The 71,432-nt window shown below is 47.1% G+C and overlaps 3 protein-coding genes across 6 annotated transcripts; 1 reads left to right on the top strand and 2 right to left on the bottom strand.

Moving 5' to 3' along the window:
* Window positions 1–7,534: 7,534 nt before the first annotated feature.
* On the bottom strand, window positions 7,535–32,746 carry rnf144aa (ring finger protein 144aa). 4 transcript variants are annotated; one of them, XM_047014271.1, is made up of 9 exons: window positions 32,641–32,746; window positions 32,088–32,366; window positions 19,072–19,228; window positions 18,048–18,152; window positions 16,807–16,867; window positions 14,119–14,329; window positions 12,266–12,413; window positions 11,699–11,788; window positions 7,535–10,369 (listed from the first exon to the last, which is right to left on the bottom strand). In XM_047014271.1, the coding sequence occupies exons 3-9, from the start codon at window positions 19,222–19,224 to the stop codon at window positions 10,238–10,240; spliced, it is 900 nt and encodes a 299-aa protein (XP_046870227.1). In that variant the 5' UTR covers window positions 19,225–19,228; window positions 32,088–32,366; window positions 32,641–32,746; the 3' UTR covers window positions 7,535–10,237. The 4 variants fall into 4 exon arrangements, with proteins under 4 accessions (XP_046870227.1, XP_046870224.1, XP_046870226.1 ...); XM_047014268.1 differs by having other exon boundaries at window positions 32,088–32,414; window positions 32,641–32,744; XM_047014270.1 differs by having other exon boundaries at window positions 32,537–32,740.
* A 165-nt stretch (window positions 32,747–32,911) lies between these two features.
* rsad2 (radical S-adenosyl methionine domain containing 2) lies at window positions 32,912–35,668 on the bottom strand. The gene is made up of 6 exons (XM_047014273.1): window positions 35,169–35,668; window positions 34,915–35,076; window positions 34,165–34,394; window positions 33,825–33,974; window positions 33,595–33,627; window positions 32,912–33,471 (listed from the first exon to the last, which is right to left on the bottom strand). The coding sequence occupies exons 1-6, from the start codon at window positions 35,506–35,508 to the stop codon at window positions 33,307–33,309; spliced, it is 1,080 nt and encodes a 359-aa protein (XP_046870229.1). The 5' UTR covers window positions 35,509–35,668; the 3' UTR covers window positions 32,912–33,306.
* A 119-nt stretch (window positions 35,669–35,787) lies between these two features.
* cmpk2 (cytidine monophosphate (UMP-CMP) kinase 2, mitochondrial) lies at window positions 35,788–39,527 on the top strand. Its single transcript, XM_047014272.1, has 5 exons — window positions 35,788–36,539; window positions 36,729–36,843; window positions 37,098–37,299; window positions 37,567–37,800; window positions 38,818–39,527. The coding sequence occupies exons 1-5, from the start codon at window positions 35,874–35,876 to the stop codon at window positions 38,936–38,938; spliced, it is 1,338 nt and encodes a 445-aa protein (XP_046870228.1). The 5' UTR covers window positions 35,788–35,873; the 3' UTR covers window positions 38,939–39,527.
* The last annotated feature ends 31,905 nt before the right edge of the window (window positions 39,528–71,432 follow it).

The raw sequence follows: 71,432 nt of genomic DNA on the forward strand, positions 1-71,432 counted from the left end.
AGGGAGAAATAGAGAAAGAGAGGAAAAATGGCATGTGTGTATGGACCAAGATCTAGGTGAAGACATCATCTACAGTAAAGACAGCATCTACAGAATACTGCTCTGACTCTGTGAACCAGGGCAGGAAGTACACTCTTCCCGTTCCTCCTCACACACTTTAACAGGCTTTACAGGTGTCCAATTATTTATGATGTCACAGCACCCCCCTCAGATATGTACAGTGTTATTCATCAACACATTGTGCGTTTCCTGTTCCTTCTTGTCTGCGCTCATGCTGTGTCTCAGTTGTTTGGAGTGAAACATTTCCAAAGGTTGTGATCATCTCTAGCTCTGTCTGATCCCATCCAACAGACCTGACTTTTTAATAAACAGCTGGTTTTCCTTCTCTGAAAACTTTCTCCCAACTCGGAGATCGGTTTGTTTGTTCTTGAGGGGCAGACAAAATGAGCAAACAGCAGAACGTGCTCGCGAGGAGGAGGGCAGGTGATGAAGAGAGACGAGGTAAAAAGCTGACAATGTTAATATGGAACCAAAAGGAGAGTGCAACCTGGCAGTCACTCAAATCCTGCACCTGCACCTTTAGAAAACAAGCTCTCTGGTGCACTCCATCTCTCTCTCTCTCTCTCTCTCTCTCTCTCTCTCTCTGTCTCTCTCTCTCCTCTGGACGTTGACGTTGTTTTTGAACTGGGTTTTCCACACAGTGTGTGTTAATTGTGCCCTGCCCTGGGGATGAGGAACAATGAGATGGACCTGTTTGAGAGCAGCCGTGCCAGCTACTGGAGATGCCACAGCGTAGAGCTCCAGACACCTGGTCTGCCTGAAGGGCAAGCGGAAGACTTTCTCTCTCTCTCTCTCCCTCTCTCTCTCCCGCCCTCCCATCCTTCTCTTTCACTCTTTTCGCTTGGAGAAAACAGCTGCTGTACAGGCTGCTCACAGCCTCTCACCTTACAGGCTCAACCGAGCCCATCAATCACCTTTCACCACAGTGGAGTGTGTGCTTGTGTAGGTGTGCGTGCGTGCTTGAGTGTGAGTGAACGCATGTGTGTCCGAGTGAATGTGTGGCTGAGCGAAGCCCAGCGCAATAGCCGAAGCTTTACAACTTTACAGGGTTAATGTCTTTAACCCTTTGATGCTCGCAGGGCCTGAGGCCACCAAACAGACTGATCTGAGATCATAAATTACAAGCACACAGCAGCCACCAGCCTCACCCTCATCCCGGCCTTCCCAGCCTTCCTTCAGACCGTGCTACGAGGACTACGGCACCGTCGTGAGTGTTTAGTGATTCAGGAGGGGAACTGTTGTCCAGAGAGCTGGTGGTGGTTTGGCAGCGTGTGGTTGTCACAACATTAGTCTCACCTGAGGGGTGGCCAGGTGCGCTTTGAGCTCACGAAACCACAGAGGGGAAAAGGAAGAGAGATAGAGTGTGTGTGTGTGTGTGTGTGGAGGGGTATTACACATCCAGGTGTCACACAAGCCTCAAAACAACATTCACCCTTAACACCCTTCACAGTATATGAACTGGATGAATCATCTTTTGGAACCGATCAGCTCAACTCTTCTCAAACAAGTAAACACACAAATCTGAAACCAGATCATTGTTGAGAGGCTTGTCTGTACCGCAACATCACATTACAGTCTCTTATCCAAACTCAATTTGGACACAGATTTAACTTGTATTAATGGCTCCCATTGCATCTCTGCTCCTGCTTGGCCTCTGTGTTCCACTCTAGCATTCACAACATGCGCCCGGCCATATGTGCACATGGAGGTTCAGCGCTGAAAAAGTTGGCCGTTCCGATATTCATGTCTGACATATTGAATAATGGAAAGTTGCTTGTGGAGTGCTTGTGGGCAGAGCCAGTGACATACGGGCACAAGCACACACATGCACGCACATACAGCAGGCTTTACACACACACACATACACATACACCCATGCACTTACACAACTTGGTCAGCAGCACAGATGAGTTCTGGGAAAACAAGCAGCTGCAGGAGAAAGAATGGACCATAAGGCTGGACTGCTTGCCAAATTTCATCATCTATTATGGATTGGCTGAGAAGCACACTCCACAGCGATCAGGGGCATGTCTCTGAGTCCCATGCAACCACAAATCTGCACATCTCCACATACACGTACACACCCTCACACCATGTACACTAACACACACACCATGCACAAACACATCTTTTTATTCACAATGTACTGCAATTCATAATTTGATCTCTGGGCTGTTGGATAAAGGTTAGTGCTGGTAATTATAACCGATCATTATTATATGACTCAATGGGTACCTAATCAGAGCATCTGACATCAAATGGATACAGTAATTTTATTTACCACAAACACCAGTTAGACACAATCAGGCACCAGGGACTACAACTTTTAATTAATGACAGCAGTATTCTTAATCCCATGTGTGTCAAAGACACACTTATGATTGACATTGAATGATAATACTGTCATGAATATAAAATGGAAGACCCTTGGAGTATAGTATACTACAATATTCAGATATTTAATTGGAAAACAACCTCTGTCGCTGTTGCTGTGGCGTGTCACGACCTGGAGAGCCCTTCAAATGCTCACGTTTCTGCGTTATGTGTGTGGATGTTTTGTATGTGCATGCGTTTTCATTTTGGAGTGAATGTGGAGGATGGATGTGGAGGTCATGGTCCAGTTCTAGCAAAGCTGCCTGTCTTCCTGCCTGGTTGCTGTAGCATTGTAGGACGAGACTTCTGGAAGGGAATGGGATAAGGAGTGTTTTGGGGGTTTTGTCTATCTTTTCTGAGGGAGCACTTTGGCAGGCTCCATTAGTGCCCAGCAGTCAATAGCCACGTAGATTACAGGGCCAGGGTAATAAAGGCCCATTTGTAGATCAACGGGAGCGGAGGCTGGGCCTGTCTTGTAAATTTGATTAAACAGCAGGTGCAGAATCAGGTCATATGGCTTTGATGTGCCCCATGTGAGAATGACAGGCAGACAAAGATTCTAATATGGGCCCTTCATTTACATGTTCTTGCATGCAGGCTCGCTCGTTCGACGAAGAGACGCTCGTCACCTTGTTGGATTTGAAAATGTGTCCCAAATTAAAGGGAGATTCAAATGAGCTGTCACCTTCCATTGTAATAGATGTGCAGGGAAACAAAGGGTTAAGCTCTTGAAAAACAGCTTCTGCTTGTCTGAGGCTGAATAAACACACCTATTAGCAGTGGTTCATCCCTACACAAACACTCACACTAATTGCATCCTTTTGCCTCTTAACTGTAAGCTGTCGTACCTTTCTCGACGTAGAAACACTACAATTTTTTCTCTCCAGACTATTAGGTTCGGGGACTTAATATAGTCTTCCTTCCTTCTGTGCGTGAAACTCAGTGAAGCCAGAAATCATCCTCTTATGAGCTCATGTGACCTGTGACATGGCGGTGCTCGCTGTCTCCACTCCAGAAGGCCGCGTGGATGGGAGCCTGGCCAGCGAACGTGTCAGCAGCGTCAGTTGACCTGACGGCAACACTTTCACTTGTTTTTTGGAGGAAGTGGTTGATAATTACCACCTAGGATGTAGCCATCTGTGCCGCCCTTTCACGGCCGGTTAAACTCGCTCCTCAGAAAGTTTGCTGGTGACAGAGGCCCTGAACGAGAGAGGACTGCACACTGAGCCAGCATCACAGGCAGAGCTAAGGAGCTCATGGCACTCTGAGGTTAGCAAAGAGGGAGCACGTACACTAACAAGGCACACTGGAAGATCTATTCAAGGAGAGACAAACAGTTGGATCTGAAAATGTTCCTGTGCGCGAGCGTTGTTTTCACGATGACAATGTTTACGTAGGTTGGCTCTAATCTGCATACCTACCCAAAAGGACAACAGCCAGTCAATGTCACCGTGACTTTGAAACAAAGGTGCTCCAGCGCCTGTCTTCTGTTTACACATGAAGTAGTGAGATGTTTCAAGTTGTTTTGGGAAGCTGAGTCAGATCTGTGCCCCAGAACCATCAGCCTTCTTCTTCAGAGGAGGTCACTGTCACCTGTGCTTTAAAGAGCAGGCACTACAGGCAGGAGGAAACAGGTGCTCGGCTGGGCATTGTGTGTACCTGTGCATAACGTGGGAGCTCTATATTTTGCATCACCTCTGATTACTGACACGTCCAATTGGACACATTAAAAGCACATGAAGGAGCATGGGTAATGACAAAGATGAATAAATTACGCTATATAAAGACTTGTGGTTTATGCACCCAAAAAATGTACAGACTTTGTATAAACCTCCCCCAGCTTCCGCCAGTCCTGACAGCAATCCATAGCCTCCTTCAACCAGGGCTAACCTTGGTTAGCCTGACTTAGTTGGTTTCCTATTTAGGCCCAGCCAGCCTCAGCTAGATCCAATTTGGATCAGCCAGGCCCAGTTAGGATGGCCCAGGCCCAGTTAGGATGGCCCAGGCCCAGTTAGGATGGGTCAGGCCCAGTTAGGACCAGCCAGGACCAGTTAGGATGGGTCAGGCCCAATTTGGACCAGCAAGGCCCAGCAAGGTCAATAATCTCCAGAAAACCCGACCAGGTCCCGTTGGGACTAACCATACGCAGCAATGCCTAGTTACATTTACATTTAGAAGACACTCTTATCCAGAGCGACTTACAGTAAGTACAGGGACATTCCCCCCGAGGCAAGTAGGGTGAAATGCCTTGCCCAAGGACACAACGTCATTTGGCACAGCCGGGAATCGAACCAACAACCTTCTGATTAATAGCCCGACTCCCTAACCGCTCAGCCATCTGACACCCAATAGTTAGGACCAGCCAGACCTAGGTAGGCCCAGCCAGGCCCAGTGAGCTGACATGGTATCATTGTATCACCCCCAAGTCTACATTCCATCTGTCAAAACTATTGACGCCTCTTGCATAACACTTCATAGCATATTGCTGTAGGTCAATATAGACAGCTGGCTCCAGGAGTGTGCTCTAAAGTAAGTAAGATACGGTGTTTCACATTTCAGTGACAGACTGCTGTGATGCCTGCATGACTGATGACAGTTCAGTGTTAGCACGAGTTGAGATTCAAAAGTCCCACTTTTCTTTCTGTTCCGTCGTGAAAAGGTGCATCATTCGGCTGGGTGTCAGAGTTTCTCCTTACAATGAAGGGATTCAGTTTGAGGAAAATCGGGTTTCTAGAGCAAAGTCGTGCAACAGGATCAGTGATACTGCATCTTGGTTCCCACTTCCCCACCAAGAAATTGATGGACATACCTCCTTTATTAGTGGCACACTGTCATTACACTGTAATGTGTCTCACATGGAAAATGTCTCGCCCCCAGACCCTCTGGGAACCACAAAGAAATACAGCCATTGTTGGTTCGTGGTAAGGCAATGTTCCCTTGCTGTGAGAAAGGGCCTAGACACGATGACCCGCAGGGAGTTAATAGGTGTCATGAGAGGAGGACACAAAGACGAGGACTGTGGCATGCTGGGACAAATCTGATCAACAAAGGCACCCTGTCCGATCTTGTCATTTGATGTCACTCAACAGTGATGTCCCACTACCCTTGCACACAGAGGCGCTCTGATTGGACCTTGGCCGTTGACCCCTGACCCCTGGACAGACCAAGCCCCCAGGGCAGACCTGTGTTTACCAGTCATCTGTGCTTGGGGAACAAACAACCTCTGTCACTGTCACTGTGGCATGTCATGACCTGGAGGGCACTCCACATGCATGTGTGTATACGTGTGTTTTGTGTGTGTTTTTATGTTTGAGTGAATGTTGAGGGTGTGTGTGTGTGAGTGGGGGGGTGGTCTTTAATGTTCATCTATCTTTATGATGCTTTTGATGGCACTCTAGCTCCCTCTTCTGGTTTTGAAAATACATTTTGGCACAAAAGCCATTTTGAAGCCTGAGGCTCACCAAAACACAGGTCATGTTAAAACTAATAATCTTTAATATTCCCTTAGAACACAGATGATGGTTTCAACTATTCCTGGTGCATCTGTTCTTTTCACAAGGCTGTCTGCCGTCTCATAAGTCATCTTTACTGTAGGTGGTAGGTCGATCTGAGATGTCAATTGTTGTAAATTAGTATCTACAAACGTGTTATGATACAATTACTCTTTTACAAGTTTGGACTGAAAAGTGGCTTAAAGTAACCCTTGGCAGATGAAGAACCCTGTCTAATCCACATGTAAAAAAAAACTGCAAATGACAAAGGTTGAACATGCTAACTTGTACAACAAACACCTCTGAGAGATACGGTTCTGGTTCATGATTTTCTGTAGGCGTGGTGGCAGTGTGTTTCCAGCTTGAATAACCACCGTCAGAGAATGTTCTAAGTCTTCACTTTTTTTACTCAGGGACATATTGACACAAGAGTATTTACATCAAGCTGGTGTTACAACACATCCAGCACAGGCTTGCTTGGTTGAGCTCAGGCCATCCAAACCTAGTCCAACTTGTAAATATGCTGAGAAGGCGTGTAGGGGAACACTTGGCAGGGAGGTGAGTGAAGCCAGGCCTGGACACAGCAGTGAACAGCACTGGAGCCAGCACATGTGTCATATCAGGACCCTGTGGTCAACACAGGCAGGTATCAGAGCTCTCTAGCTAGTTGCCTTCTTCCTCAACTCAATTGGCCAACTCAATTTTATTTTCTCCTTGGCTCTCTTCTTTCGTCTTCACTTCATTTCCTCCAGATAGCCCTGCATCAGCACCCAGCCACAGCCCTGTCGCCATGGTGCCTGCAGAAGGCAGCTTCCTGTAGCTGGGCCCTGTGATTGGTTGAGAAGGTTCCAAGCAGAGAACAGCTGCTGGGGGGTGATATATCACCAGGTCGTTACTTGGTGTTTGCACTTTCATTTCAGGGATGTCTGTTCAACACTCCCAGATCCACATCTGGTATAGGAAGGAGAGGAAAAAAAGCGAGAAAGAAAGAGGAAGGAGAGGGCCAGAAAGAAAAAAATTGAGACGGAGAGAGAGAAGATAATAAAAAAAAAAAAAAGCGAGAAGGGGAAAGAAAGTGAAAACCAAGACAAAGCCTACAATGCTTTCAACATGACAGATGACACTTGACTGTCTGTGGTGACGTATGAATGAGCTATTCCTATGTATGACCTCCCTTAAATGATAAATACAGCATGCCAGGGAGTTGGAGTTGACTGCTTCCTGTATTCTGTCTCATTGGTGATTCGGAGAGTGTCTCTCGTGATTCCACACAGGGGAGCCGAGAGGCAGAATCGATGTGACAAATGATTTTAAATGATTGACCAGGGAGGGGACGATAACAGCTAGGTCCTGCCACAAACACATTCAACACATTGATGGGTCTTGTTCATTTATTCCTAATCTATGTCAGCCCCCTGATGCTGTGGCATTTCCATGACCTCAGAACTGACTGGAATGAGAAACTGCCTGTGACTGAAATCTGAAATGACAATTTCAGCAGTAGAGGGGGAACATGGTCTGTGTTTTTACCAGTTAGCGATGACTAAAGTGGTTACAATACTGTTCTGCATAGATTATGTTTATGAAACAAAATGATAAATGCATGGAAATTAGCAGTCACAAAAAACACATTTATTATCTTTTGTCACAGTGTTAGTGGAACAGTTACATAGGGGTGAGTAGAAGTTTGTGTTTAGGTGACACTGTCCACACATGCCAATGTACAAGGATTACAAAACACATCCTGCCCTTCCAGTCAAATACAAAAACAATGAATTACTCAAGATTTAAGTAAAACAAAAAAATAACTGAACGATTTAAAAAGCAAGCCTATGAAATGAGAAAGGCAAACTTAAAAACCAGAACACATTACACCTTAATCTTCAGGCTTAAATGGCTTAACACCAATTCTGAGATGTTACCCAGCCCAAAACATATATTTTTTAAACAAAGATTTAAGCCTGATAATATAACATGCAACTCAATCTCCTAATATAACCAGTTACAAAATATAGATATATTTAGTAAACGTGTCTAGTGTGGATACAGAGCAACAGTAAGATTCAAGCTTTAATTAAGAGCTGTGAAAGGCATGGTGGAAACTGTATGTGGCCCCCTGGTGGCCAAAACCAGAACACACAAGGCCTCCAGGCTCAGCACTTGCTGCTTGATTGGAAAATGGCATGTCATGTGACACATAAGTTGCAGCTACAAAGAGAGCCAACATTATGAAAACCTACTGTACGTACTGTTGTGTTCCTAGAACTGTATAGAAATGGAAGAAGACATATAAACATGTATCATAAAGCCTGTACATCGACTACTGCTTGGCACGATTGTCATTCAAAGAAAAATATACTTAAGGGGTTTCCTACACAGTCCTCATCTCTCTCCTACCTTCAGAGGAAGGTTTCGTCAACTGAAAAGGGCTAATGTAGCCAAAAGTAGTCATGTGTGTTTTGGTAGAGCACCAGAAGGTAGAAGCTACAGGCTAAGGACTACGCTTCTCTCATCCAGGGTGTTGAGTCGTCCAAGAACCCCCTCTGATGCTACATGAAGACTTGCAGGCCTCTCCCACCAGCACAGTGCTCCAGACAGCTCTCATGCAGAGCAGAGTGTGACAGCTCGGAGCTCATAGCAGTGTAGGTGTTTAAAGCCCTCCAGATTGTGGCAGGTTGAAGTAATGAGCTGAGAGAGGAGCCTAGGCAATATAGAAATGGACGGCTGGTCTCTCTAAGGTAACAAACACAAAACAACATGTCTACTGTCTTCACGCCTGTTCTTTTTTAGACAGAAATGATAGCTGGAGATGATTTTCAAATCCTAAACCATGATGAAATACTGGAGTTATTGAAATTATGGAGATGTGTGAAGATTGTTTCCGGAAAAATTAAACCCAATCCAAGATATGTTTGACACCTCTAATAAGTAAACCTTTCGCCAACAGATCAGTTTATACCAAGGTAAACTGTGTCTTTTGAATATGACATACAGTACCACTGGATATGACCACAAAAACCAGAGGTTGAGGTCGTAAATATACAAACTTGCATAGACAGAATGATAGAGTGCAGTTTAGAATACTTCTAAAACAGAACAGTCACTGTCAGGGCCTGTATTGTATGTTGGCAATCAGCATGAGTTGCAGTTGCTGTAGGGCTATCTACCAAAACGTTAAGACTCCCACGGAAGTTGGAGTTTCTTACAGTTATCTAGTCTACAATAACATGATATGGATGAAGAAAACACGACACACAATTATGGCTGATTTTGATGTACTGAAAAATGTGCTTTTCATTCATTTCAAGTCAAACTTTAACCAAAATGTGGATTGTTTTTTCTTCTTCTAGGTACTAGGGTATTGACTCATTTGGCTACTTGCAACTTAAGGCCATTCAAAATTTTTGGCTCAGTATTTTGAGTGACGTTTTAGCGTAATCTATCTTGTCAATGAGATGGACTCTGGACATCCATGTCAACACAAGTTTGACTGTCAGTTACTTCTGGGTCAGTCAAGAGTGTTGGAAACACTCAGAGGTACACACACACACACTTGACGCAACAGGCCCAGAGACAAGGACACCACCAACAGAACGTGCTGTATATATATATATATATAGAGAGATTGGCCCCTGTGTAGCCCACCGGTCACCCGACAGAAAGAGAAGCTTCCTGTGCGAACAATAACAAACACCAAACGTGTGCAGTGCATCTCTCGCGCTAAAAACGGAACATGTAGAACGACACAGAGAGAGCGGAGAAGGGGAAAGCTTCAGTACACAGTAGTGCCACAAATCAAGAACAGAGGAACCGAGACAAAAGTGAAAAAAGTCTTTCAAATCGTGGCTCCGACATGAGAATGTCCCCTTTCATGAGGGATTCTGGGATCCGCTCGTTCCCACTCCTCGGCTTGCCATCACCCCAGTCGCTTCCTGAACAACATCCTCCCCAGTGTATGTCTGTCCTGGCCTGTTCAGGACCTCTGCTACACACACTCCCATCCCCACCACCACCCCATCATCATCATCACATACGCCAGGGCATTGGGATCCTGCTCCTGCCCTTGGCAACGCGTCTGACCTCCACACACCTTGAACCCCCCGGAGCTCTACTGCAGGCCATGTGTTGTCCGGGGGTCAGGGGTCACCCCTCTCCCAGATGGATCAGGATGGCGTCCCGGCCGGCACTCGGCACGCCCAGCCCCAAAATGAAGCGCTGGAAGCAGGAGGGGGGCGGAAAAGAAAGCAGGGAGGGAAAAGGAAAAAGTATGGCCCAATGGGGCGCCGCTCGGCCCCGGTGGCTGGGGTCGCGGGCTAGGTGGGGAGGGGGTCGTCGTCACCCTTACTACATTTGCACTTGCAGCACAGGACGAAGGGTGTGGCTAGGAGGAGGAAGGGTGAGGCCACCAATAGGAGGAGGCCAAATCCTGCAAAGATCCCCACCACCTGCAAAAGGGGCGGAGAAAGAAGAGAAGATGGAGAGAGCGAAAGTTGGAGAAAGACAGTCAGTTCAATAAACATATTTCAGTTCTGATTTTTTTTTTCTCGTACCGGTCTTGATTGTGCAGTTCATTTAATTTACCACATGGTGGGAGCAAAAACCAACACATCATCTTGCCAGTCAGAGAAGAAGGGCATTTCAACAGTGACTTGGTGAATAACGTCATGCACTTCCTCCTGATTCAGAGTCGGGGAGTCATCTGAGGATTCCTCTGGGGCAGGTCCAAGGAGGACGGGGAGACTCACTCTGCTGTCTGGAGGCACTCCTCTAAAAAGAACCCCTTCCAACTGTCCTTTTACCAGGCTGTAGAGTACATCCTGTGTCAAGTAGCAGTTCCATGGACGCACAACTGTCATCAAGTGAATCAGCCCTGACAGCGCTACAGTATAGATGAGACTGATGCGTCCAACGAGAGAGGATTTGCCTTCCTACTTTATTTCTCTCTCTCTTTCCTATATCCTCTTTCAACAAGCCTCCATAGTAAATAGCATAAACCCCAAAGCCCCCTCTAACTAAAGCCTTTATCTGATTTCGATCATGCAGTGTGTGTGTGTGTGTGTGTTGGGGGCAGGGCTTTCACAAAGGCAGGCTTGTCCCCACACAACTCTGAGTCGTTAAGTATTTATGAGGCATCCGAATGTAATGTAAGGCAGGCATTCTAAGGTCTTGGGAGGAGAGATATGCTGTCGGGCAGCTAGCTAGCTAGCTTGGTTGCTTGCTCTGTTCATGACTCAGTCTGCCCCACTGGGCAACAGATGTCAGTGTGTATGCTAGCGTCAACAACAGTCTGTTTAACAAGGAAGCGTCTACTGCAGACAGAACAGGGAAAAGGCAGGCTAGCTGAATTCACCGCAGACACACTGCTGAGTAAGTCGCTGTTGTTTAAAACAAAGCAGTTGCGAAATGTAGCGACCTGTGTCTTGTCATGACTGGCAGTGCACTGTAGATGATGTCATGCTGGGAGGGAATGGTATACGCTGTATGATAACTGTGGATCTTTTTTCATTTCTGAGCAGGCTGTCATAGCGAAAGCATGACTGTTTTTTTTCGGACACTTTTTATTTCTGTATTTTTGACTGTGGCCAAGCACGCGTGAGAGCACGTTTCTGTGTGTGTGTGTGGGTCACTGCAGTGCGGATGTCCTGTCTGCATGTGTGTGAGGGTAAAGAAAGGAGAGAAAGAGAGGGAGAATGGGACACAGAGATGGAGGGAGAGAGCAGAGAAAAAAAGGGAAAGAGAGCGAGAGAGAGATAGAGAGAGAGAGAGGCGCTCACCTGTGTTCTGTGCCAGATAACAGAAGCCCTGGAGTGGCCCAGTTTGTTACGACAAGGCCCTTTGTCATAGTGGATCAGGAGAAAGTCATCCTGTCACACACACGCGCACACACACACACAAACCAAATAATTGGCCATCATCTGGTCTGAAAGGTATGGGTCACCACTCAAAGAAAATTGCTTTTAAAAGACCGGTGTGTTCTAATAGCCTGTAGAGTCCAATTAGGATTAGCTAGGACACTGCCAAAAAACCTGCCACACATGCCCACTCCTGCTGCCTTCTAAGGCTTAGTAGATGTTGTTAGATTACTTCGAATAGACAAAATATAATAATGTGTTCCATTATCTGTTTTTTAATTATAACATTTACAAAAATGGCTACATCATGCATTGATTATGTATTAAGTGAGATGTAAATGTAACTATTTTACCTGGGGTCTCAAACATTGTACACAAAAGTGTTTTCTGTTTAGCAATAATATTGTTAAATGAAATATCATATATTATGTAATTGTTATATTAATGCTTCCAGGTATGGTGGCCAGTTTGGGCCAAAGTTCCACTCACGTCGAGAGACTCCAGACAGTACCAGCAAAAGGCGTGTTTACAGTTCTTGCACATCATCTGGGCGCATCCCTCATCCCTCTCGATGTACACCTTACACTTGGGACAGCGCTTGATGGGGGCGTCGTCCTCCTCGTTCTTATAGAGGGAGCTGCCGGGAGGGAGGAGAACACAGACTCTGTCAGTCAGAGGATCTTCAAACACCTCAACACTGATGGGATTCAATATCCCTCCACAGGTCCTTGATACCAGCACAGGGATTCTCAACCGTGAGAACTCCAATACACTCCCTAAAAAAAAACAGAAGAGGATGGTTGGGTTCCTGAGAACTTGAAAAGCGGGCCAAGATCTTGAAGCTTCTACGTCGGTTCGGTCTCAAAGTAAAATGCCGGTCCGTGTCTCTTCTCTGTATTCTCTGTATTAGCTGTGGCTGCCAGGTGCTGAGGGGGTCTCCGGGCCAGAGCCCGCAAGGAACTGTCCTTCTAGACAGCAGCCTCACGCGGAAAACAAGCCCATTCATTTCTAGGCCAACTCCAGCTGGTGTATTGATTGCAGCAGGGCCAACTGAATCGAGACCTCCCTCCCCCCTCACCTCTCCTTTCATCTGATACCTAGCAGCCATTTTGTGACAGGAAGTAACACTTCCTAGTACTGCCCTCTCCTCTTCCAGCCTCTCCTCCAGCCTCCAGCATGGCTGGAGAAATGGCAGCATAGCCAGCCTATGTGGTTTGAAAGACCGCATATTTGCTTTGAAGGAGGTTACATTCAGAACATGTTATATGACTCAACATGACTCATTAACAACCCCAGCAAACCTCAGCCGAATACAGCCCACCCTAGCCAACCTGAGCTACCTTCTGGGCCAACACAACAACAACCAGCCCACCAGCCTGGCAGTGAAACAGCCAACCAATCAGACAGCACGTCACATCCAGCTTGCTCCAACACCAGCTTTCCACCTCCTATTAAAAGATGCACCAGATGAATCACGACAGGCAACCATTACATGTATGCATAGGGAGACAGGCAGCTGAGCAGAGGGCAGGTGTCCTGGAGCTGTAAGCACACATCAGTCAGGACTACAGGAACACAGAGGGGCGGGGAGGGAGGGAAGGGATAGACAGAGAAGGTGTGGTTGGGTGGTGGTTCACACAGAGTGTAGGTTTTAGGGTTGTCCTTCCGTCCCTGCCCCCCCCCATCCGTCCACCTCTCCTTCGTCAACATCATGGTCCTTCTAGCAGATGGGTATTCGTCCCGCAGGCAAACACAGCTCAATTAACATCTGTGTATGTGTGTGTTGGTGTGGGGCATGGGGGTTAATTGGGTTTTAGAAAAGGCTAAGAGATATTTGAAAGGGTTAGTCCAAATGTCTCTTCTAGCTGCTTCTTACATTTACATTTAGTCACTTAGCAGACGCTCTTATCCAGAGCGACTTACAGTAAGTACAGGTACATTCTCCCTGATGCAAGTAGGGTGAAGTGCCCTTCCCAAGTACACGTCATTTCTCAGAGCCGGGAATTAAACTATTCTGATAATAGCCCGATTCCCTAACCGCCATTTGACCCCTCTTCTGTTGAATAGTTCTATCACACGTGATTGTAATAGTTCTGAATTTTTCTCAATGTGCTTGGCTTGGTAAATGTGTAGGAAGGAAGGTGGTCGAACTGGTCTCTCCTGGTATGATGGTCTACTCTACCTGGTCTCTCCTGGTATGATGGTCTACTCTACCTGGTCTCTCCTGGTATGATGGTCTACTCTACCTGGTCTCTCCTGGTATGATGGTCTACTCTACCTGGTCTCTCCTGGTATGATGGTCTACTCTACCTGGTCTCTCCTGGTATGATGGTCTACTCTACCTGGTCTCTCCTGGTAGGAAGGAGGTGATATGCTGGTTCTCCTGGCAGGCCTGGTCTGGGTGCCAGCTGGCCTTGCAGACAGAGCAGAACTCCAGGGTGCAGACCGCACAGGTGACCAGCTGGGGCAGTGGAGCCTCCGTCTCCTTCAGCTGGCACACGGCCTGGCATGACTGGGATGGGCACCAGGTCCGGCACGGGTCCAACAGCACCTCTGTGGCACAAAACCAGGGCAAGAGTTACAAACAGATACAGAGCGCTCTGCTCCAATCTTTGATCCTCGAAATCCTGTTAAAACGATGTGGTTCTGATCCATGATCTTCTGCTGTAGTTTCTATTTGCACTACTCGTATGCAGGGCTTGAAGTTAACGGTGTCCCGTCGCCCCAGGGACGATGAAAAGATGTCTGGGACAACACAGACTAGATGTGTTATGCGCTGCTTCATGGTGCGTGGTAGCGCTATGTCAACCGTGGCCGTCAATCATGAGTAAACTAGCTAGCTACCAGCTAACATTTATTCCAACCTAGAGTACTCTCTAGAGTAAACTCTATTTAGTTAATGATGCAAACCTATTTTTGGAGAAAATAAATAATTACAATCTACACATGTAGAACAACCAGAAGACACAGAGCGATTCTGTGCACTGTATTCTTTGAGATGCCTCCCTGTGAGGCTGCAGTATCTCTCTCAGAGTGAGGGGGAACACACATCAACATGTGATGTGCAACATCTGATGCCCTTCGCGTGAGAAGAGAGTAGGCCTCACCTCAGAAACCTCACTCCCGCAGCTCAGGCTGAGAGACAGAGGAGGAGTGTGGTTGACAGAGACAGAAAGAGAGAGACAGAGAGAAAAAGAGTGAGAAAGGGAGAAAAAGTGAAAGAGCGAGAATGAGAGAAGCAGTCCGTGAGAGAGACAAAGAGAGAGAGAGAGAGAGAGAGAGAGAGAGAGAGAGAGAGAGAGAGAGAGAGAGAGAGAGAGAGAGAGGCTTCAACCTTTCAAAAAAAATGTACAATTTACATTTTGGGACAGGTCAAGTTCAGTTTGGGAAGGTTAATTTTGCACTTTGGGACGGTACTGGGACAGTGAGGGAAAAAGCTAGTTGCGAGCCCTGTTTGTATGTCGCTTTGGATTAAAGTGAATTAAAACAAATCTAAGATGAATGCATGGTACTGTTGCTACATGGAGAGGTGTAATGAAATGTATGTGGTTGGTCTATTTCTCATTTTTTCCAGCACAGTAAACAAGTCTGGCTTTAGAAATGTTTGCTGCAGAGGAACAGCCACAACAATACTTTCCTGCTGATTTTCACACAAACACAATCCTTTACCCACACACACACCTCCAGACACACAGAGACACATGCATATACTTACACACAGCTTATTACCGTGAGTGCTATGCCTTCCTTTAACCCCTTTCAATTTCAGGCTAAACTCCTTAACCCCACTCCCCCCCCCCCCCCCCCCATATCTCGATCCCATGCCACAGGGGCCGTGCACACACTAACGTGCACGCACTAACGTGCACACACTAACGTGCACGCCCGCGTCTTGGCTCGTTGGCAGGCGGGCGGGCGGGGAGCGTGAGCGGCTCTTCTGCCTGGCTGGCCCGGGACATTGCTGAGATGGCTCAGTGCCTCTCACGCCTCTCACTCACTCACACAGACAGAACACAGCCACAGGGGGCTCTCACACTGCCTACGGGTTAATGCGTGTGAGTGTGATGTGTGTGTGTGTGATATGTGTATATGATGTGTGTGTGTGTGTGATGTGTGTGCGTGTGTGCACGTGCGTTTCACTGGTTGGATGGAGGAGCTGGAAGGTGCGTGCCATAGAAGGAGGATGTGTGAGAAGAGTGGCTTGGATGTGGAGACCCCATGTCTCTGTGCCAGCAGCCTGCACACACACCCACAGCCAGACATGGGGAGTCCTAAACCACTTATGATATGGCACATTTTCCTCTGAAGATAAACCCCAGATGCACAGACAAGCCATTCCAGACGACGAACATATACAGTCTCCGAACAGAGTTAGCAGGATAAAGGACTTTCAATAAGCTATGATCCTGTACCACTGATCAGACCCAGGCAGACAGTCACTATGAAATAGCTCCCGCAATCCCATTAAAATCAGTGGGAAAGCTGTCTAAAAGGCCGCCCCCTCATGTATATTTAATAGTGGAGGGTGTAAAACTTTGATAAGGACACGAAGGCTAAGTCAGGACAGTGCTGCAGCGTGGTCTATCGGTTGAACAAACACACAGGCTGACAGATAGATATCACCACGAGTAGGTGAACTAAAAACAACAAACAAATCGATGATGAAAATCAAGAGCTTTGTCTGGACAAACGACACCCCGTTATCCACACAAAGCTACTCCAAAAAAGGAAGAACAGAAACTTCAGCCTGAAACGCGAGAAAAGCCTGCAGTCCACACAGTACTGAGGTAAAGAGGAATAGGTTTTTAGGGGACGGAAGCAAACACTATTTTTAGGACTACAGCAGAGACAGGCAAGACAGGCAGGTTGTCATTGTCCTCCAGATCGCAGTGACACCTTGTGACAGGGGACTGAGGACAGGTGGGAGTACACACAAATGACCCAGCCGTCGCCATCCCATCCAGTACTCTCCTTCCCTCTCCCACAGCCACACACACAGAAACACACAAAGACCCAAACACTATACTCACCCCTCTCAAATTGCAGCTTCTTATATTTCTGCATGATCTCTGACGCCACCATGCACTCAATCTGAAGGAGAGAGAGAGAGATAAAGATGGATATCAAAGCAAACAAAGGCTTAGAGAAGGGGCATCCATCAGGTGTGTATACCAACACATACTTTAGCTCCAATCCCAGTCTCAGTCTTGAACGTAACCCCAGGCTGCTTATTACCTAGAATCTGTCTCAGGGAACTCAATATGTTTGTGTGTGCTCGCGCGTGTGTGTGTGCATGTGCGTTTGTGTGTGTGTGGTGGTTGCATACCAGGTACTGCTGAAGGTTAACGGATATAATTAACTCGAACATGAAATGACCATTCAGAAGGCAGCAGAGGGACAGTTCATTACCAGACATCGCTGTAGCTGTCAGACTGTGTGTGCATCTGTGTGTGTGCGTGTGTGTGTGTGTGTGCGTGTGTGTGCGGTTGAGGGATGCATCCACTGACATGCATGACGAGCCCGGTCTCATTAAAGACCCGTGACTGGGATTGATAGTAGACATAAGGAGAACAGAAGGAGAGAGGAAATAAGAGGGGGAAGCCCATTCCCTCAACCACACTGCCTGAAGCAGCCCGGCATGGCTGACCTCTGGGTGACCTCTCCTTGTGAAAGGATGCAGACAGAAAGAATCATGTACTCTTGGTAAACACACTGGCAGAACTGCAGGGGGTTGGAAAGGGGCTGGGAGGGGACTAGGGATGAAGGTCTGGGACTGGTAGGGTCTGGGGCCAGGGGAAGGCTAAAGGTTAGCAGAGGGCTGGGTAGAAGCTGATGTGGACCTGGGTCGAAGCTGGGAAAGGGAGATGGATGGGGGTGCAGGCTAGGGGGTGGGCAGAGCAGACATCTATCATGAAGAGTGCTGATGCTACAGGAGTAGTTCATTTAAACCCTACCCTTCTGAGGCAGAAGAAGTCCTAGCTGAGACGGATGGCTAGTTTGAAGGACGTGACAACTAGTTTTCTAAGCCCAGACAATACTGCTCACTCCTACAATGTTTTTTACTGTGTGTGTGTTTTATACGCTACCAACTCCATAGTGTACAGTACATGTCAGTGATTTAGTGAGGGATTTGGTAAGTGGCTTGGAAAGTACTGTACAGAAAGTCTTCTTTAGTAAGTGATTTAGTAGGGTTGTTTGGAAAGCTCCAAAGTACAGAGAACCAAACTATGTTTTTTTCAAATGTCATAAATAGCATGAATAGCAACAGTACCTCAGTTTCCTGTAAGTGTCCTCGTTTTGGACAGGCAGAGTCAGGACAGCTAATTGCAGTTTCGAGGCCCTCTTTGATTAGTAGCTCCACATACTGCTTCAGGCACTGGAGGAAACATACAAGCCATAACATTAACCCAGTTAGATGGCCATCTAGCCAATGAGGAAGGACATGTGGGACAAGGGACCAAAGGGACAACTTATTCACACATCTCCCCCTCTATCTCCTCCCTCCCTCCCTCCCTCCCTCCCTCCCTCCCTCCCTCCCTCCCTCCCTCCCTCCCTCCCTCCCTCCCTCCCTCCCTCCAGGACCAGGCTCCACTGGTCATTAACTATGCATCCTGCTATCTGTTACTTGTGAGTAGACAGTTAAACAGAACCTAATAGCCGTTTCCATTGGTGTGCAAGAACTGGGACTAAGGCTAGTGCTGCATTTAGGGCTAGGGCTAGGGCTGGGCCTAAGGCTAGGACTAGCCCTAGGGGTAGAGCTAGAACCTTCGGGTTCAGGAGAGAGAAAGCTCCAGGGCCTTGATGGGCCTTGAAAACAAAAGCTGCAATGCGGAGGGATAAAACCAATGTCCCTACAGTGATGAACTGGGCTTTAAAAGGATATTTGTGAGACGAACTAGCACAGAGCTGCACACAGTCTGTTAGGTTCTGGCTCCCATCTCGGTGATCCTACATCCCACTGCTCCTTCCCTGAGTTCTGACCAGGCTGTCCTCCACCGTTCCAACATGAGTCTGCCTCAGCACTAATAACTGTCACCCTGGTATTGACTTGCAGGCCTCATTTTGGTTCACAAAACAAACCCGTTCTTTACTACATTCATGATTGATGTTAAAAGGGATTCCGCATTCTGTTTTCACATTCTTGGGAAATCTCAGGCAGGGTTATGACCCTGAATGTTGTGGTAAGCAGACAGACAAGTTTACAGAGAGACAGACACATCGACAGTCTCAGAAAGACACGCATACAGAGAGACAGACAGATACACAAGGGGCAGGTATGGCCTGCCAGTACTGACCAGAGTGCAGAAGACACATTGGCACTGTCCGATGGTGGTCATCTGCTCCAGAGGGAACTCTCCAAGGCACAGTTTGCAGGAGACCAGCGGGTCCAGTGCCAGGTCCCAGGTAGGCCGGTATCGAGCCGTGCTCATTCTGACTGGCACCGACATGGAGCTGGAACACAAACACACACACACAAGGAAACAGAAACCCACAGTGAGTGAAGCCAGTTCCCTCCTCAGGCCATTCTCAGCTATGAGCTTGTTACAGTTGCTTGTCCAGTTCAACTGGTGCGTTTCTAAGGAAAGCTCCAGAGCACAGGGCGGGGCAGAGTCGTTACACTGGAAACAAAGGAGGGCTGATGATGCACGCTGTGGACGCCAGACCATTTCAGTATTGTGAGATTGTGTGCTTCTGGATGCTTGTCTGCGTGGGTGTGTCTACAGAAGTGTGTGTGTGTGTGCGTGTGTGTGCGCGATTACGTGCTTCTGTATGCTTGTCTGTGTGCGTCAGTGTAATACTGATAATGTCACAGCAAATACAAACATATCCCGGCACACAGACACAGACACAGGCACAGGCACAGGCTGACACTAGCTCTGTCTAAATGCCCTGTCAGCAGGGTTCATTTTCATACTCCTCATGATGCCGCCAGACAGCCAATGAATCCAACCATGGGGGAGTTCCTCCTGTAGCTAGCTAGCTAGCCTGCCCCCCCCCCCCCCCCTTCTCCCCCCGTGAACACACACACCTCCCCAATAACACTTCCTCTCACGCTCCTCTCCTTTGTGGGGGAGGAAGGAGGGCTTATTCTGGGCTCTCTCTCTTTCTCTGCCTCAGTATCTCCTGTTACTCACAGAGAGAGAGAGAGAGAGAACGTGAGAAAGAGACAGAGAGAGCGAAAGGCAGAGGCAGCGAGGAGAGACAGAGAGAAAGCACGGACCGGCCGTCACAGCTGACGATGACTCCGGTGTTTGCAGGAAGTCTCCCTAAGCGCACGCCGTCAACGGTCTGACCTCTGCTGCTAGGCAACAATGGGGATGGGGGGAGGCAGACCGAGCTTTCGGCTGTACGACCCCTGTCTAAAAGAGCAGCCACCTCCACTGGTGAGAGAGGGAGAGAAAAAAGAGGAGGACGAAGAGGAGGGAGGGGAGGAGGAGGAGAGGGTGAACGTGGAGGCAGACAGCGTGTCCACATGCTGCCTGGGGGAGACCTGAACTGTGGCAGGGTCTAGCAGGCGTCTGGACACAAGAGCTGGCCATAAGGTCAGCAGCCTACCATTGGTGGATGTCATGGCAAAACTCCTGGATCCACCCTGGCAACAGGTGAAACAGAGGCACAGTATTGGAGGATCGTACAAACACAAATAAATGAACCAAAAAGAAAGAAAGGACATGTGATGATAGGCCTACTAGATTTCCCCCCGCCTTTTTTGAACTGCCTCAACCAGTTCCAGTTCTGCAGAACACCACAATGGCCATACTAAATTGATCTTTAACTTGATTTTTTAAGTATTGATCTTTAACTTCTACCGACAACTATGCACAACTGAAGGATGAGAGTGGATCCTTCACTGAACTGCTTGCTTCTCTGTCTACCTGCTTGTGTCTGCTGGGCTTTTCTGCGTTGAGTTTGCATGTTCTCCATCATGGATTCCCTCCACAACAAACCAAATATGAAGACCTACAGAGCAGATTGCTCTGAGACCAAAAGAGAGCAGAGTTTTTATGACAAAGGGAGATGAACAGGAGCTCTCCCACAGCTGCATTATTTACTGGGAGGTCCATTATCACTCTGCAAGACACACGCACACACACTTTCATGCACACCTCAAACTCTTTCCGACACATGCAAAGGCATGAATAGCCAGCTGTACACAGACACACAAACACAAACACACACACACAGTCTGAACAATGACACCATGCATGCACCACAGTCAATGCTCACTGCGTGCTTGCTGGCTAAACAAATAAATACAAGACTCCATCTGGCCAGGCCACCACACTCCAACCCTTCCTATCAATAGGAAGACCACAAGTAGGCCAGAAGTCCACAGGGCCTGCTACTGTACACTGCCACAGAACACATCCCTGCTACGCTACGATCCTTCTTCCATGACTGCACATTAGCCATGTCTTCCATAACAGCACACTGGAGCAGTTATGTATAGTAACCTAGAAATGCCTGGGTGTTGGGTTGGGTCGGGGGACAGTAGTGGAGCCTTCTATACACGGCAGCTAGAGAGTATTTCCTGTGGAATATCTGATCTCTGGTCATCTGCTTTGGTGCCTCTGTATTATTCACCGACTGGGAAATTGGTCAGTTTGTCAAATCGTGACCAAGGAGGCACAAAGTGTCCACCAAAGACACACACACACGAATACTAACCTCTATTTGCATCAACCTTGTCAGGCAAGCTAGTCTTCAACCTTTGACATTATCTCAAAACCAGCTTGACTTACAGAGCAACTTCGTGTATGCAGTCGTCCCACTACCTGAGAAGTTGGGTTGGCATCATCATCAGTCACCTAACCCTCCCCCAGACTGCAGACACCCCGTCGTACTCCAGAAAGGCACTAAATCAATGCTGTCAACACACTCTCTCTGTCTGAGCTCATTAATATCACTGTCAGGGTCACTCTACCGTGTCGGAGCTTAGATAGATAGAGAGATATATAGATATAAAGAGAGAGATGGAGGCAGACGGGGGAACGAGAGGCAGAGAGAGGCAGAGAGTGAGAGGCAGATTGAGAGAGACAGAAAGGCAGTGAGAGAAACAGGAGAGAGAGAGAGAGAGAGAGAGAGAGAGAGAGAGAGAGAGAGAGAGAGAGAGAGAGAGAGAGAGAGAGAGAGAGAGAGAGAGAGAGAGAGAGAGAGAGAGAGGCAGGCAGGCAGGCAGGCAGGCAGGCAGAGAGACACAGGAGGGAAAAGTAGATGGTCAAGAGGAGAGGCAGCTTTCTGTTTCAACCTGGCTGCGCAGATTGCAGTTTAATTACATAATGTAACATTAGATGGTTGCATAAGACTACATTTATACTGTAGCTTGGCTGAAGCAAGAGAATGCTCACATGAAACAACACAGGATTCATTTTACAAAGCAGCCAGCCACACACACACACACACACACGCCTGGCGTTGATAGAGGAGTGGGTTTTTTAATATCTCTCTTCAAACATACAAAAGCCCCGTCAAACCGAGCCCATGATGACCTGCTCCTGGTCACTGCAACCTGCAGTGGGATCGAAGCTCAGATAGAAGACAGAGAAGAGAGATAAAGACAGGAGAAGTGGGTCAGAACCAGTGTGTGTCTGTGTGTGTGTGTGTGTGTGTGTGTGTGTGTCTGTGTGTCTGGACGCTGCTGAGGAGCTCGTTTCCTGGCTTAGTAGAGGCCTCTGGAGGAGAAGATGATTAGGGTGATTCAGAGAGGAGCACTTTCAGTTTGACGAAGGGGCTCATTGTCTTCTGATGTGAAAATGATGGCTAGTGCTCAGAAAGAGAGAGAGAGAGAGAGAGAGAGAGAGAGAGAGAGAGAGAGAGAGAGAGAGAGAAAAAAAAAGGGAAAAGCTCAAGGTTGTAACATGTTCAGTTAGTTGACAAAATAGTCTGAAACCATGGTGATGGGGCTAAGGTGCCTCAGTACAGATACCAAGCACTTTCTTTAAAACTGACTGTGACGTTGGATACTTGCAAGATGTTGCATGAGACACACTCACTGTTACAAACCGACAAAACAGATCACATACGTTGTGCACCACTCATAAGCAGGTATATAGCATTTACAAACTGTAGGTCCTCGTCTAAATCCACAGTAGATCACATTTGAAGCCCTACTAACATGCCCACGGTACATTCTTTTTTGAACATCCTTGGGTAGTAGATAAAGCACACAGTTGTATTGAGAGGCAATGATATCTGTATGCTTTTAGAGTGTACTTTAGCTTAAAGACTGTCATTCCACCAAGCAGTGGCAGCCATGGCACCATCACTAGCTGCTGTGTGTCAGGAAGTAGGGGGGTGGGAATTAGGGTTGAGATCAGGGTCTGATTAGGGTGTAATCAGGCCCTCTAACCACCTCTTATCCAGACTTCCATTCCCTGTCCCTGCTCCCTTCTCTCTACTGCAGCGTTCACTGCTCCAGACGGGGCCAATCGGGAGAAGCCTTCCCTGTCGCCGTGTCAACACGACTCCTCGGAGCTCTTTAACGACGACGCTAACTCAATCTTAAACCCTACCTCCCTCATGCCATATCCCATACTCCCCCTCGCCCCAGCCCTCCCATCGGACATGTGGATTGGCTGCTAGCGATGCTGTGTCGCCTTGACGTGGGTCTCCCGGGGATAAGAAAAGCACGTACACAGGCTTTCATTTTCTCCCATAAACACCCGGCTGGAAGCACCACCATATCGATGCTTCTCTCCCACTGGGGCGGGGGCAGGGGCTGGGGCAGGGACTGGGGCTGGGGCGAGGGCAGGGACTGGGGCTTGGGCAGGGGCTGGGGCGGGGGCTGGGGCAGGGGCAGGGGCTGGGGCAGGGACTGGGGCAGGGGCTGGGCGTGGTCTAAGTGACAGGATCTCAGGTAATCAACACCAGGTGTCCTGAGGCCAACTTCCAGGCTAGAATGTGAAGTATTTTCCATCCCCCAAAAAGTTGTGCTTTTTCTCCAAGTGTAATAAAACGACAAAGGCATTCGAAACTCATTTTAGCCATAAATACTGCAGCATGGAGCGCTAGAGATTGTTTTAGAATCATGAAAGAGAACGAGATGAACTGGCAAGCAATCTGAGCCAGACTCAGACAGCCGTGATGTTTCAATGCAAGACACACCAGAGGACCAGGAGGTGAGAGAGCTCCTTCTACCCACGTAGGCCCACTGACATTGGGGGATTAGAAACATGTTCTAATCCCGGAGGAGGGAGGATGTCTATGTTAACCATGAGCAACCTGTCTGGATGATCCCAGTTGGGGACGACAAAAGACAACAATAATCCCCTGTCATCCTTCTAAAATAAACACAATCAGACAGTAACCTACTGTATCAATCCCATGACAGTACTCCAGAGCAGTATACTGTATGCATGATCAAGACACAGCAGTGTTCTGCAGGCAGTAACCTTGTTCTGCTCGTGGGGCCTAGAAGATGTGTTGGTGTACTGATATGGGACATGGATCCAATACAAGACAATGAAAACACTACACTTAGTCAGGAGCCTGCTCAGACACACACAAGACAGGCTTCTTTTTTTTTAAACAATAAGGATAAATGTGTGCCTGTGTGCGTGTATGCCTGTGCTTGAGAATGGAGGAGTGTGTGTGTGTGTGTGCGTGTCTGTGCTTGAATACATGCCTGTGTGTGTGTGTGTGTGTGTAAGTAAGTCAAGGTTCTTTCTGACCAGGAGCACACACACTCATTAACTTCTTGTTGCCATGGATCCTGCCACATCTCCAGGAAGACAGGAACACCAAGCAGGGAAGGAGAAGAGGAAGACAGGAACACCAAGCAGGGAAGGAGAGGAGGAAGACAGGAACACCAAGCAGGGAAGGAGAGGAGGAAGATAGGAACACCAAGCAGGGAAGGAGAGGAGGAAGACAGGAACACCAAGCAGGGAAGGAGAAGAGAGGTGGAGAGGGCTGCTGCTCCACACACACACACACTCAACATAATGGTGGCAACCTCATTCTTTGCACAACTGGTTGTATTTGATATAGACCAAGTCATGAACTTCCTGTCCAGATTAAGTGAGGTTCCTCCCCAGAGTTGTAATATCATTAACTGTTGAAGGCATCAAACTATATGGCAAAAGACAAATGGTAGCGATAGACAAACTCGCTTGTGGAGGTATCTAACAAGACCATTTAGCTCTTGGTCATGACTGGACCCAACCTCTCAACTAATCCTGTCACACACTTCTGCATTTAAAAAGGACAGACACAAAGAGGACAACAAGTTACCGAGGGTAATAGGATGTGACGTCACAGGTCCCTCCCAGAGCCAAGGTATACACACAATAATACATCCCTCCCATAAGCCGCCATGTTCCAGGGAGGCCACTCTAGTTCTCTTGCCAACTGACCCACATTCATCACCTACAGATGGAGAGGTCTGTTATTTTTGGCTGGCCCTGTGATCTCCCAGCCTCGGGAGAGAGAGGTGTGCTGAGGTGAGCGGCGTGCATGCTGGGAGCACATGGCTCCTCTCCACTGCCTGGGGGACTCTACAGGAGAGGTGGCTGGCTTCCTGAGTGACACAAGGGCCACTTTGCCCAGCGGAGTTAGACAGCACAGCCCTCCAGATGTGTCTGTGTGTGTGTCTGTGCGCCTAGGATTGCCGTATAGTAGGCAGACAGACAGAATAGCCCTGGCAGCGGTCAAGCCAGGGTAACTAGGAGAAAGCCAGGCTCATCACCCACTGAGGATGTTGCCATCCCCATCACGCTGCAGCCAGGGCCATATCTGGTCTGGTTGGAGAGGGGGGGGGGAGGAGGAAGGGAGAGAGGAAGAGAAAAGGGAGACGAGGAAAAAAGGAGAGGAAGTAGAGCAGAGGAGGCCACGGGAAAATTAAACAAAAAAATGCCCCGGGCTTCAGTCCAGTTTCCAAACCTCCCGGAGCCTCCTAAATGTGCCATTAGGCAAACGAGTTCAAGTTTAGACATGGCCTAATGACTCAGCATGAATATTCATGAGACATGTGACGTTTTAATTGGACTCCAGATATTCCTCCATAGTCGGACAGACCAGGAGGCAGGAACACAATCACACTTGTCAGATAGGGTCCACTGACAACACCCATTAACCCTGTTGGCACTCACTCTCACACACACACACACACACACACACACATACAGACACAAACATGCATACACACACCCCGTCCGTACTTTCACGTCAGCTTCAAAACTGTACAATTCCCATGTTGTTGAATCTGTGCCCATGCTTGTTCTGGCGAGAGAGTCCAAAATGACTTCCCCAAGCAGCCTGAAGTAGGAGAGAAGACAAGCAACAAAGACCTGACTTGTTAGGATTAGAGGAGAGGGGACTCTCACTAGAGGACAAATACAGCCAGGGAGCGATATCTGAGAGAATTGTAGTCAGAGAGAGAAGAACAACAGACTTCAAAGATGAGGTGGATCGATGTAGTAAGCCTACCCTAGCCCTCACACAAGTCCAGGATGGTAGCAAAGGCTATAAACCTTGACTGTGCCCCTCAACCACAAAGTATGAAAGAATGAATAGCAGCATGGAAAACAGACAGAGAGAGAGAGAATGGCAAAAGTCTTCTTTTTTTCAGGAAACAGCAGTGGGTAGAAAATGAAATCAGTCTTGCCACAATCTTTAAAACGGGAGTGCTAAGCCGCTGAGGGAGACAGCTAACCCCCCCCCCCCCCTTCACCTCCTCTCCCCTTCAAACCCCCACCCCCCAACCAAAAAGCCTCTTGGCTCACATTAGTGTCTGGTGAACTAAGCAGGAGAGACAGGCGTGCCAGGATGAGCGTATTGCTATTGACAGAAGTGGAGGGTCGGAGTGAGGGGTCGACTGTGCCTACAATCTGTTGTCTTCCCCAGCTAACTCAACTCATGCATCCAAGCCACTTCAGACACTCACAGACCAGCCGTTTGCTGTGGCAGAATGAATGAATTAAGAGGTGCCTAATGAGCATTGGGGAAGATTCTAAGTCCAACTACACTACTTCACCAAACGAATACTTAGTAGACATACTACATGAGAGCATTAAGAGGCATTGGGGGAAACACCAACATCAAACTCTCTTGAAGGAGAGATTGGGCCTGTATTGTAAGTCTTTCATTCCGTTGCTATAGACATAGCTGCTCTGACAGCTCTGAAGTGCACATGCAGGAATGAGGTTCAGTCACCTGCCATGTGGACCTCGCCCCCACAAGCCTCGCCCGTGCCCCGTCTGACATCATCTCGTCCAACTGGCATGTTCTCTCTCGTACTCTCTTTTCCCCGCTCCCACTAGCAGAACCAGTTATCACACGTCTTGGTCATGACTGCTCACATGGTTCTCCCTCTGTCTCCCCCCCCCCCATCTCTCTCTCTCTCCTGCTCTGTTCTTCTGTGTCTCTCTCTTTCAAGTTCACATGCCGAGTCAAACTTAAATGCTCCCTGATTTTCAGCAAGGCCGAGCATGCACTGAGTGTGATTGGCCTAGTGTTTCCTTTGGCCTCCGGACTCTCCTCAGTGTCCTCTCTCACACACTGCCACACACCCTGCCACACACACACTGCCACACATACTGCCACACACACTGCCACACACACTGCCACACACACAGCCACACACACATCCCCTCTCCCTGGGGCTGTGGTGCTAACATCCAGTCCAGAGAAGCCGATAGACCACAGCCGCTTGCTTATCTTGTGTGTCGAGGCTGTAGCCAGAGCCGGATCAGACTGGTTCCACCAGGGTTTAAGCACACACAATAACCTACTAGAAGGTGCTAAAGTCAAATCTATAAATAAATCCCGACAGACACAGGTGGCAAAAAGGAGAGTGAGATAGTAAGAGAAAGAGTAAAGGAGAGAGAGGGAAGGAGCTGGGGGTGACAGCAAAGTAGGAGATTGTGAGGAGCGTGGTGAGATAAGAGTTTGAGAACTTCCCTCTGCTACACTTGAGAGACATGAGCCCAGTCAGGGATAACTTGAGCCCAGTCAGGGATAACTTGAGCCCAGTCAGGGATAACTTGAGCCCAGTCAGGGATAACTTGAGTCCAGTCAGGGATAACTTGGACAGATGACTTGGGCAGAGGAACTGAGACAAAGAGACTCAGTCAGAAACACATCCAGGAGTCTAATGTGAGGGAAGTGGTGCTTGGTTAGCTCCTCAAGGGATCATTCTCTTACCATTACTCACTGGAATGTTCACATGTCTGACCACAACCACACTGCCACCGTCCTTGTGTAACAGAGGAGCCCAATCTCAATCCTGTTGTCTGTCAGTGCCATTTCAGGGCCAGGGCATGGGTCTGGCCCATGCCCTAGGCACAATGAACTAACTAACTAACTAAGCATTCTAGGGGCACGGGACTGTCATGTTTCAGGGCATTGCTGAGTCACACAGCTGGAACTGGCTGTGTGGACCCTCCAAGCCTATCTGCTGAACATGTGGCCATGTGGCCTGAATGATGGCCTGGCAGGGCCGGGCGGGCAGTGGCCCATCCTTATCTAGAGAACAAGCCAACACAGTCTCCTCAATCTCCACAGTTCTAAGTCAAAGAGGCCCACGTGTAGAGGGAGTTTCAGACGTTGCTATGCCTGATGAGCTGCATGGAGCTCACCGTCCCAGTGCGCCAGAGCACAGCCCGTTTTGTCATTTGTCCATGTCTCTTGGCTATTGTATGGATGAGTATCCTGAAATATTTGACTGACTGAAATGTTGATCTGATATCACTTCCCTTTCCTTTCTGCTCTCGTCTTGTTTGGCTGCAGACCCCCAGCCTGCCAGAACACCTGACGCAGCATGTCTGCTTTCTGCAACCTCCACATCAACTACCACTGAGGAGCAAACAAATAAAAGGTTTCATAGACGGGGAGAGCATCTTGTGTGCGTCTTCATCTCTATCCATTTAGTGTCTCTGTCCATCACCTCCCCCCTCCACCACCACCCCTGCCCCCCAACCCATGCACCCTGTCCTCGGCCCAGCATAGTTCTGCTTCTACAGGCCTTCTTTCTCCATCATAACTGCTGACTTATACAAGAGGCCTCTCTCTCTCTCTCAGTGCAGAGGGGAATTTGAAACTGAAGGAAACACACCAACATCCTGCTGTTGTTTTGGTACACTTGGGCAGGGATGATGAAAACCCTCTCGACTCTCCCGGAAAGGCCCACTAAAACATGAGAAGTCTCTCACCAAAGTCTCCATGTGGGAAGAGACAGTTGATGGGATTAATGGGATGGCGGTGGGCGTGTAGATGGAATATGACTCATACTAACATTGAACTACAGTAATCAATAGTGTTGATGACATGACATAGGATCACATGCTGTATGCCATGTTTGCTCCTTGCCTGGCTCCAGGCCTGCTAGCCAGTATGTAAGCTAAGCCTTTCTTCCTAAGATATAAAGCAACCCATTGCAATCACATGGCTAGTACTACACACACAAACACTGTATTATGTAACTGTACTGACTATAAAATGTGCCTTTATTCTGTGGAAATATCACTGATCATGCTAGTCTCCCATTCTGGCCAAGGGTTTGATGACAGATACAAGTGCAACATACCTTGCCAGTGCAGTGCACCAATTTGATGCAATTTAACTGTGAGTACAGTGTGTGTGCGTGTGTGTGTGTGAGGGAGGGGGGGAGTAGTCCAACGATCTGGCTTTTTGAAGGTGCAGCAATTTATATATTTACATATAATAACTCCACCATAGTGGACTGGCTCTCATACAGGTCCCATGATGCATTGCATGACTTTTCACTCCTCTCTCTTCCTGAATGCAAATGAGGAACTGACAGACAACTACAGTGTAAGAAGAATGGGCATTTACTCAAAACATTTTATTTACTTGATATTATAATATCATTTAAAATGACACAACAATCAGTAAGCGCTTCCTGTGTTCAAAGAGGTAAGCTGGGAAAGCTTTTCAGTGAGACTGAACTCTGGAGGGATGTTGTCGACAATAGCAGTCATTATAGCCTCATAAAATAACACCAGACTTCTTCAAACAATGACAGACTCATCAAACAACAAAAGGTTATTGTTGTTCTGGCTGCGGACCATTACACAGAGCCACCAGCCCTCCTCTCAGGCAAGCCCATTTTAGGAATCATTTAACACTCAACAACTGTGTTCCAGACTCAACCGGCACACCTAATCCATAGCAATATACCTGCTGACTGTGGATGCAAATAACTTAAACAAATCCTTTTGAGTACAGTTATTCCTGTGGAGTTCTAACACAACACAACTAAGCGAGTTCTTCTATGTGTGGTTGTGAGTGCACTTTCAGAGCCTACTCTGAGCAGGCACACTAACAGGATTTGCATGGTAATGAGGAACTGAAAGTAATTAGACGATAATTGCTGGGCTAAGCGCCGCGGATGAACCACCAGCACAAGCCGTCTAAAGCCACTAGCGCTGGTTCATGTGCCGTGTTAAACAGGTGAGTTAAGAAAACAGAACAACAGTGCTGTGTCAGAGAAAGAAAGAGGACGGTAGTCAAACAGAGAGACATAAATAAATACATTGAGAAAGACAGAGAGTGAAAAAGAGACAGACACAGAGAGAGAGAGAGAGAGAGAGAGAGAGAGAGAGAGAGAGAGAGAGAGAGAGAGAGAGAGAGACCCCTCCCACTAGCAGACTAGTACTAGTATGTGAGTTGGCCCCTGACACCTCTGTATTTCCAGGGAGGCTATAGGCCCATTTATCCAAAACCCCAGCAAGGGTTGTATCAGCAAGACAAAAAGAGAATTTATATAGAGCTCAATAAATCCAAAAACTAAATGTGCGGGTCAGTCAAGACGGCATTACTCAGTGAAACAGTATCATCAGAGAGAGCTACCTGTTAAGATTCTGGCAAAATATAACAGCCTAATCATCACATGAAACCACTCAGTAGCAGTCTTTTAAAAAAACACAGTAGTTCACATTACCCATTGAGGCAAGGTCAGAGATCATAAATTGCTTAGACAAACATTCAAGCTATACTGAGGTACTTCTGGATGAAAGAGTCCCTGTGTTTTCTGGGGCCAACATAGTGCTTTGAGAGTATCTGTGCTGCGTGAGGTGAAGTGTCAGACGATGGACAGCAGCACGGGGGGCATTCACCTGGGAATGGATGCGGTGGGCACTTGAATGAACAGAGTTATGATGGCATGGGAGAGAGTGTAGGTGTGCGTGTGTGTGTGCCCACACTATGAACAGAATCTCAAGGGACTTCCAGGAACACGGTGTTCTGAGACTCCTAGCCATACCACAGCCATTGAAAAACACATTCTTCTTTCTCCCTTAAGGCAATTCTAACCATTTTTCCCAGAGAGTGGGCTGTCACTCAAAACAATGCAATAGTTCTTTCCAATGAACAACACTTTCCTTTAAGCCAACAAATCTCTGGTCATGACATGCTACATGTTGCCCAATGGGAATGCATCATTCCTGGAAATCATGCCCTTGCCAGTCTTTCTCCATGTCTGCGTGTCTGTCTGACAGCCTGTCTGTCTGCTTGTCTACTTGCCAGTCTTACTGCTCTCTGTTCGTTGTCCTCCCACAGGAATGAACCCAACCTTTGTTAACAGTGCTGCAACATCCCAACTGTTTTGAAGCAGGTTTTCATATCATAATCATACCATAAAGTAGGAATCCATGGATATCTCTATGGAGATGCACAACATGGAAATATGACCTCTCAGTTCTGTCAGTGACATCAGTCTCAACACGTTACGTTTGGAGGACTCTATAAGTCACACTATTTATCTGGGTCTTCTTACTGCCAGCCAACATTCGAAAATAATAGAATTGAAAATGATATTAATACAGCTAGTTGTTAGGGAGGGTGTAGGCCCACTTGAATAGAGAGGATCACCCAAGATGCCTGCTGGGAGTGGAGGCAAACACAGGCTTTGCAAAAAAAACCACAAAAAAAACATTTAAATACAGCAACATGTGGAAAAAGAACATAACTCATTATGAATGATCTTAAAACAATGACTTTCCTATTGGTAGTTATAACATATCAAACAATACCCTAGAAGTGGGAGATACAGATAGACACAACCACCGCTAAAACAGACTGTCTCTGAAATTGGCATGAGACAAAACATCATAGTTTACTGATCTTTGCATGTACCTGCATGACGCTAGAGTGTCATGTGTGGATGATGTTAGTCAATAAGATACTGAGCGATGCCTCTCTAGAATACGTTAGTAAGTAGTAAGCAGTTATGGCCACAGCTTGAAAGAACACCCTAGTCAGGGACAACACACCAATAGTAGGAAAGAAGGGACAGAATGCGCAGTGGTTTACTACTAAGCAGTAGACTAGTAAGACACAAAACACACATCGTTACCTGGCTGTCTGATAACGCCGAATTATCCTTGAGATAATGTCTTCTGGAGAGATGAGAGCTGACTGCAGTCCTAGTTGATCTCTTGAATTGGATTAGCGAAGAAGTGGGCTGACTGGTCAGCAGTACTGGAGTAGCAGGAGCATACTGGAAGCTATATCCTAATGTCGGTCTGGGTGGTGACTGACGGCATTCTAATTGTATCCATGTCTCTCATCTAACCTACAGTCGGCGGTCTGTCCATGGGGCGGAGACATTTGTCCATAGAGGCAACTGGATCAGCTGGACAGAAACAATGCCGTTTGTCAGTGTGAAAGGAGAACGTGTAGCCTGCATAGACATAAACAAGAAAAACAAATAAACAGAAAAGAACAAATAGACTCAGTTGCCGAGTAGTCTATCGACTGACAGTTACAGTAGCGGTGGGATCTTCAGGAAAAGACAATACCCACCTTCAACCACTCAGTGTCTTATGGTAATTGCTGCCAGGAAAACATTCCCCATACACAAACCGCGCAGCGAGATATGCCAACGTTGTCAGACAAATATCGTTTACCTTTACGATGCCATCTGCAGCTCTAGAGAGGCAAGAATCAGCTGCTGCACTCTGCGCACTGGAAGGACGCCATTTGTCTGAGAACGACTATGTTGAGATCGAGAGTTTGAAGCAGAGCGCTTTATCTCTGGATGACAAACACGTCGGCAGCGACGCTTGCTGGTCAAACTGCGTCACTGTCTCACGCTACAGTATTGTGGAGACTGTCATCACAAGTAAATACACGCATTACCAGAATAGCTATCTCAGTCACATGCAAGATTACTTGAAATGTCATTCATAGATTGATTTATTTCCATTATGCAAAATATACAGGAGAGACGTTTGCCAGTAAAAAAGGGCAGAACTTTCGCTGTTACATTTCAAAGTGCAGATGTGCAAACATGCATTGCTCCATTAAAATGCATTAGTACTGTCCTCAACATACACTCATACTTCATTGAGTATATTTTAAAGCTCATTTTAGTCAACAACAAATATTAACGTAAAAACATATCATAACAGGTTAAAATATAACAACAAATAAAATAGGCAGCTAATGTAATTATGCACCAATCTTTGCACACAATTACAGAGCAATTACATGAAACTATACCATTATTATTTATAATATCATTCTATTTCTAAAGTGCAGCAGTAAACAAACCCCACATCCACCCACACTGATCACCACTCTAACTTCATGTCAGCTTTGCTCCACACATATTTTCCTCCTCTCTTGAGGAACATCTTCTCATCAAAGCCGCTGAACTGGATGGCCGTCTCCACCCCTACATCCAGGATGGATTTAGAGGGGTCTTTCCTCCCCTGGGTGCAGTCCAGGAAGCGCATCTGGGAAACAACAAAACCGTACGTATATGGGTTTGATGGCTTAGGAACCTCAGGACTAGTGCGTGAATGCGGACCACTGTACCCAAACAGTATTGTGATACCACAAAAATATAAACAACTTACATATTCATCCAGGATGAGGTAGGAATCTCTCATCTAAAACGATAAACAGAAACAAACCTTAAAATCTTGATGAACATAGTTTGTACAATGAAGAAGGCACAAAATGCCCAGCAGGTTAATAAGTGTGAAGCACTGCTTATGTAACAGTGGGATGTGCATCACTGACGTGAGATATGTGTGACAGTGGGAGTGGGAGTGCTAACCAGACACTACCCTGAGACGTTTCGCACCTTCTGATTGGACTCTGGAACCAGACAGGAAATGCTGCTGTGTCTGTCCAAAAAGTCCTGGAAGTGCTGTTCGCTGATGACAAACCTCTCGGCCTCCCTCAGACTGTTCTCTCCTGAGTTCTCGCCGCCAATCAGCAGGCACTGAAACACCTAGAGGCACACAGCACACAAACACACAAATCCTCAATACGCTGACTTACAAACAGGGATGTAAAACAATGTTCTTTCCTCTGCTTTATCCTGGTATTATCTATTTATTTGTTTATCGGTCTGTCTGTCTGGTCAGTAAAGTGTCTTTAGAGTATTCAGGTTTCAATCTGTCTCTTGTCAAGTCTTATACCTTCCAGCGAACAGGGTCCAGCCGGGTAATGTTTTCGCTCATGTCTTCATCCATGTTGAAGGTGTTGATGACAGAGTTGATCTTGAATGCCACTTTGTAGTTACAGCACCAGTTACGGACCTTGTGGAGGTTATCCAGGTGGCTCTTCCTGCCCTGGGCTCTGCCAATCAGCTGATTGGTCTCCTCGTTAAAGCTGTCACAGGAAATGGCCAGGATGTCCAGGTACTCCCCTGTGATGATCATGTGGGAGTTGGACATTTGTTTGAAACCGTGTTTTGTTGTTGATTAACAGGATTTAGCCTTATGATCTTTTGAATATGAAAGTAAAACCTCAATAACCCCATTAGTTTGAACATAAGTTATTAACTAGGTTTAATTATTTCATTACAATAATGGCGCCATCTAGTGTTTAAAATAATATATACATTTTTCTGGGTTTTTTTTTTTGTAGTAGTGGTCCTGAAAATATTGTTTTCTCACTGTGTATTGTTTAGCTGTGTATGTTTGAAATTACAATAAAGCCAGTCTAAAGGATTGTGAATCTGAGGCATTCTAGTTACAGGAATTTACAGCAGCACATACTAAAGGTATGATGTAATTGAGGTAAATTACAAATGAGTTAAATTACAAATTAATGTAGCACAATATGAATAATTAATGCATTAGTTCATCTTACATTTATTCATTTATTATTATAACGATACAGCAATGATACAGCAAATCCATTACGATTTTAATTTTATATCTTACCATACTTCTGGAACCATCTCTCTTTTATCAGGCTTCCGTTGCTGACAATACTGACACTGGGAAGCTGGAGGTCCTGTTTGCAGTACTGAACCAATTTTCCCAAAAAATCTCCCCTGTCGTGCAAAAACGGCTCTCCGCCGGAAAAGTTGATTTTTTCCAACCCTAAAATGTATACAATAACAAATGTCAATTTTTGAATGAATTAACATTTATTTAGCCTAGATTAAACAAGTTTGGTTATTGAGAAAATCTACCTGCTTCCTTCAGTAATTTCAGACCCTTTTTTGCCTCCTCAATGGGAAGAACAAAAGATGTTTTCGCAGTGTGGAAACAAAAGCCACATTTATAGTTACACTGCCGTGTAAAATGATAATTGACGCTGGTGGGTGCCACTGCAGACTTCTTATATCCCGCATCTAAGGTGGTAACTTCAGGTGCGCCTCCCAAATGCCGATTTGTCTCCCCAAGAAAGCAGTGTGCCCTGGACAGGACGGTAGCTAATATGCACTGTAGTTTATTAATGCACAGATCAAAGAGCGCCTTCAGAAACATTACTTTAGTAGACAGCAACATTTTCATAACTTCAGTCTTCATCTGAATTATGCAGAAACATTTGACAGTCCTTTATATTGATGCTACCGCTTGCAAATAGTGACGTAACGAAAACGATGAGCTTTTCAGGCCGCTCGCCCGGTTTCTAGAGAGCATGAAAACAAAACTTAGTAGGCTACTAGTCTGGGTATAGCAAGTGAAATACAAATTGTTATCTTTGTGGGCGGTGATTTACTGTAAACGATAATATCCCGTGGTGTAGCCTAATGACAAGACAGTTTTTCTTTCGATTCAGTTGTGCTATCTACACAACCCTCATTGCATATCGCCGATAAGTTTCGTTTTCGACTGAAATGATCAATTCGGCAGACTGGGTGCGCTTAAATAGCCATATGCTATAGGCTATAATGGCTAGAGGGAAGATCATTTGGTCTATGTTGGGCCATGCTTTTGGGTCACTCAAGGTTGGCACCAGCATAAACAGTAAACGCATTATGTCTCGGTTTGGAAGTTGGTCGTCGTGTGTTTTCTCTGTTGAATTAGACAAGAAGTCTGATCCCATTTATTTTTCTCTGCAAGACAGAAAATGCAACGAGTTTTTACAGGGGTTCATAAACGTATTTTCTGATGGAAAATGCTACTCGCTTCATGTCGACAGCAATGACAGAATTCAGAAAGCAAAGTTTTACGCTAGCCTTAAAGACAAATTGATGAACGAATTGCCTTCAGACTGTCAGATTCACAGGGTGACGTCATTTCAGCCTAATGTCAGAGAGTCTGTCATTAAAGGGTATTTCCTCAAAGACTTTTCAAAGTCTTCAGTGGCAACTGAAGGAATTTTGAAGGAACTTCTCCACGGATATCCGGTGGTCGTGTGCTCCTATGTTTCTGGCGGAGGAGACGGCCAATTCTTGCAACACCTGTGGTCCCGCACAGAGAGCGGCAACGTGGAAGTCACGGCTAGATACAGTGTGGTTTCCGCAGAGGCGCCGGATTACCATCCCTCAACCCTTAACATAATCAACTCTGATGTGTTCTACAGTTTTGAGGATGCCTACAGTGTTCTAGAAGAGGTTTGGATTCACGGTTATTCTAGCCTACACCATGATACATTTTCAGTTCAGTGATCTGTGTTTGTCTAATTCAAAACAGACAATGCCACACTCTAGTGGTGGTGAGCAAAATATCAGGAGGCAATACACACAAACACTCCTTTCAGATCTGACACTACACCTTCATGTATCATGTGGCTTTCCCTGCAGTGTGGTGACGTGGTTCCAGGGTCCAGGGCTGTTCTGGAGCTTGTGGACCAAAGACTGCAGACTGGAGAGAAAACCCACCATCCTGTAGTTGTCATCGAGGGATTAGACGCCACAGGTTAGTGTTGTACTACCTCACTAGGAAAGCTCCTTCATTTAAATACAAAGAAACTTGAACACAATCGCTACCAACTATTAAATGAACGGGAGTGCCTTGTCCTTTTGGGAATTAGGCCTACTCCTTTGGTCATGCTCAGCCAACTGAGACACACCATAGTTCCAGTGCTAACTCTTTACTTCCTGACTCCCCTACCTCCTCTCTTCCTACCCCCTTCCTTCCATCTTCCCTCTCCCACTCCCCTTTCTCTCCAGGTAAGACCACCCTGACCCAGTCTCTCAGAGAGGCTCTGGGGGCCAGTCTGTTGAGGTCCCCTCCCCAGTGCCTGGCCCCCTGGAGGGGCCTCTTCGACCAGGAGCCCCCCCTCCTCCGCAGGGCTTTCTACGCCCTGGGTAACTACATCACGGCTGGACAGATAGGCCAGGAGGCCACCCACACACCTGTCATCGTGGACAGGTGAGGACCACTGAGAAATCCCCACAGGGAAACAGTGAAATGGTTCATTGTCTCTGAAAGGATCTCTGTGAAGAGCGTAGAACAAACCTAGGAAAGAAAAACAAAAGGAAAAAAAGAAAGAAAACAAAAGAACTATCCACAGGAAAATCTAGATTCGAATAAGATGGTTGGACATCAGTGTTAGTTAACTAATAAACACAGTATTCAACACCCCTATCTACGCATCCAACACAGTGCTGTCTCTGTTTCCCCGGCCCCTCTGCTCAGGTACTGGCACAGCACGGCCGCCTATGCCATCGCCACGGCCGTGGGGGGCAAGGTCAACAACCTGCCAGAGGGGGGTTCCGAGGTGTACCGCTGGCCTGGCGACCTGCTCCAGCCCAGCCTGGTCATCCTGCTGACCCTCGACCCCCAGGAGAGGAGGAGGAGACTCCGGGGAAGGGGGCAGGACAAGACCCAGGAAGAGGAGGAGCTGGAGGCTGACCACCTGTTTAGGCTGAAGTAAGACACACATGAAGAATGTGAACATTTAGAAGTGCAAGTGGGTGTGTATGTGCTGTGTGTGTATTGGAATATTCTCAATTTTTACTAGGTCTCCATTTGCATTTCTTTATTTGTTCCTTTATACCTGCCTACCGCCACCTTATTTAGTATATATATTTTGAATAACGTCTCTATAGACATATGTTGCATGTAACCATTGAAATGAGGCAGCTTTTTAAAACACTCACTACCTCACTGCGCTGCACTGCATGCCTGGTCCAATTGAACAGACGTGAAAACATGTTCGATCATGCCAGTGTTGGGATTGCATTGCATAGATAAATGGCACACACGCTTTACTGTGGCGTATTGACAAGACACTGCATCAACGAACAGATTTACTGAGATGCACACATACACACACACACACACACTATCTCTCTACTGTACCTTATTGAGTTGGGTCAGTTCAGTCTTAGTCTGAGCCTTCAAACACTTAACAATCAATTGCCCTCCCAAGGGGCACCAGCTGATGAGAGGCCCAGTGATTACTCTGGGAGCTGGCGTGGTCCATTAAGCTGGTCTAAACTCACTGGTGCTAGTCAGTCAGTCAGACAGAGACTGGTCGATGGCTACCTTCATTTATACTGGACAATGACATCATGGCTTCTCTGTACAATACTGCCACATGGGCTAGCTGTCTTGACTTTGCCGGGCTGGATTGGAAAAGATATCACCTTTATGCTTTCAGGCTTGTTTATCATCTGAATCTGACCTTTAATCTGTGATCATACTCACCATATCCATACAGAATGTCCCGGTGTTACATGTCCTTGTGGCGTAATGGAACAGATCACAGATTGGTCCAGAACTGACCTTTGAATACTAATAGCGTATCCTTGATTGTAACATTAGCATATAAATCACTTGTTATGTAGCATATTGTATAATGTCTCTGGATGACCCAGTTAGTGAGAGTGTGTGTGTGTGTGACATGAAAACTCATGAAAACTCTGCTCCTCATCTCGCCCACAGAGTTGAGGAGGCTTACCACAGGATTGAGGGCCCACCCTGTGTCACCGTGGATGCCAGTCCCTCTCAGGACCAAGTGCTCCAACAAGTGTTACTTTTAATTAGGGACAAATGCCACTTGTAAACAGCTCCTCCTCTGACAACCCTGCACCAGGTGGCTGCTGTACCAATCGACACCACTAGATGGCAGTAAAGTGTTGTAGAAATGCCCCAACCAGAGGAAGAGAGAGTTGGTGAAAAGATTCTATTCACAATGGCTTATGGCAAGGGGCCAGACTACACATACAGCTACAGCACACACACTTGCACACTAACACTAAAAGCCCAGCCAGGGCATGTCACAACATGTCCCATTCTGCGTGAATGGCATGGGTGAGATGATGGGAGTGTTATTGTGAATGCTATAGTGATCTGTCAGTAGTCATATTTATGGATACAGTCTAAGGGCTCACTATGACAACCAGCTTTATTAGGCCTGAACTCCAGGAAATGAAAGGGAGGGTTTGTATATTCATCAATCACTTTGGTTTCATTTATACACGGCCCACCGCCCAAGTCTAAGACCAGCTTTCTGCTTTCCTTTTGAAGTAACTGGTGGAGATTCCTTCCAGGGTTTAAAACACACACTAACCTGTGATCCATTACACATAAGAATAACACTGCTTATTTGTTGGATTACGGTTTCAAATTAAAGGAAACGTGAATTAAAGACAGACTGGTTGTGGCTTATTTTCTGAACTGGGAAAATCATCCATTTTGGCTGCACAGTTAGTGTATGCCTTACACTATACTGTACTGTGTCAAGGCTGTTTACCTTTCACTTGGTGGGACTTGGATATAGACTCTACTAGATACAGCTGCTTTGTAGGGGACGCTTCACTGTACGGCTGTAAGTCTGCTTTGGACAAAACACAACTTGGCCTTGAGGCAAATGCTGTTTGACTGAAAGGATTTCACTGATGTATAGAAATGAAAAAGTACAGGATGTACTTATGGAAAGACACAAATGCACACACACACACACACACTTAAGTAGGCTACATACCGTAACTCCATTATATAGGGGGGGGAAGTGTATGTTTGGCCTGTGATGGCAAGATTAATTGGAGGTTTTAGTAATTATGAGCTTGGCAAGCCTGCAGGCTGCACAAGACAGAGTGACCCATCTCCTCTGGCGAGGAACATCAGCACAGAACTCACCACTGCAGACCACATTCATATGGCAATTAATGGTCCACTGTATATCAATGTCACCCTGCGCTCCCACGCACACAAGGGCCAGGTCTCCTGCACAAGCCTCCGTCACCGTGTTTAGAGGATGAAGAGGAGTGTGGGGCTTTGGAGCCAAAGCGTCAGCTGCAATCATAAAGGGATGGAACAGTCTAGGTTCATTTGGCAATTTCAGGGTTTGTAATGTCTGAAGGCACTGGACTCTTTAGGTGTCCCTGACAGATGGACTCTGATTTATACCTTCACTTCACAATTCAAGTGGAGTTTTCCTCCTGCTTTTATTCACCACCACATTCACATTCTCACCTCAGTGTGATGCAGGGTAGAAGTCAAGCTCACAGTCTCTCAGCCAGCACAAAGAAAACCCACCCAGCCATCCAGCCAAGTCTGTTGTCTCCATCCAAGAGGAACAGGTAGATAGGCCTTGACTCGGCAGCACCACTAAGTAGACCTCACACTGTATGGGGCCACTTTACACTACACTCCTCCCTTCAATATTTCATCTGCACAACAGAGCAGGCCGGGGGAGAGGAGAGAAGCCTCCCTGAAATAATGAAAGATCCAGCAGGGATGCAGCACAACAGCAGCTCTGGCTCCAGCCTAAGTAATAGATCAAATGAAGGCTGTCCCTCAGATCATTAATAATGAGTGTGGTATGGGGAGGGAGGAGGGAGGGGGAAGGGGGTTGAAGGGTGGTGAGGGGCGGGGCATGGAGGTGGTACAGAAGGGTGTGGGGGGGGGATGGGATGGGGTGGGGGCGGCTGGTGGCCTGGCACACAGCCTTCCTCCGGGCCTGACTTGGCTGCCTGATCAAGCGGCAGTCGGAGGCGTTGCGCGTGTGATGTTTCGGGCCGAGGGACCATCTACTACTTGTAGTATCTCCCCACTTTTATCTGCCAGAGAAACCAAACACATTTTGTAGGACATTGTCCAACAAAATGGATGGATTGGAATGCACAACGTTAACCACCCTGACTTCCGCTGCCACCCCTCGAGCGGCACGGCGGGGGTGAACTTGTTGGTGCACGGATGGTGGCGGGGGTGGAAGGGGAGGGGGGGGGCGGTAGAGCGGGCTGGCAGGGAGGGGATGGACGCTGTCTGGGACCAGGGGACCGGGGCTGGAAGGGAGAGAGAGAGGGATTCCTTGGGAGCATCCAAACCCTTCTGTGAGCTTTAGCTTTCTCAAAATCCTCCAGCTGGTGGGCATGCTTTGACCTTCCTCCCCAATCCCCCCCTACCCCCCCACTTCCCCCACACACACATACATACAAAACTTGGTACCAGACACACAAATATGAATGTTGTAAAAGAACAGTTTCAGTTTCTATTGTCCAGGCAAGTGTTGTTATCTATGTGTGTGTAGTTGATCTTTTCAGTCTTCCAGTCTAGCTACTGAAGTTGTTTTGGACATTGTAAGCACCATAACTAACTAGGTAGGTAGGTCAGTAGGTAGATAGGTAGGTATTGTAGATACAGTAGGTAGTGTGTAGGTAGTTTGTGGGTAGGCAGATAGATAGATAAATAGACAGGGAGGGAGGGACGTAGGGAGTAGGTAGGTATAGAGGGGGGTCAGGAGATGGGTAGAAATGGTGGGAGGGAGGTGATTGGATGAAGGGCCCACTGTCTGTCTGGTGTCCGGGCAGGGGGATACAACACCAGGAACGGTTAAATGTTTGAACATGCTGTGAGATCTCATTAAAAACTGCATATCAGCCCACTTAAAGCCTCTCCCATACACTCTGGTGGAAGCTAGCTACAGCTCAGCCAAGTGTGACAAAACAGTTATTGTCTATTTACTCTCCAGAATTCATGATAAATTCTAATTTCCTGTCACATAAGACAGCCTTCACCATCATATCTGGGTGTGATTGAGATTCAGCTGAGCTCCAACAGCTGCAGACAAGCAGAAATAAACCAAAACAAAACAATATGACATCCAGACTAGACTAATATTTCCATAACACACACGGAAAAACAAGATGGAGTACAAACTTTGGCTCTCTGGACTCTTCTGCCTCCTCACAAAATCTGGGCAATTAATTCTGCACATTGTTAGGGGCTCCCTATTTTTAGCCAGGCTGCCCTCTCAAATAAATTGATTTCCTGTGGTGAAGTTGGAATGTTGGTTGTGTGCTGTGGAGTGTGTTTTTTTTACACACATACCGTCCTGCTTTCCCCAGAGGAATAAATCAAAGACAACAGTGCAGACTACTCCACAGCTGCGCGTGTCTCTTTTTATTTTTGAAAACGGTTTATTTTTGTTTCACTTCCATTAATGCTCTGGCATCTCTCCAACTTTATCACAATCAACTGTCAATAGAAAGCAAAGAAGCTAGCATCTCTCTCTCTCTCTCTCTCTCTCTCTCTCTCTCTCTCTCTCTCTCTCTCTCTCTCTCTCTCTCTCTCTCTCTCTCTCTCTCTCTCTCTCTCTCTTTGTCCCTCTCTCTCCTGAGACAGTCTGGTTCTGTTTTCCATGGGCCCTGTCACAGAACTGCGAGGTCAAAACCAGCTAAGCTCTCAGATAGAAACACTATTAAAACATACACGGCTACACATAAATAAAAGTAGAGCAACTTGATCCTAGATTCCGGTTTAGTGTCAGGGGAGGCACTGAGCTTTGATGAACACCACCAAAGAGAGATACTCGTTGTTGGGATGGGGGTTGGCGTAAAATCTCTCTCAAGGGGAGAAGAGGAGAAATTACAATGCAGAGACTTGGCAAAAAACTGTAAAAATACTGCAGAATATGAATCATCAGGCCAAGCAAATGTTTTACCAGACTAACGTATTGCCATCTCGCATAAAACCCAACCTCATATATCAAACCGTTTCTTAATTATTACACTATAACTCCCTGTGTACAACACTTGCTGAGGTACTGAGATACACGTACATTTTTCATGTGTACAATTTCTCGATCCAAATGACCAGGGATTTGGCTTGGATCACATTTCCATCACTGCCTCTCCCTGCCTTTGTCACAGGCGGTGAAAACTGCAGGAGTAAAAAAAGCCCCAGGGTTGTGGAGAGAGAGAAAAAGAAAATACAGCACCGGATCCCAGTTCCTTATCCTAACTAAGCCACGCGAATCCCCCTACACCCATTTAGCTTTCTCACTCCACAGCTCTCCTGTGCAGGCGTTTGCCTACTTTGCAGTCCTCTCACTACTTCTCTGAAAATATCGAGTTGATAGCTGTTCATCTCAATAATCAACAGGATACGTGCACGCCAGCCAGCCAGCAGGACTGGGGAGCTGGCTAACAGGAGAGTAGGCTTCCCACTGGCTTTACCCCACTTCGCTTGCCACAAGTCAGTAGTTCCTCTCCAGTTACAGTCATGGGATCTGTCCTTGGGGGCTGTGGTGGTTCAAATACTTCCACAACTCTCTCATTCGGCTTCACTGCCTCTGCTGTCCATCAAACAAGTGTTTCTTTTTGTGTATTGTATTGAAATCACCAACAGATACTTGTACAGTACAGATACTGGTACAGCGATTGCAATATTTGAAACACATTTGATTATTTATCACTGTATTTTGTGACATTATAAGCTATAGAGTGGTCCAATAACCTCACCATAGACATTTCCAAACAACAACTTGTCTTCCAAACACCCTCTACCATCGGTGCTCTAAGTTGTCAGCTAGCTAGCTAACTAGCTAGCAGCTATCCATCTCTTCTCCACTTGCAGCCATGCTGTCAGAGCACAGAGCTCCAGCAGCAGCTGCCGGTGGCAGGTGTAATCAATATGGACTCCAGAGAGAGTTACTCTACCAGAGGCCAGTCTCTGCTTTCACCTTCCCTGGTCTCTCTTGGGAGTCTCCCCACAGGCAGACAGGCAGACAGGGAGGGATGGCCTACTGATGTCTCTTCATGTCTCCAGGCTGCGGTGGGCACAGTGTTGCCCTAATGACTACTATTAGTCAGATGGAGTTGCATTATGTTGCTCGGATCAGGATGTTCATTGTGCTGTAAAGGTTTCTTCAAAGGGGAGGATCAATGTCAAACTGAAATGTGTTTTCGGAGTCACACTTTGGAGAACAGACAGTATTTTTTACGGCTTGATTGGCCCTTCGTGACTCATTCATAATGGTCATGCTTTGAGACATGCTGTCTGTGACCCCCAAAGCATTCTGGGCCCTGAGAAGGAATAATAGAACACCGAAAACAAGCCTGGAGAACTCCAGCCACCCTGGAGTGGACTAGCTGTCTGAGTCGGAGTGATTAATATGTACGGAGCAACATTATAATGTGAGAAGTCAGCTCCAGTATCCCGGCGGTGGCCTGCTCTATTGACTGTCTCGGCTGCAGTCCTGACTGTTCGGGGACAAAGCTGCTCTTTTCTCTCCGAGCCTGACACTGCTGTACCCAGCACACTGAGGCACTGACAGTGTGTGTGTGTTTATGTATGTGTGAGAGTGTGTCAGTGTGTGTGTGTGTCTGACTCTCTCTCTTTCTCTCTCAGCCCTCCCCTCTCTCTTCCTCTGCCCTTGTCAGTGGACCTGTCTTGTCCGACCCCTTCGCTGAGTGGTCTTCTCTGTGAAATCTCCTCTTCCCTCACCGCTCAGGGAGTCACCTGGGAGGTGTAAATAGCACAGCCGACGCATCACATGCCAGTTTGACCACCTGACCACCTATACCTCTGACCATTCCCCTCTATCAGATGAGCTTTCCCCAACTGAAGGATGAATAGTGGACCTAAGTGGTTAGGTTATCCCAGTTCACCCACCTACATGGACCGGGGGAAGTTCAGGAGATAATGTGGCAGACTGGTGTGGAGCTATTGTTTTTTTGGATGCACCTCTGTGTGCTTTAGCGCCGGGAGCTGAATACCATTCCTGCTGTGGTTCTCTGGTTACGTTGCGTGTTGTTATGGGGTAGTTGGACTGAGACAGCACCTGTTCACATGGTGTAAAACCATACCGGAGGGACTATGGGAGCTTGATAGGCATGTGTCTAATATTTATACCGTTTTAGCCCACATCCCCACTGGCTGTTGAAAACACAGTGGGGTTTATGACTTTGCACATACAGGCAACTTGAGTTACATAGGCGCAGTAAATGAGAACTGGGAAAGCGAGAAATCTAAACATCTGAAAAGGCAGATATGCCGTGATATAGGGACTACTGTGCGGATGGATATACACTCCACTCCACCATATCATAAACACCATCAATCACAAGACAAATCTTTGTCTCTGTGTTCCTACGCAAATACGGTGACAATACCTCATTCCTATGCAGTTTCCAGTCAGTCCTTCCGGATGACTGACGCACCACAGCTACTGCTTGCTCGTGAGTTATGGCCTTGCAGCACTGCACGGAGCCACAGCACTGATATGGCTGTGCAGTCGTCACTCTGTACGGAACCAAACAATGAAACTGTCAGACGGGCAGGTTTGATGTTACCAGCGACTGTGGTGTGTGTGGTGGCAAGGCTCATGTGGCAACCACAAGCCATGTTATTTTACACTGCAGTGTCTCCAGCCAGTCTGCACAGGGCCGCTCATAGTAATCAGATAAGATCATGTACCAAGGAGAGACGGGCGCAGCGCAGGAAGCGACGCTGGCTGAGTGGGAGACAGAGATGGGTGAATGTGTGACTGTGTGTGTGTGTGTATGTGTGTGTGTGTGTGTATGTGTGTATGTGTGTTGACACAGTGCGTGTGTACACACATGAGGGTGTATGCTTGAGAGAAGATGCCTGTGCACACTGTGAAGACTGTACATGATCTCCGCTCAGTGTGATCTCTCAGTCGTGGGTGAGCACTGAACCTGGACCCTAATGTGCAGATATGGAGGATGTTTATAAAGCTGCCAAGCTCAGGGCATCATTCAGCCTGCATTATCAGAAGCATTTGATTGGCTGGGAGGTGGGCCTCTGTGCAGGTTCACCCCGGGGCCAGCAGCCACGCACGTTTCAACAGCTCATATTTCACTGCAGTCTGCTGAGGGGGCCTGCCTGTTGCCTGTCACCTGGTCTCTCTCTCTCTCTCTCTCTCTCTCTCTCTCTCTCTCTCTCTCTCTCTCTCTCTCTCTCTAACTCTCTCTCTCTCTCTCTCTCTCTCTCTCTCTCTCTCTCTCTCTCTCTCTCTCTAACTCTCTCTCTCTCTCTCTCTCTCACACACACACACACACACACACACACACACACACACACACACACACACACACACACAAGCATAGATACATACACCCCCCCACCCTACAGACACACCAGCACACATTCAGTACCACACATGCACACACAAACCCGCACTAGCACACATACACATGCTGTACTGTACATACAAACACACTCACACATTATGTTCATTTCCAGACAAAATGCTGGTATAATGTGTTGGTGCTGTAGGAAGATTGCCCAGTTTGTTGTCATACGTCACTCTCTAATTGCTTGATTGTGTTACACAACACGCTTTTTAATTTGACTGTTTCATTAATCTGGGATCTGGGCGCTATTTCACAATGGGTTTCTGGATAGTAATTGTTGAGTTGCACAAGAAGAAATTCGATTTTAAATAACGATAACAAAATGAGCAAGGAGATGAATTAAAATGGTATATTATTTTTCGTGAAATGCGTCATATTCATAACACATTGCTGTATAACTCATGAGCATCATCTTACAAGACTCCAATCTGCTGTGGTGGTTAAGTCTCATTTTAAGGGGATGGGGGTGGTGTCAAGGGCCTCTCTCTTCTCTGAGGACCCGGGTGACATCTCTCCATGCTGGACAAGGAGCAGCACCATGTCTGACCCTCCTCTCGGCCCCCCCAGCCAGGGGACACATGGTTAACGCCAGCAACATGGAGGTGTTCACACTATCACCCCTCCTCCCTTCATACTTCTTTAACAAAGTTGCTTTCTCTATCTTTTTATTTTTCAAATCTTTTTCTTTTGCTCTCTCCCTCTCTTTCTCTCCCTCCCCCTCTCACTCTCTCTTTCTCTCTCTCTCCCTCTCATTTTTTCTTTCTCTCTCGTTCCTTTTTAATTTTTTATCAAAAGTGTTTCTGTGCGAAGTGCTCCTCTCAGAGCAGGTAGCTGATTCCCCTGACTGTCCTTGTCCTTGTCGAAGGGACTGGAGGGATCAGTGGTGTGATTGAGCAAGGCTGTCTCCTCCAGAGCACCAGAGGAGCAGCTGTTCTCATTAAAAATGCAGGCAGACTGAGGCTCCCTGGCCCAGACCAGACTGAACCTGGACGCCCGTCCAAAGCTTTCATTCTTGCTCTGGAGAGAAACATGTCCTCCATCCATCCCGCCATCCATCCATCCCTCCATCCTCCTCTCCCTGCCTCCCTCCCTCCCTCCTGGCAAACTGACAATGGCCAAATTCCCCCTCGCCACGGGTGGACAGTGGTGGAGGAACTATTGCTGTAAACTGCCTTGAAGTCGTTAAGGTATTTTGTCTCATCCGTTAACAAATGAGCATTGATTCCCTCAGTTCTGGCTCTTGAGAAGAGTTCAGCACAAGCAGGAGTGTTGAGGACTGATATATCTGAGTTATCTTGGGGAAGGCTGCAGCATGTTCGCAGTAACACCGAAGAACCTCAGAACCGCCTTCACACCAACCGCCTCAGGTTCTTGGCTTAGCAGGAAGCAACGGAGATGACACACAGCTCTTCTGGAACATTCCAGCCTTTCCCAGGCCAACTTGTACAGTTAGATAATGCAGCGTAGCTGTGATGTGTAGACTAAGGAGCCCCACTAAGGGATACACGAATCTAGAGAGGCCCACACAGCTGGCTAATAGAATTGGAGGTATCCATCAAAAGGTTGTGTAAACCCTTACTGAGACAGCCAGGGTCTAAAATCATGGTTGAACCTGGAGGATAAGCTCTGGCATTAAATATTGTCAACAGAAGATACAGTTTGGCTCATAATGCCCATGCCTTTGTAGAGTTAAAGGGGGATTTGGGATTGGGATGGACATTCTGGGTTTTCTCAAATGGTGATGGTGTGTGTGTGTGTGGTTGTATGTGTCTGACCATGTAGGTATGTGTGAGTGTGTGAGTTTGGGTGTGTGTGCGTGTGTGTGCGTGGGAGGCAGACAGGAGGTACTGATGGATTACAGACCTCACCTCTGAAGCTGACCCCATTACTGCCTCAGCCCTCAGCCCTCCTTCCACCCCCCACTTCACCCCCTCCTTCCACCCCCCACTTCACCCCCTCCTTCAAACCCCACCTCACCCCCTCCTTCAAACCCGACCTCACCCCCTCCTTCAAACCCCCACTTCACCCCCTCCTTCCACCTCACCCTCCTTCAAACCCTGACATTACCCTTCTCAACCCCCCGAACCTGACATTACCCTTCTCAACCCCCCGAACCCCCCCTCAACTTGTCCACACAAAGACCGAAACTGGCCCTAACCTGTACCGGACCCTATGGGGCTGGGCTGGACGGGGTGGGGGTTGGTGGTGGAGGGGGCTGATTGAACATGACAGGCATGCTGAACAGTGGTCTGCTTCCACTCTGGTGGCCTTGCAACACTAAATCCAGGGAGCTTGAGATTTATGTGGGGACATTTCCTGATAGGTCCGAGCAGGGAAAACAAAGTGTGCATTAGCTAGACGTCTCCCTGTCTCCTCTGACACATATCTGTCTGATAATGAGAGGCACTGCGGCCGTGGTCCGTGTTAAAGTTCAAACCACTTGTCACCCCATTTCACTCACACGTCATGAGCACTCCAGATAGGGCCCCCAGATATACCCCTCAGTGGTGAAATATCACGAGGTTGAAGAGAAGTTCAAGTCACTGCCACTCTGTTAATATTAGTTTTACTCACACAGAATTCATTATATTTGTCTTAGGCCTTGGTTGCACATTTGAGCACTTTCAGACAAAAGGGACACAGTTATCTTTGTACAGATATGCTCATTTCACACTAATAAGAAGGAATGGCTGCTTATTCTTGCAAAGCAAACGATAAGTCACAGGCTTTCTGAATAAAGAGAGACTTTAATGACTTGACTAGGGCACGGGTTACTGACTTTGTGTGTGGCTTTCTCCGGTTCCCAAAATGACAAGCACTCGTCCAAAACGAAGAAAACATCAGTGTCGTTAAAGAGATGTACCGGAGACTAGACTTCTAATGATGACACACACACACATGCACATAACCAATATTTGAAACATCCCTCCACAGAAAAACTCCATGATGTGGTCTAATGTTTTACTACAGCAATATGAGGTGGGAAATATTACTCGACATCTTGCATAATTCATTATCTTTTTCTTAAAGATGGTATTGATGTCTCTAGGAGAGGAGGTAGTTAATTGTGCTTAGTCCTTGCTTTCGTTTGTGTCTGCGTGATGTTCTTGAACATAACTCTCAAATGTATATAGTCCATAAAACAAATGGCTGTTGTGAAGCACAGATTGTGTTGTTAAACCAAACGTTGTTTGTAACACTCAGAGGCAAGCAGAATTTCGACATAAAAACAGCAATAACCTGTGTGTTACGTAGATTTATGTCACCTCGTCTTCCCACACTCTACATTCTGAATATTGCCAGGTAGTAAATTAAAGCAATGCCTTTTGGCAAAGATTGTACCCCCTGCCATATGCACACACACACACACACACACATACACACACACACACACACACACACATACACAGAGACACTTGGAAGCACGCTCAATCTGGGTACACACACAGGCACACGCATAATAGATACAGAAACCCATTCTCTCACACTAGCCGACCACAATATTCTCTCTTCTGTGGGTGGACCTGTGAATCAAGTTCACCGTCCTTTTCACAATGCAAGCTTCACTCTTTTAACAACCCCTTACGTCACTCAATTTGGCATCGAGTTCTCAACCTGGAGAAGTGCTTACTGACAAGACCCTGGGAAAAGGAGCCATGAATGACAGGTCTCTGTCACCTGAAACCTGAGGTCGATGACACTGGAACAGGCCAGGGGGTTGGGAGCTCATGCACTTTCACTGTTGTTATCTCACACACACTTATTCTTACAAGAACTCATGTACGTACATGCACACACACACACACACATCCCCAAAACATACACACACCCACATCCCAACCACACACACACATCCCAACCACACACATACACATTCACCTCAACCACACACATTTTTTGAGATGACAGTGCTTTGTTCATGGAAAGAGTACATACACACACACACACACACACACACAAACCTCAACTACACTCCCCCCCCTCCCACACACACACCCATCACAACCATAGACACACAGACAGACGTACACATCCTGAGAGATGACTGTGCCTTATTGATGGAGAGAGCCAAGCCTGTGCAAGTGATGGTGTTGGAGAGTGAGAGTGAAACTGTGTCTGCGTGTGATGCATTTATCTACATGTTGATAATGGAGACAGTTGGGGCCTGGGACGAAAGAAAGATCTCCCTCTAATTCTCCATCCATCATCACGATGTGACTCTTCTGTCATCGCCGCGGCATCATTACTCTGTACCCACACACACACACACTCGTGCCTCTGTCTGTGGAAACCCCAAATACTTCATATATCTCCAATCATTTTCTTTCATCCCTCTCCCTCATATTGTGTATGTGTAGCCATTAGAGGGATATAAAACCAGAAAGTTTGGAAAGTATAGTTTAAAGCTAACTTGAACGATGGCATAACTGAGAGGAAGATGAAGTTGCCAATGAAGATTCCCTCTCTGGAATGATATGTGGACAATTTAAGCACTGGCACACCACAAGTCAATCGAAGCAATTGTTGCAGTGCATCAGTGTTGAAAAATGGAATTGTTTTTTTTTGGACTTACTTGTGGGCAGAGGACTATTGCCTTTACATCATCCCTGAGACACTTGGGACCGATCCCTGGTTGCTTTCAACCTACCGTATCATGGCTGTATTGAGAACAATGACTAAGAACCGTGGCTCAGAAACATGGATCAGAACCATGTGTCACACCCCACGAGTGTCCCTCCTCCCTACAGAGACATGAGCCACTGGATCAGTGGGAGGGGAGCAGCTCCTGTGTGCTGCACCCCCTGCATGTCATGCACAGGACTGGGCTTCAGCCCTGGGGTCAAGGCTGAGGTTGGAGCTGGGCTTGCTGCTGCCTGGAGGTTCTCCAGGCTGTTCAGCACAGGCCTCTGCTCCAGAGACCCAGGCAGGCAGGGGAGTTCGGTTTGGCTCCTGCCCAGAAATAGAGCTCCACAGAGGGGCCCTCCATTTCCTGGAATGCCCCTTTTTTTAACCCACAGAGTACACCCCACCCACCACAGCGAGGACTGCAGTGGATGAAATGGGCATAGCTGGGGAGTGACCTCATCTTTTATGTTTTATTCCCCCATCGTCCAATTCGAGTTTTCCTATCGTTGTGTAAAGCTCGGCGGTGAGCACTCATGCGTTCACACGCTCCGGCAGACACCTACAACACATGCGAGCTCACACGCTGTCTTTCACCCTCACTCTCTCATAAACACACACATACACACACACACACGCTCACATACGTACACACGCGCACTCACACAAACACACGCATCCACTAACACATACATATGGCAGACTGAGCGTGCAGGCTGGGCAGCTGGCCGGTATTAAATTGGATCCCTGGGTTCCCCACTGTTCAATGGGACTTAAAGCCATATTAAAGGCATCTCCTGCAGCCCCTCAGCAGCAGGGGAGTGCGTGGAGAAGGGCCAAGCCAAGCAGCCATGTGCCAGCCACGCCCCTGGAGGACTGCCTCTGTCCCGGCTCCTCTACGAGGCCTTGCCAGGGTGATGTGACAGATGCCGCCCCACGCCTGCCCCCCCTGCACCCCTTTCACTTCCAGGGTGAGGGCTGTGTGCTTTACCACAGAGCTCTGGCCGTCTCTCTTCAGTAGCGCCATTAAAGTTAACTAAGTACAGCTCTTATTACATGCATCAGTGTGCTGTAGAGGGACCTTACAGGCTGAGTTATGGCCCCGTAGATAGAGGTTCATGCAGCATTGTTTGCTTAGATTTGATTCCAAATTGGAGATTTCCTCCCATCTCTTTGAATTGATGTTGGACATTACTTCCCAAGTATAAGGCTGTTTTGTGTGTGTGCCTTTTTATTGGGTGTGTAGATGCCTGTGTGTGTGTGTGTGTGTGTGTGTGTGTGTGTGTGTGTGTGTGTGTGTGTGTGTGAGCATGTGGATGTGTGTGCGAATGTTTGTGGTTAGGTTCCTTTTATATGGCTATGTCTGCGGATATCTGTGTGAGCGTGTGTTTGTGTGTGTGTACCTTTTATGTGGCTGTGTGTATGGATGCCTGTGTGTGTGTGTGTGCGTATAGTGAAGCGTTAGCTCCGAGCTCGCTCTAAGCTGGCCAGTCAGTGTGTTGGAGGCTGTGTGGGCAGATGCTGTTTTATGTCCTCAACTCATTTTTATCATCAGCTCCTAGTTTCCTCCAATTGCATTAAAGCTAGCGGTGCAGTCAGGCCTGGAGGAAGAGCACAAAGGGGAGGATGTCTGTGAAGTCATGTCGCCATAACTGCCTCACATCAAACAACCAATGTTGATTTCAGTCCAAAACCAAATATGGCCGCCGCAGTTTCCGAGGTAGCTCATTAAAAAATGGTGAATGGGGAGAGCAATGATGTCATCATAAATGAGAGGTAATCTAGCTGCATGAGCGATGTGAGTTCCACCCCTGAGCCAGCTAACTCAACCTGGTGACAGACTGAGGGAGAGAAGGTATGAAGCTTGGGTAGGGAGGCTCTCTCCTGCACCCCCACCCCCCCTTCCTTGACCTGCCAGGGCGGCAGCACCTGAGCGGCATGCTAGGATAATGGGAGAAGCCTAATAACTTTGTTTAGCTTGTTAGTCTGATTGTTTCCTCACAAAGCTAATTAACTGTCTCAGCCTTAGGGACCCTCTCCATTTCCCAGAACCCCCCCCCCCTCTCTCTGTCTCCTCCCACCCCCCTTCACTCCCCCCTCCCTCAATCTCACCCTCTCTTCTCTTCCTCCACCGGTGTTTCATCCGTTCCTGTCATGTGAAAATTGATGGTGGGTCTAGTGATTGTCTGTTTGGTCCCAAGGTGCCTTCCCCCTTCACACAGACATCCCAGAATTCCTGCTGGCCCACACTTGATTAGGATAAATCAATTGCAGGGGGTCAAACACCTCGGTTGGGGTAGTGTCATCTCTAACGGCTCCCTGCTAGCCAGCAGCCAGCCGCCAGCCGAGGGGGTGTTCTCAAGACCCCCATGACCCACAGGGCACTCTCGTTTCCACGGTGAGACCTTCATTAGGGGCCACATCTGTTCCAGGGATGAGAAGGGGGATTGAGGGGCTAGGGTCCATCCACACATTCTGCTGTTGTGTTGGTTTTACTGTTGTGGCTGTGTGTCTGTGTGTGTGTGTCTGTGTGTGTCTGTGTGTGTGTGGGAGGTTGTTGGAAACAGACAAGCGACGTCAGAGAGCAATAATGCCACCTGCCCAGTGCAGCAGCTGATAATGCCACAGATCTAATCAATTGGTCCAGGAAAAGCAGAGCCAGATCAATAGCAGGCAGGCTGATTTGCTTCTCTTCTTTGAAAGTGGATCCAGACCTCGCTACATTAAATTGGACTAATTGAAGAGCACGCTTGGAAACAAGCCCCTAAAAAACACATTGATGTCGGTGTGGCACCTCTTTGAGAAGCTCATCACCCCAGGAACACCCCAGGAACACCGCAACAACAAGGAAGTGGTTAGCGAATCAGCATAGGGCTCTCCAGGTGAATCCCACAACATACAAATAGATAATTGGAAGGTTACTTCATCTTTAATGACCCTTTGTTGTGTTGCGGAAAATTGACATGCCCTTGTACCTCACAGCTGAACTTTAGTGTCTGCACTAATTACATACTGTGCAGCTGATATTAAGATAATTATATCCCAACATAATTATATTAATATCATGTTATGCGGTGTCAACTGCACTGCCACTGTTGCACAAACACCAGCATGCATTCAGTGGTATATTGTAGACGTTGGACTTGCACTCATGCTCTGCAGGAGCATTAAATGGGCCACTTACGCGCTGAAGTGAAAAAGACAGCAGGGTGACAGTGATACATCTCATCAACACAGGCAACAAATTAAAAACACTCACCCATGAGACACCAGCGCTCAATACATTGGCCTTATTTTCAGGGGAAAATGGGGCATTCTCCAGCCAAAACAATCGATCAAAGTAAATGACCCCGGCTATTCACAAATCTGTCACTAGCCAGCAACCAGGCAGGGCTATCAGTTGGGCCGGATGTTTCCAGAGAGTTCATTCCATCTGCAGTCTCAAGGGTAAAGTGAGAGGCCCCTGAGCATCAGAGTCTTAGTCTTCTGCTCTGGTTTAATTAATAAGTTTTGTAGTATTGGCCAGAACAACACAAGGTTTTAACCCTGTTAGCTGAGTGGCGTGTAGCCGTGTTAATGCTATCGGAGGGGAGGGGTGTGTGGCTGGGGGCGGGGGTATTAAAAGATCTGTGCTCTGGATTGCCTCCATGCACCAGGAAGGACATTTGAGCCCAAATGAAATGATTGTATCAGATAGAAATCGATAGCAATCCATGCCTTCCTTAATCCCACTGTAGCTCCCAGATCACTCCCTGATGCAGGCTATCTCTCAGCCATCATTACGACACGATCAGATCGATCCTCGCCAGACAGATAGAACAGGCAGGACTGGGGGAGAGGAGAGAACCGGGAAGGAGAGGACAACAGAGGTGTGGAGAGAAAAGGACCCTTCAGAGGATCTAGACGGTTGTAAGAGCTGATTAAGCAGACATCAACCCATTAGGAAACAAGATCCCTAAACTTCTCATCTCCAGCTTGACTCTAAATGAGATGTGCAATATTGTAGCTACAGGACCAGGAACATTGAAACAGAAAGCAGGGGTTGGGGAAAGGAGATGGAAACGTGAGCTATGTTTAAAACCAATGAGGAGAACATTTATCAGAGCGTAATGAAATTCCACAGAGCTTTTTCGTTCCTCTACATTCAACAACTCAACAACGTCTTATTTTCCATGGACCATCATGGAGAGTCCCTGTCCCTAGGATTACTGTGCTCTGCGTAGGGAACCACATTAGATGACGGTAAACATATTTTTTTGTGAGCAGAACATACCATAGAGGTAATAACTCAGGTCTATCTCAATGCGACTTTAGATGTTCTGAGAAACTGTATAGCTGCATCCAAATGAAACACATTCACAGCGCAATCAACACTTTCAGTTTTCCAAGTTTAGTTTAGTAGTCAAGTCACTCCGGTCTGTTTAAAGACCCTCAATTAAAACCTTTTGGAGCACGGCTGCTTTAATAGTTACTGTGATTTTAATCACAACTATTCCCCTGTCCTGGAGGGCTGGGCTGAGGCTGGGGCCCAATGCACACATCAACTTATCTCTTAAAGCCCCGCTTTCTCATTTCACACCTCCGTCAAAGTCTGGCCCGACTCCCCAGCGCACCCACCCCACTCCTCCTCCGCCCCTCCCTCTCCCTCCACCTCTCCTCCACCTCTCCTCCTTCCTTCCTCCCCCTCCCTCCCATCCACCTTTTCTCCCTCCTCCCCCTCCCTCCCCTCCACCTCTCCTCCCCATACCACCCGAGCCTTTACGGACCTACAGAAAACAAGTAATTAATTTGTTCATCATCAATATTCTGCTCATGAGTTGTCAACACGGTGAGAGAGAGAGAGCTGGTACAGGAAATCCGACTGGAGATGGAGAGAGTAGTGGAAGAGAGAGTACTAAATGAGAGAGAGAACAGTTGTAGTAGAGGAGAGAGAGAGCTGCGGGTCATCTGTCCTCAGTGCTAATGTTATCTTCCTCTCTCTATCTTTCTGTCTCTCTCTCTCTCTCTCTCTCTCTCTCTCTCTCTCTCTCTCTCTCTCTCTCTCTCTCTCTCTCTCTCTCTCTCTCTCTCTCTCTCTCTGTCTCTCTCTCCCTCTGTCTCTCTCTCTCTCTCTTTCTGTCTCTCTAGAAACAGAAAGCTGGCGGCGTTGAGGAATTTCTCCCAGCAATTAAGCCAGGGCGCAGACGCGACTCGTAATTACCACTGCTCTGCTCCCCTCTGCTGTCGCACAACTCTGCCTGCCCTGTGGTCATAAAGAAAAGGCACTGAAGAATATTTAGAAATAAATTATTCAAAGTGATTGCTCGCTCTCAATTATTCATAGAGCCCCGCAAAAGCAGATTTGCATCGCTCGCTGTAAATATTATTAGTCTAGCCAATTACAAAACTCTTGCCGCTACGAATTCTTCAAATGATGTTCCAAATGTGTGTGGCATTTTACAGCCTTTAATGTTTTAAAACGGCTTGAAATGAATGTGTAGACGTTGTTTTTATTTTTTTTATTACAAATCTTCTAGAAAAATCCAAACAGAATCCGGTGATATTTTAAGCTTCCACTAAAACATGTCAACATAGGACAACCACGACGCAGAAAAAGTATCAGAAACTGGCAACTGATTTCTGTAATCTGTGTCCACTTCCTGTTGTTGTTGAGACATTGGGAGGAGTTGCTGTTAAGCAGAGCAAGGAACCCTCTTGTAAGCCAGCTAGCCAGCCGCACAAGTTTTGTAGCCAGAAAGATGCTCAGCCAGCCAGCCACCTAGACCAAACAACAAATTAGACAAAATAGCCATTCAGCCAGCAATCTAGATAAACCAGTCAGTCGGTCAGCCATCTAGCTACACCAGCCAGTCAGCCAGCCATTTAGCTAGACCAGCCAGCCAGCCAGCCGGCTTCCAGCATCTGGCACTCTCAGTAAACTGATTATGTATTCTCTTCTGAGCACAGCTCATTGTTTCAGGATGAATAGGAGAGCTGTGCAGTGAGGCCCAGACACACTGTCATGGTGCTGGCCTTCACCAAGCTTCATTAGCACACACACCCCCCCAAACACACACTCAAGACACAGACAATGACACACAAAGTCACATGATGGGGATGTTAAAAAAGATTAACAAATACTGATAGATAAAAAGTGATTTCATTGTACAGTACATTAAAAGTTCATAGGAATCACCACTGAAACAAACTCAGAATTTTTACAATATATTGCTCATAGCACATTTACAACAGCCTCTCTCTCTCTCTCTCTCTCTCTCTCTCTCTCTCTCTCTCTCTCTCTCATTGCCTTGCAGGCCACGGAGTGATGTGACACGCTGTAATGCGGTGCAGGGTAAATTACATTAGGAATATCCCCTCATTAATTACACTGGCTATTGGCAGCACCTGAGATAAAGCAGATTAGAAGAGCAGGAGAGAAAACAGAAGCCGGAACAGTAATGTCAGCAGTTTGTCTTCCGTATGTGTGTGCTTGTGTGTGTTTGTGTGGGTGTACATGTGTCTGTGTATGCATGAATGTTTGAGTGTGTATGTGTGTGTGTGTGCATGTTTGATGACAGTAAGAACCAACCACATAAATCCTACCTATAGGTGGCGCTACAGTCCAACCACACCAGATAAACTACATTTGGACTGGTTTTCCGGTGATGAAAGAACCGGAAAAAAAACCGGTTGACCCTTTAAGAGATTGTGTATCAGTAAAAGGATTAGTCTCCAGGGTTGATGGACCCTCTCTACCTCAGTCCTCTCCAAACAGAGAGCACTGAAGGCATAGCAACAGACTCCTCAACCATAGCACACTGTATCTACAGCATCAAGCCTCAAGCCTATCCTGCCTTGTGAACCTCTGAAAGCTAAAACCAATCCGTTTTAAATCTATATTTTCTTTGAAAGGGGAGATTTGTTCTTTCAACCAAATCAGAAAACAATCCATCTGGCCTCTCGTGGACCTGACTGTCTTCAGAGTAGAATGATTGCTTCTTCATTTGGCCAAGGTAGAATAACTACCACTTGACTCCTTGTAAGCAAAAAAAGTCCAAGCAGAACCCCATTCAAATGTATCAGAGATAGTCTTTCAAGCTAAATTAATCATGTAAAAAATTCACATTAAACACACTCCCACTACAAGCTGTCAACACTGATTAATGTGGAACGGAAAAAAAAGGTGCAAATGTAAAAAAAAAAACAACACAACATGTAGTAATATAAAGTGAGTCCAAGTGGAAGTGTGTGTTGCTTTTGTATGCGTCCCGTGTAACCCATATTGGGGTTCACAGGTCTCCTGAAAACGAATAAATCACTGCCGTTAGACAAATTAATCAAAGTGTCCAGCTGTTGCTGTGCATGGCTAACTCACAACAGTCTCGCCTCCCACTTCCTCGTGCTGAGCTAGACTTCCCATCATCCCCCCCCCCCCCCCCCCCGGTGCAAGGCAGCATGGGTAAAGAGGCAGATCGGGTTTGTCTCCCCCTGAGTGATGTAGTGCCACTTCCCACCTGACTCTTTATCGCCACATCAGATGTGTGCGCCACCGCCACGTTCCTCCGGTTTCACCCAGAATGATACAACGGAGAGACGAGCGTCTTAGTTTCCAAGCTAATGTGACGACTCGTGTTGCCGCCTGGCTTCTTTTGCAATGGAATATGCAGCTTGATGTGGTGGTAGGGATCACCGGGCACACAACCGGTGATGGATCAATTCAACATGTCATGCAGCCTTCTAGAAAGATGGAAACATCCGTCACAGCTCACGTGAACTATTTGTTTAAAGACAGTTGACTAGTTGCACCAGTGTAAGTTACGCACAGCAGTGAGGGGGTTAACCGCATGGTAAGAATCCCCTCAGTGAGTTTGCCATGAGATGGAAAACAGACGTATGTGTGAAGTATGTGATGGTGATGACATGTCTGTACCTGGACAGTTTGTGACAAGGAGGTCTAAGTATGCCACCCCCCCTCCCCCAGCTCACACACACACACATCTAGTCAGACCCCCTTGGAGAAATCTCATTGTTGCAGGTCTGTGCTAAGGGGCTCTGTGTCAGTCAGGTAAAATATACACAGGGAACCTTGCTAAACACAACTACAACACTCAATCCCTCAAACCCTCTCTTTCATCTTTCACCCTTTGTCCTTCCCAACCCCTATCTTTTGTAATCTCTTATATTTCCCTCAACTCCTAAGTGTTCTCTCACTGTATATAAATCTCCCTCTCCCTCTCCCTCTCCCTCTCCCTCTCCCCTCTCCCTCCTCCCCTCCTCCCTCTCCCTCTCCCTCTCCCTCTCCCTCTCCCTCTCCCTCTCCCTCTCCCTCTCCCTCTCCCTCTCCCCCTCTCTCTCTCTCTCTCTCTCTCCTCTCTCTCTCTCTCTCTCCTCTCTCCTCTCTCTCTCTCTCTCTGCAGTGAACACACACACACCTACAGACAGACAGACATAAACACCCTCCCACACTGCACTCTTATCTCTCCCAGTCTTGCTGACTGTTGAGGTCTTCTGCAGGAGGAATTACTCTGACAAGTTTACTTTGTGTTAATCTCATAAATGCCCCCCCACCCCCCTCCCATTCTGTCGATGCAGACACATGCAATAAAGTGACTTACATAAACTTCTCCAGACAGACAGTGTGCTGATAAACAGCTGACATGTTCAAAGTTCTTCTCCGGAACCTAGTGATTTCCACCAGGAACACTTTATTTGACTCCTTTACTGCAGCCGGTGCCCCGAGTCTGAAGGGCAGCTTTAATACAACCATGCTCTCGCTGTTGGCAGGATGCACTCTGGGAAATGTTGTTTTTATGGGACTGTGTTTAATTTGCTCATCTGTAGTTACGGTAAGGAATCAATGTAATGATACACCGCTGCAGAGGTGAGAGGATTCACAAGACAGTAAGTGAAAGTCAATTCCGGTCAACTTTATCCAGGTGCTTTTAGGGAATATTAGTACAAGTCTGGACACATATATATTTGTACAACTACTGTAGGAAATTAAATGCCCTATGAGTTGTCCACCACACTGGTCTGGTGACTTACATATACTTGTATACATCTTCCTGTCTTTGTGGGTTATCTGAAATGTAGGCCCAGGGCAGACCTCCTACACACTAGGGGTTTCTTATCCACACATTGCTTCCTCTAGCAATGACACCAAGGCAGGGAGAGAGTTGTGTAGCCTGTCTCCAGCCTTTTATGCAGTGTACACACACACACACATACACACACACACACACACACACACACACAAACACCTTATTATCTAGTCTTCCACATACCTCTGTACCTACCCCTCACCAGCAGTGCAATGATGGGCCATCATTCACCTCACCCCACCATTCTCTCTCTCAATGCCACTGTAATTGGTCCAGCTTTACCTTTTAATAATCTGAGTGACAATATGCTAATACCTGATGGGAAAGTGGGGAGGTGTTTGTCTGTCTGTGTGTGTGGGGAGGTGTATGAGAGAGAGAGAAGCAGAGTGTGTATACAGTATGGGTGTCTGTGAGAAATGTATCATGTGTGTGTGTGTGTGTGTGTCAGTGTTAGTCTGTATTTGTGGGTGTGTGTTTGTCTTTGTCACCGGCTCATTAATGACCAAGTCTGTTCTGCAGCTCAGATTGTTACGCTCTGCCGGGCGCATCTGCCCGCGCTCCAACCCTCAACCACAGAGGTGTCAGATTGAGGAGCACACACAGACACACACACATGCACACACACACACATAAAAAAAAAAACATACACACATGCACTAATTAATGAAATTGAATGTGTGGCCTTTTTAAATGGACAAGCTTGGAAAACTGTGGATGACGTGTAAAAAAAAAAATACTGTCTGGATATGAATGTTACAGATACACACAGTTACCACCACTATTACATTCACATACATAGATATATGTTTTTTATTTATCCATCGAGATAGATACTGGTTTGTCACCAAAGAGGAAAATACTACATCAGCCATTTCAAATGTATAGTACTGAGAAGACTGGGCAGATTGAATCATGAGATTCATCATTTTCAGAAGATAACATGATGCACCGTAACCACAAAAACAGCACAACGACATCCAATAACAGCGGGAAAGACAAAACATCTATCAAAGAGCTCCTATTAAATGGAGCCTCCACTCGGAGTCTGTGTCAGGGTGGGTAAGCCCCAGAGCCTGTGACCCTCCTCTCATTAGAGCTGTGGGGAGAGCACCAGTCAGAGAGGGGCCAGGGGTCTCCTCCAGCACTCCACATGTGACGCCACCTCTCCTCCCCCCCACCCACGCAGCTCACCTCCCAGGACGGCAGTCCGTCAGCGGCCCAGGATTGGGGATGGGGGAGGTGGGACGGTGAGGAGGGGATAGGATGGGGGGAGATATGGGGATGGTGAGGTGGGTGTGGGAGGAGGGGGTGTGGGTGAGGGGGAGGGGGAGGGGGTAATCTGTCCGTGTGCGCTCACACACACTGCAAGTGCAGGCAGGCCGGGGGCAGACACAGCGGGTAAGGCCCATCTCCGTCTCTGTGTGTCCAGCATTCCCTTACTCTCTCACTGTGGACAGCCAGGGGCAGAGTGCTCCTTTTTCTCTCTCAACATGTGTGTGAGAACATGTACCCATGACATGTGCTCATGTTCTTCTATCTCTCTCACTGCAATCTGTATGTGTGTGTGTCTCACATGCCATGTGTGTGTGTGGCCGGTCTAACAAGGCCCCGACTGGGCCTCCCTCTCTCTGCATTGATCGAACGGCTTCCCAGGACACTCTGTGCTCACGACCCCTCCAGCTACACATCAGTAATTGATCCTGCACCACACATGCGTGTTCCCTCGGCACTACGGTCAAATGGCAGACTGTGTGGGTGTGTTTATGTGTGGGTGTTTTTATGTGTTTGTGGGTATGGGTGTTGATATGTGTTTGTGCGCGTGTGTTTGCTATATGTCCTTTACAGCCTTGCCTGGCTCCATCTCATTCAGACTAACCTCTCCATCTCATTCTCGGGCGTGATGATAATGATGCACCACGGCCTCACTTCCATCTAGACTCCATCCCTTCTTCTTCTTCTCCCCCCACCCCCCCCCCCCCTCTTTTTACCCTCTTCTCTCTTTCTCACCCTCTATCTCTCGTTTGAACATCACAGCCAGTGCCTGTAGAGAGACGGATGGTTCTGGAACACTTTGCTCCTGTGCTGCCTTCATTCAAGCCGTGAGAGTGTCTGCCGCCAAATAGCCCCTGATTTTATGCAGATGAAGGTAAATCAGCTCGCTTCCAAGTTGTCTCAACGCCCCGCCACGCTCGATTGTCTCACCACTTAGAGCCGGCGCTCTCGCACTTTAAAGAAAACCATTTCGTAGCCTTCCAGTTCAAGAGAGAGAGAAACAGAGAGAGAGAGAGAGAGAGAGAGAGAGAGAGAGAGAGAGAGAGAGAGAGAGAGAGAGAGAGAGAGAGAGAGAGAGAGAGAGAGAGAGAGAGAGAGAGAGAGAGAGAGAGGGGAAGGTAGGGAAAGATACAGAAGAGGGCAAGGAGAAGAGAAGGACTGGCAGGTGAAGCGGTACACTTGCTTTGCTTGAGATTAGCAGCTGTGGAGGAAGCTTCTGGATGACAGGAAAAGATTCATGTGTCTTTCACTCCTCAGAAGATCCCCCCCACACCCCTCTTTCTGTCCTCAGGTCTTTTTCAGTCTCTGTTCCACTGTATCTGCAATTCAAAGGGCTGTGGGCTCTGCTGCTGCCAAATTACAAGCTCCATTTGCCAGCCTAATTAACGGTTCATAGAACTCGCTTCAATTTATTGCAGTGGCCCTGGCTCATGCCAAAGCAAACAGGATAGACCTCACAGATAACCATAAACTTGAAACTTGGCCGAGGAATCTGACACCTTGGAAAAACAAACTTGTTACAGGGAGTCTGTTTATATACTCCCACTCCTCTCATCTCCTCTCCTCTCCTCTGTCTCTCTCTCTGTCTCTCTCGCTCTCTCTCTCTGCTTCCCTGTCCCTGTTGACTGTTACTTGACTGTTTCACTTCACAGCCTCCCTGGCATTGGGTTATTAAAGGGAGAGAGCAGGGTGTAGACGCACAACTTCTCACTTTGGACGCAGTCCCTTGTCAGTGGGCATCGTGACAGTCAATACCGTTTCGATTCATGGTGAAAAGGTAAACCTAGGACAAGGGGAGTCAAGAAATATTTCACCCAGACCTCTCCAATCCCCCTGAATAACCCAAACAATCAGTCTTTGGCAAGGAGTTTAAATCCAACAGTTCAGATAAACAACTTGAACATAAACTGGAATAACCCGAGAACAAACTCAAACAGTCTCATTTGCTCCCCAGACAAAGAAAAGAAGGAGAGAAGAGAGAAGGAAGCTGATATGGGTCTTGCACAAAGAGAAAAAAAAGCAATCCAGAGGAATCTTGCAGACTTGTAGTCTGTCATCAGTAATCAGTTTCTCTTCTGGGGATCCTGCTGTATCCACTGACACTCTCTCCTGGAGAGAGTCTGCCCGGCAACCGGCTGACTGGTGGTTCCAATCGAGGAAGCACCAATTGCTACCGTGGGTAGGCCTGTCCTTGCCGCCACAGATGCTGCAACAGAGCGGAGGTGCATCGCTGAGCCTTCTGGGACTTGTCTCTGGTGGCGAGACTCTGTCACAGACTTGCATCATATTGTCATGGCAAACCTCATGGTCTAGACAACAGTCTGGGTTCCTTGGTGACTCTCTCTGTCTCTGATGATGACACAGACACGAGTCCAGCAGCCTTACAGAGAGAGAGGTTCATTTGGCTGCTCACAGTCGTTTTCATGTGCTTTGTTAATGCAAGTGTTGTGGTTTGTATTTTGGCTTGAGGATCAGGCTGTTTATAACACCTCTTTAAATAAAGTGGTTTGAAATTGTGTCTTCAAATTGACTTTTTGGGCTCAATGACTGTAGGCTTAAAGGACATGATATAAAGGCTGACTTTCAGGAAAAGCCGACCAACCTACTGAAACCTGTCCTCCACCTTTGATCAAAATCCTCAAGTGATGGATAGCAGGCAGTGCTCTATCCATTAGGGTTTAATCTCCAGAATCCCCTAAATTGTCTTTTTTACTACCTGTAAGTCACTGGACCCTCAAGCCAGCTCTTTGGTGTTCTGGGATTAATTCATAGATTTTCTCTGTTTCACACCTCAGGTGTGGTGGGGTGCTGAACACGTCTCTGTGTAAAGTAAAGCTTTGTGTGTGTGAACAGGACACTTAGACACGTGTAGAGAGGTGGTGGATGATGGTGGGGATTGTCTGTCTGTGTTTCTGCCTCTCCTGTTTGGTTTCCCGGACGGTCGGTGAATAGATTGGCTTTGAGTTGCACATATGTGCATCCCTCCCCTGTAGACGCTGCTGCTACCTCCAGAAGAAGAAGCGGTAGAAGAAGAAAATCCAAAATCAAGAGAGCCGTTTCATGTTTCCAGGCTACTGTTGGAAATCCTTGGTCCTCCTCGTGGGAACGGCTTTTGTTGTAGGTAGAATCAGTGTATCAATCAAAGAGAACTTTAAATGAGACACAGAGGGACGCGGGCAAAGCTGTGTTTCTAATTGATCAATGACTTGTTCAAGGAATTAAAGAGGGAGGCTAGCTTCATTAGCACAAATTTTCAAAATCTTTGACCCAGACTCTCTCACAGAGAAAATGCCGAAGGGCACAATTCCAAAAATCGCACAATTTAAATGATTTGAGGCTTTCTAGCGAATTTATACAGGCCATCATCCCCTTCAAAGCTGTGGCCTGGCTGGGATCTTGTTTTTGCTCGGCTGAGCCGATGCTGTGTTCAAAGAGAAGGATTCCCCTCGTCCTTCTTTTTCCCTGGAACAATGCAGACTTCTCAGGACTTCGTAGGAAGCTGATCCTGTAATACCCCCCAATATGATACAATTCTGCTTCGTGAAAATAAAAAGAGCAGCAGCAGGACCCGTCATATTCTCCTAAGAGGGTGTCCATTAGCACTCAGAAACCGGACCGGGTTTAACTTGTCAGCTGGCTTCAAAGACTAGCACATGGGTCTCTCGGAAGCCTCCCTGGCTGATAGGGAATTATTGATTGTGTGTTCAGATATCTTGAGGCGCTGGTGTATAACATTGGGGTTTAAATTCAGCCCTAATGCGCAGGGCATGCATAATTGATGTGGTTCCCATCAAAAGGTAGAACCAATGCAAGCTACAGGGGTCTAGGAAATAAGTTTTTTGAATCTCGAACAAGGCTTGTATTCTGTGTGGTTCTGCAGCCACAGTTCAGCAGACGTGTTTGTGTGAGATGGGAGAGTACTGTATATTCATAAACGAATACACGTTAAGGCCTGAGGCTATCATTTTGATGTGAGAATTTAACCACCAACACTCATATTTGCAGTCAATGCACCATGTAGAGCTGTGTATGCGCACTCAATGCATACAGTACATATTGTTTTTTCTTTTAAACTTGACATCTATGAATGTTTTGGTTTGTATTTCTTGGGTTTATGATGTATATCCCTTCTCTTCAAATGAGACAGGTGTCACATATAACACTGGGTGAAGGTCAGGGTAGGCCTGTGTCACCCACCCTCCCCCCACCCACCCTCTGTAGCAGAAAATGAACCACATGCATTTGTTGAATAATGAACACACCATTCAAATATTGATCTGTCTGCTGGTATTGACCTCTACCGCTGCTGGCTAGGCTTGTCATAATGGCAAGGATGTTTATTTGGATGGAAAAGCACAACTACTATAATGTATTTTACTGTATACAACAAGGAATTAAGTAGATTTGAAGTCTGAAATGTACTGAAGCATGCACATACATATGCTCTAGTATTCAATGTTTTACTGCACCATAGGTCCAAGATGTCTCCACTTCCACACAGTGACTGTACATGGAGTCACAAGCCATGAAACCACGGGCATGCACCATGCTCTTGTTTGAGAAGTGGCCTTACTGGAGAGGTCCTCGACATCTCTGATGAACCTTACTGAATCCATTCCACGGTGCATGCACATTCCTAAACACACACACACACACACACACACACTCACACAGACACACAATCAAACAACCGAGACAGAGACAGAGCACAAAAGATGGGGAGACAGTCAGAGTTGAGGTTTTTTTGCCTGTACGCTCGGCTCCTTGTGCCCTCATGTGTGTCTCCCTCAGTGGGGATTCTGGACCTGACGACGCCCGGCCTCATTACAGGCTGACTAACACCTGAGAGATGAGATGCATCCTGACACCTAGGGCTACTTCTCACCTCCATTAACACCAGCAGGGAGTCGCCATGATCCGATTACCACGGGGCGGCTAGAGGGAGGAGGGAAGCGAAGGAGAGAGGTGGGTTTGAAACACGCCGGGGGGGCCGCAGAGATGGGAGCCTCTGTCTGGGGTCCGGCAACCAGCCATGGGGCCCTAATGATGGAGGTCATCCACTTGGATCTCAGTAATGTAAGCTGGGGTTGGGCAAGATCAATACCACCTGATGAGGTGTCTGACTCGGTTCTGATGTACATCCAAATGGAATATGTTTTTCCTCCGTTTAGTCGATGCCGAGAGTGTGAAACTAATTGGGCAAAATTGCGGGGGTATTTATTGATTAATCAAGCAGAAAAACGAGGGGAGCATATCGAAGCAACGAGACCACAAGCGGGGGGCAACGTCACGGTGAGCTGATTGGCGACGTGAATCAATATTGCGTGGATCGCTGGCCAGAGCATAAAAGTTGTAGAGGGGGCCATGAAATATTAAAATCACCATGGCAGCAGCACCTGTGAGTCTACAGGAAGCTCACAATTTCTGGCTGACATTATCTGGGAGTGCTACAAAGTCACACACGACACAAAGCACTTCCGAGGCCGATGGTAGCGCATTGCCATAATGGCCTCCATTCCCCGCGCCATATGCGTTTATTGTACGGCGACATTTCTATAGTGCGTTCCCTGTCTTCAAAGTGCCCAAAGCGACAGCTCTGCATGACAGATTTTCTGTGCTTTTGTGCCCCCTTGTTTGCATCGCCGTGAACCACCTTCCCACTTTCTGAGCTCTCTGTGCTTCTTCCCTGTTCGGCTCGGCAGGAGCTGCGTTTCAGAGAGAAATGTGCATGCTGGAGAGTCACAGTGGGGTCCTGTGAAGGACAGGAATCGTGTGACTACACCCCCCTCCAGGGTGACCAGGATCAGGCCACTTGATTCAGTCTTTTAGTTCCACCATGCTGCACTATTCTAGACACCGGCAAAAACCCATCTCCCCCGTCGAAATAGGCGGAAATGGTGTTGGGGGAGGAGGGGGTGGGAGGTGGAGAGAGAGAGACAGAGAGAGCACAGAGAGAGCCTGAGATTGCTTCTGGGTCCGTGAATGTGTTCCACATCAGGAAGCATTCACATTTTCCTGCCCTTGGAGAACATTTACAATGTTACGTAAAAAGAAATCACACGATTAATGGGGATGGCTGAATACCTTTCCCCCTGCCCCATCGCCTCTGCCAAACCTCCCCGCCATCCTGGCCCAATTGACACATAGGTTATGTACACACAGAGCAGTACTCCCTCAGACTGAATGAGGCCCATTATACAAGCCTGAAGATATAGACATACCCCAGCAGACTGGCACGGCACTTTAACAGACAGAATTGAAACAGAAAGACGGAGGAAAAAAAGAAAAAGAAAAAAAATGTCAGCTGTTAACCTTTCATAGTTCTCTTGCATGCGATGGAAACGAGATGCAAATCTGTGGTGGGATTAAAAGCACAGACATGGCTGTCTGTCTGGGCAGGGTGGACAGGGGTGAGGGAAGGGGGACGAGGAGGAGGTGATCAGGCAGGCCCACTCAGGTCACAGGAGAGGCCTTCAGAAGGAGGAGGAGAGGTGCACAACCCTGTTTGCTTAAGGAGAAGTTAACGCTCCGGTGACCAAAGGGAGGCAGTTGATAAGTGTTCGGAACATGTATTGACCTCTCCGTGGCCTCCCCGCTCCGCTTATTGACGCCGGGAAATCAGCACGGAGGGCTGTGCGGTGAGGTTCTTAAAGATCTGCTCCCTCTAAGACTGTCAATGAAAAGACATGGGGCCACATTATGCAGAATGGGAGTCCACCGGGTCTCGTTGGGTTGACCCAGCGTGGTCCGGTTTACATACTAATGAGATTTACACTTCCAACTGCACCCGAGCTGAACGCTGTTATTGTTTCTGTGTTGCACGCTGAGGCTGCACATAATCCATAAAACGCTGCAGTTTTGTCCATGGAATGGATGCTGTGAACTCAATTATTAATGCAGCAACAAATTTATGGATGCAATAGGGTAAAAAGTTGAGTCAAATCAATAGACTTCAGCTGTTTATAAGTTTACTGTACTTAAAGCAACTGTCACGACAGTATTCCAGGCCCCTGAAATCAATGGCTCGAGCATAGCTTTGAAAAAAGCCTTTGTAGAATTCTAATGGACTATTAGATACAGAGACACCGAAGGAAAGCCTTGGAACACAGATCAGCCACAGCTTTAGATGAACATGGCCTCAGGATGTCACCCGGAGCTTCATGACTGAGAACACTTTTCACGTCTGCACCTGATGACTTCTGATCTCTTCAGAGCCCTTTACATTCATGTTCTCAAATCACTCACGCGGTGTAGTATTGATAGCCTTTCCAACGGCGTAACTCCAACGACACATAGAGGTTGTTAATGCAAAAGGTGGAACAGCACAAGATGTCCAAGTAACTTTAAAAGATCCTGCCAGGTTCTCCTCCAGGGTGGGTATATGAAAATGCTTCATAACATGTCACTCAAACGATGCTAATCCTTCGGTCCCCAGAGAGAACAGACCGAGCTGCTTGGATGACACCCAGAAATTCCAAGGCCCTTTAAATGAGTCCCAACCAACGTTGTGACATCCAGTTTATTTGACGTGGCCTGGCTCTCCTCTGACATGCCGATGTGTCTCTCTCTGGAGTCAGAGGGGCTTTGCATTGTAAGTTGTCAGCTTGCATCTGTCTAGTCTATACACTGTGGCCCTGTTCAGTAAGCATGTCAGGGATACAGGATCTTGAAAGTGATGTCACAGAGTAAGACAACTATTTAAAAATATTTTTTTTGGTGGGGAAAGGAATTCTACCATGAAGAATGATCATCAGTCCTTTCTAACATTTCATAATCATTCAATGGGGATTTAGTTAAATATCTAACGTTGGTATGAGGAATCCGAACACACTCTACTAATCAGAAGAACACACACAATTACTCAGATCGAACCCACTCGCGTGACAAAGACTGCTGATAAACAAGCTTTCAGAAGGTAAGACCTCCACCTCCACTGATTAGAGCCTGTCTGGTTGGCTGAGGATCCCACGTTACGGAGCCTAACCCAGCCTAGTGTCTGACAGGTAAGCAGCCAGGGAGAGGCAGCGGCAAATCTCTGTGTACTGGGAAGGCCGCTCTAGCAGGACAGCAGGGATGTGGATGCAGGGACTTGAGACAGACCTGCTTTTACAACCTGTTTGGGATTTGGCTGGTACACCATGACTAACACCCCTGCTGGAACACATATGCTGCTGAATTTCTAAGTCTGGCGTAGGTACTGCAGGAGGTTTCAGCTAAGGAAGAGCGGAGAACAAATGCCATCTGTTCTAAACAAACACACAATATCCCTCTCTCCTACCGAATAAAGCAAGAGAAAAAAGTTCAAATCTTGAAAATAAATGTATGCTGTGGCGTACGACTCCAGACGGCCAATTATCTTGTATTCTGGCACTTAAAGTTTGTGAAGGAGAGCAGGATATTGCCCATAATGTATACACAGGCAGGCTGCAGCAGCAGGCCCACTGCTACAACAGGCCCCATGGGGGTCCTGGAGAGAGGGGGATAGGTAACACAAAGCTGAGACGGCCACCTGCACAGGTCTGCTCTAATATGGGCCAATTACTCACTGACAGACAGACACACTCACACATAGACAGGCAGGCAGGCAGGCAGACTGAGTGCTAAAGAGCAAAAGAAATAAAGAAAGAGAGAGAGAGAGAGAGAGAGAGAGAGAGATAGAGAGAGAGAGAGAGAGAGAGAGAGAGAGAGAGAGAGACAGAGAGAGAGACAGAGAGAGAGACAGAGAGAGACAGAGAGAAATGGGGTGGGTGGCTGACAGGATCCATGGTTTAGCCATGCACAAGCACTCTGTGGACCACATCAACGCCCAGGCCGGCTTCTGACACCCCAGTTGGAACAGGGCCGAGGAGAGAGAAAGGAAAAAGAGTTGAAAGAGGAATAATATCACTTTCATCTGTTCAAGTTGTCAGAGCAGAAGCATGACAAGTCAAATAGGATAATGACAAAAATAAGTTGGAGCTTTTTTTGGTCTCGTACACTACATTCTTCAGAAGGCAGGCCATATTAAGATAATACTTCAGTTTAATAGCCGAGCTATTGTATGTGATAGCTTGGGTACACTGTATTCTGAGTTGTTCTAGCTAAATCACTGGAAAAACATTTCAAATGTTAGTGGCTTAGAGGTTTATGAGAACCTGAGGCGCAAAACAATGAGCTCTGCCTCCCTGTCTGCGGTATCAAATTCAGGGTGAGAACAGTCAGATGCAGTCATAAATGTGCACATTGTATTCAGCTACTGTCATGCAGATGAAGAAGCCTTGTCTTCACCAGAGAACATCTGTAATCTACACTCCTTGCTTTTAGTTACAGTATAAATAGAGGAGGCATTTTTGCATTAGTTATTTACATGGCTGTGAACGAGAGGGAACGGTTTGTTTATATCTGGAAGATAATAAGTAACGCTAGAAAATGTAGCTCTTTAATGCTGTTGAATACTTTGAATATTTATTATAAGTTACAGTTTAGCACCCGATACAAAATTCCCTCAACTTATATTCTAAATCTAAATTCATCTTGTAGCTTTTTCTTTGCTCAAACATTTTTAAGTAGTTTTACTAGCTTAAACTTTCTTTCTTTTTGCAATTTCCAACTGTGCAAAGGTAGGATTGGGGTCATTGTCTCAAAAAGCAGAAAAAGCATCACACATGGCTACTATTAAACTTTAGACTTTAAATCCATCATCCATCAATATCAAACCACACACTTTTAGCCTTCCACCCCAAACCATCTCTGTGTACAGTTTGTTGTATTTAATCCTACACAGTGTGTCTCTTATCAACATGTATTTGTTTTGTCAACATCATCCAGGCTTTTCTAATGTGACAAATGCAAAGTAGAGCCGAACAGATCAAGAGACAAGGCAGCACACCAAGGAGACAGCAGTGAGATCAGTCTCTTTTAAGAGCTGGGTTCTCTGGGTGTTCCTTGGTCTCCCTCCTCTGTGTCCCCTCCACCCACACTAGCCTGCAACACAACAATACACAGGGCTATCGTGTCCTGCATGAAAGCCAATTGAAAAGCGAGCCCTCAAAGCGGATCATAACCAGCATGTGTGGCGGTCAGATTGGAGGTATGAGGGATGATCTGCCATGTTCTTGTTACTCCACTGCAGTGACAGTTTAACCCTGCATCTCTCCAACCCCACTCCATATCTGAGGACATGGGCCTCGTATTGTGTGCATGTCAGCCTGATTACCCAGGC

The sequence above is a fragment of the Hypomesus transpacificus genome, unplaced genomic scaffold (assembly GCF_021917145.1).
Source record: "Hypomesus transpacificus isolate Combined female unplaced genomic scaffold, fHypTra1 scaffold_232, whole genome shotgun sequence".
Lineage (NCBI taxonomy): Eukaryota > Metazoa > Chordata > Actinopteri > Osmeriformes > Osmeridae > Hypomesus > Hypomesus transpacificus.

Coding starts and splice junctions, on each gene's coding strand:
- rsad2 (XM_047014273.1), bottom strand. CDS start 35,508: ATGAAGACTGAAGTTATGAAAATGTTGCTGTCTACTAAAGTAATGTTT. Junction 34,395..34,914: donor GAGATGGTTCCAGAAGTATG/GTAAGATATAAA, acceptor TGATCATCACAG/GGGAGTACCTGGACATCCTG. Junction 33,472..33,594: donor ACCTCATCCTGGATGAATAT/GTAAGTTGTTTA, acceptor GTTGTTTCCCAG/ATGCGCTTCCTGGACTGCAC.
- rnf144aa (XM_047014271.1), bottom strand. CDS start 19,224: ATGTCGGTGCCAGTCAGAATGAGCACGGCTCGATACCGGCCTACCTGG. Junction 12,414..14,118: donor TTCCTACCAGGAGAGACCAG/GTAGAGTAGACC, acceptor CCCTCCCGGCAG/CTCCCTCTATAAGAACGAGG. Junction 10,370..11,698: donor TTATCTGGCACAGAACACAG/GTGAGCGCCTCT, acceptor CCCCTTTTGCAG/GTGGTGGGGATCTTTGCAGG.
- cmpk2 (XM_047014272.1), top strand. CDS start 35,874: ATGGCTAGAGGGAAGATCATTTGGTCTATGTTGGGCCATGCTTTTGGG. Junction 36,844..37,097: donor CGAGGGATTAGACGCCACAG/GTTAGTGTTGTA, acceptor CTTTCTCTCCAG/GTAAGACCACCCTGACCCAG. Junction 37,801..38,817: donor GACCACCTGTTTAGGCTGAA/GTAAGACACACA, acceptor TCTCGCCCACAG/AGTTGAGGAGGCTTACCACA.